The sequence below is a fragment of the Bombina bombina genome, chromosome 4, assembly GCF_027579735.1.
Source record: "Bombina bombina isolate aBomBom1 chromosome 4, aBomBom1.pri, whole genome shotgun sequence".
NCBI lineage: Eukaryota > Metazoa > Chordata > Amphibia > Anura > Bombinatoridae > Bombina > Bombina bombina.
Genome location: NC_069502.1, coordinates 490,835,106 through 490,907,194, shown reverse-complemented (window position 1 = coordinate 490,907,194; position 72,089 = coordinate 490,835,106). Strand labels below are relative to the sequence as shown.

General features: G+C 38.6%; 1 long non-coding RNA gene across 2 annotated transcripts; it reads left to right on the top strand.

Moving 5' to 3' along the window:
- Window positions 1-41,341: 41,341 nt before the first annotated feature.
- LOC128655449 (uncharacterized) lies at window positions 41,342-47,017 on the top strand. Of its 2 annotated transcripts, none has more exons than XR_008401802.1 (3): window positions 41,342-41,383; window positions 44,703-44,889; window positions 46,895-47,017. It is a non-coding gene; the product is annotated as an uncharacterized LOC128655449 (long non-coding RNA). The 2 variants fall into 2 exon arrangements; XR_008401801.1 differs by lacking the exon at window positions 46,895-47,017 and adding an exon at window positions 46,300-46,368.
- Window positions 47,018-72,089: the final 25,072 nt, after the last annotated feature.

Genomic DNA, 72,089 nt, shown 5'->3' with positions numbered 1-72,089 from the left:
AAGCCATAATGGGCCTAAATCAACTAACATTCCCAAAGTGGCTGTCTCAAAACATCCCGGACAGAAGATAGATTGATAGATAGGATAGATAGATATACATAGATTGATAGTTAGATAGAATAGAAATAGATAGATTTGTTAGATATATAATTACCCTAATAAAGTCTAATAATTAAACATGCGTTCTTGGACCCAACTAGCTTGTCTTAATTAGTACTTTTCTTAGCACTTTAATCCCTGTTCCCCCCCCCCCTATCGGGGGTGTTCTATATGGCCTGCCTGTTTACCCTGAAAAAATATAATAATAAGACATGCGGTCTGGTACCTATTAACTAGGTTGTGTTTTAAGTACTACCATTCTTAGCACTTTAATCTCTGTAACTCCCCCTATTTGGTGAGGTCTATACGGCCTGGATGATTACCCATACAAAATATAATAATAGGACATCTGCTCTTGGTCTGCGACCCATGGTAACTATGTTGTGTTAATTAGTAATGTCCTTCGCATTTTAATAGCTGTTACTCATACTCACCCTATCGGTGGAGGTCTATATGGCCTGCATGATTACCCTTACAAAATATAATAACCAAACATATGCTCTGGGACCCATGGTAAGTAGGTTGTGTTAAGTAGTACTGTTCTTTGCAGTTTAATACCTGTTACAACACCAAATGGTGGCAGGTCTATCTGGCCTTCATGATTAGCTGCACCCAAACCCAAAAAAAAGCCGAGTGGGCTCAGGAGCAAAAACACAACACGTCCTCTCATTAAGAAAGCAAGGTCGTTATGAGTCTAAAATGGCGGATTCAGAGTAGCTGGGAGGGTATGTGAGGGAGTGTCTGATGTTGATTGCCTCTAAAGTGTCAGGCGGCTGTGACATAAAGGGTCAAAGTTTCCACAATGATGACACAAGCTATGTTCGCTGTGAACCCTTCCCGGGCGAACAGTTCGGGACATCACTACTGCCATGTTGGGATCTTGTAAACAGTGGCGGCTGGTGACTTTTGAAGATGGGGGACCCCTCAGATGGCCCGCCCATTTTATTGTGTGTGTATGTGTGTATATATATATATATATATATATATATATATATATACACACACACATACATACATACACACACACACACTATGCCAGTTACCTTAACACATTCTTGTACAAGGTGAGGGCAGTGTGTTATGTGTATTACTGTGTGTTGTATGTACATAACTAACCTGAAAGACAAGAGCACCACATACACCCTGCAGTTACTATATATATATATATATATATATATATATATATATATATATATATATATATATATTAGGGTAGCACCGATACTAGTATCGGTATCGGTGCCGATACCAAGTATTTGCATGAGTACTTGTACTCGTGCAAATGCACCGATACTTAAACCGATACCTCCAATTCCTACCCATATGCCATCTTGTGGCGTTTTTCAAACTGTATGTTCCCATTTCATTTTAAGCTGGAGTGGAGACTTAACTAAAAATTGTTCACTTCTGTTCTGCCAATACAAATTGCTGTTATTTGTATTATTTTATGTCAGAGCAGTGCTCCAAAAGCCGCTATTATACAGCTGGAAGCCTCTCATCTTGCACAATTATGCTCAAAATATACTGTACTCTGAGGAACACCCTTAGCCAGGGCTGGACTGGGAATAAAAAGCAGCCCTGGAAAAATATGAAGACCAGCCCTATTTTCTGTTGAGTCAGTAGAATACAAATGCCCCATTTTTCTCATAGGGGATTACTGGGATACTCCTTCCCCAATATTATTTTCAGAATTAAATTATACGACTTTGTATTAAGTACAAGTGTCAGATCTATCAGTTATATAGGCACCCTACAACCCAATTGCATCCAGTAATCGCCCCTTTTAATTGTAGCTTTCCAGCCCCAGGCTGGAAAAAAAAGACATTGGTGTTATTATTAATATATGTTATTGTAATAATTTAATTTATAAACTTGTTCTGTGAACTTTGTGACAACAAGCACATAAAACTGTTTTATTATTTCAAAATGTCTTTTGAGATACAGTTCATAATTATAAAGAAGCGATCTTAAATCATTAGTCTGTATTGTGCTTGGTAAACTGTCATGACATAAAAAAAGTATCAGTAATTGGTATCGTGAGAATTTGAAAAAAAGTATCGGTACTTCTACTCGGTCTTAAAAAAATGGTATCGGTGCAACCCTAATATATATATATACTGGGTATATATATATATACACCCAGAGACAAGCAGAATACACTTTTTAATACACACACTGTCTGACACTAAAGTAGCCAGCCATCATAGCAAGCCACTATCCTGACACCCAGAGACAAGGAAGGGAAGAAGGAAGAGGAAGGGAAAAAAAAAAAGAGAGAGAGAGAGAGAGAGAGAGAGAGAGAGAGAGAGAGAGAGAGAGAGAGAGAGAGAGAGAGAGAGAAAGGAAGGAACATAGGAATGGAGGGACAGTTGGAGGGAGAGACAGACAGATGAAGGTTACAATGTATGCACAAAACAGGAAAGCTTCATTCTTTAGAATAGTTTGCAGCAGAATTCAATTGAGGGGCTGTTATCCATTCTGTAGCCACAGAAAACAAAACAACTTGTGCTTGTAAAATGTGCTGGCATTTAATTTATATAGGTATCATTGTTATACCTACTATAAGGGGATCCACTGACATACATACATAGAGATACACAGATACATACATACATACACAGAGATACACAACACTTGAATGACATACATACATAGAGATACACACATACATACATACACAGAGATACAAACATACATACATACACAGATATACACACAACACTTGAATGACATACATACATAGAGATACACACATACATACATAGTTACACAGAGATGCACAAATTTATACATACACAGAGATACACACATACATACATAGTTACACAGAGATACACACATACATACATAGTTACACAGAGATGCACAAATTTATACATACACAGAGATACACACATACATTCATGCAGAGATACACACACACAGATAGGCACCAACACATGCACACAGGCACACACAGATATAAGCAGACATACACTTATATATGCAGGGACAGTCACATGCATGGTAATATTATTTTTACAATACTCTTGGGACTTTTTCTTATTCTAAACTTGAGTTCCAGTCCAGCTCATTTAAATGTTCATAACATACAGCAGTGGTAGTGTATTAATAATCTGAGCTGAGGCTGAGCTAACCTTCTTTGTGCCACAGTACATACAGTATATTAAGTATTTTAGAGCATAAAACTTTAGCAACTAACTCACAGACTGACCTCTATCACATAGTTGCTGCTTCAAGTGCCGTGCAGAAGACAGAGTTGTAAATTTAAACCGGAGATGTCCTCTCCCTCATGACCTCCTGCCCTGCAGCATGCATAGGAAAACACTGATTCACAATTTAACCCCATGGCTACCAAAAAGGGCTGCAATACACTGCTTAGGAATAAACTGCAGTCCTTTCTGGCAGCCAGGGAATTAAATTGTGTTCAGCATGTTACGGAGTCTTTTTTTCTATTAGGTATTGCGGTAATTCAAATGTCAAGGGTGAAGTGTTTACCGGGTGGGTCCCACATTTAAGTACATGATCACAACACTTTCCCTGACAGGCTCAGAAATGATCCGTCAGGTAGGAGGAGGAGACAGACTTAGTAGAACAACAACAAGTAAGGGGACGCAGCACATATTCCACAGCACAGCCATGACTTACCTCCTTCCTTCCTTCCACTTTCTGCATTTGCCAACAGAGCGCTCATACCCCCAGCTCTCCACAGCACACTTGAGCGCGCTCCCGCCCCTCACCTTAAAAAAGCTTCAGCCAAGCGTCATCACTCACAGTCACGTGATGACGCTCTACTTTGTCACTGGCTGCTGCCTTTCTCTGTGAATAACACCTCCCACAGCTCGCACAGTCTGAAGTGTCCGATACACAAACTATAGGGATGGGGAGGCTGGGAGCTGTGCAGGCTACAAATTTAGGATGCGCATAGCACACTGCCATATATCTAGCTACCGCACGTGTGGTTAGTGTATAAATTATAGAATAAAAAAAAAATAAAAAAAAAAATTCCTTCTTAAACAAACTGTTTGGATTTTTTGGGGGACAAAAAAAAATATAATTTTTACAGTAGGGGGCTATTGGAAAAATTAAAAAAATTTTCTTCTGTTTTTTCTTTCTTTCTTCTGGGCTTCTGAGGGGGGCACGTGCGAGTAAGCTCAAATGGAGGAGCCTCCACTGCTTGTAAATGGTTACCATTCTTGCAAAACTCCAGCCATATAGTGCTCCAGACAAGTACAATCTCCAGAGCTAATGTCTCTCCTTTTCAACAAAGAAAACAAAGAAATTTTGATAATAGAAGTAAATTAGAACATTTTTTTAAAATTGTATGCTCTATCTGAATCATGAAAGAAAAATGTTGGGTTTCATGTCCCTTTGAAAACAACATGGGGACAATCAGAGATGAGGAAAGACGATATATATTGGTACATGGGCAGCTGCAAGGTACAGAGGTGCTGTTATGTAATGTATATGCTCCAAATGAGAGGCAGGATGTCTTTTTTCATCATGGTTCTCATTTGCTGACGGGTTGGTCAAGAGAGAGTATCATTTTAGCAGGAGATTTTAATATAGACTTGAAAGCACTACTAGATCCCTCCACAGTTCAAATGTAAAAAAAATTGAGACAAATAACAATAGCTAAACCTATAAAAGAAATCTTATCTCCGCACGATATACAAGATGCCTGGGTAACGCTATATGGAAATACATCAGATACCACATTTTACTCTGCAGCGCACAACTGCTACACAAAGATTGATTATATATATGTAAGTCAAATACTTCAACCACTATTACATTTGGCTAATATACACACATGTGTGTGGTCTGTCCACTCAATTAATCAACTATATATTGGAGATATAAGAGAACCAGGGAGGTTAAAAACATGGACTTATGACCCTTCTTGCCTTAAGAATCTGGCTTCAAAAGAAAATTTACTGAAGGCCATGGGGGAGTACTGGCGGATCAACACAGATTCCGTAACAAATCCAGTATCTTTCTGGGCAGCCCATAAACTAGTAGTCAGAAGACTTTTAATTAAAGAAAAAACAAAATACAGGAAAAAAGTTAACACACAGGTAACACAACTACAATCTGAGTTTGAGACCCTAGAAAAAAAACATAAGGAAACACGATCACATCAGGTACTACTAACATTGCAACAAAAATGCCAAAGTTTGCTCACACTCTTAAATGATCACTCCCTCAAAATAGCACATAGGCTTAAGACTAATTACTTTCTCTTTGCAAACATACCAAATAAATATTTGGTGAAAAGAATTAGGGACAATTATCAAGCGATATCCATACAAACCATACTAACAACAAACGGACTTCTAACATCTCACCCACAAGAGATAGTTGACACATTCACCGAATATTACAGCGAATTATGTAATGGCAGGAAAGTGCAACATAACACTCATACCCAAAATCTACTTCAGACCTTTATAGACCAAGCCGCACTAACATCCATAACGCAGGAAGGCAGGGAAGCACTAAATGCTAAAATAACACACATTGAAGTAATAGCAACTATAAAAGACTTAAGACCGGGTAAAGCTCCGGGTCCGGGCAGCTTCTCAGGAGAATATTATAAACTTTTTTGATCAACTCTGGTTCCTCACTTAGTCAAGTTTGCCAACCGTATTATGGAAGGACAGGCCATCCCTACAGACTCACTTCAAGCCAGAATAGTCGTAATACCAAAACCTGGAAAAAATGCTAAATATTGCTCTAGGCCCATATCCCTCATAAACAAAGATATTAAAATTGTAACAAAGATACTAGCCAATTGTCTTAAGCATATTTTACCTTCAATTATACACCCCGACCAGGTGAGGTTCATTAAAAATAGGGAAGCTCCAGATAATATGTGACGCATGATTTCTGTACTAGATTACCTTAGTCATCATAACATCCCTTCTCTGGTCTTATCTTTAGAAGCATAGAAGGCATTTGATAGGGTGGACTGGGTCTATATGAACTCAGTTCTAGCAAACTATGGATTCGATGGACCATTCATGACAGCACTACGTGGATTATACTCTACCCCTACGGCACATGTTAGGGCAATAGGCCACCAATCAAAATCTTTTCATATCCTTAATGGTACCAGACAGGGATGCCCACTTTCACCCTTGCTATTCACCCTGTGTATAGAACCTTTAGCGGTGAATATAAGAAATTATCCCGAAATTACAGGGTTACAAATAGTAGACATCCATCATAAGATTACACTTTTCGCGGATGACGTACTTTTAACATTATCCAAACTACTTATATCTCTCCCCAACACATATTGTATTTTACAGCAATTCTCTACTATATCAGGCTACAAAATCAACTTAGATAAGTGTGAAGCTCTCCCAATAGCTCTTCCCAAACATACTATCAAACTGATAGAGACAAATTTTAAATTTAAATGGGTTAAACATGGAATAAAATACTTAGGGATAGCTCTAACAACTCATTCCACAAAGTTATACAAAGCAAACTATATCCCTTTATACAAATCAATTAGGACAGATATAAACAAGTGGAAAAAATTTAACTTTTCGTGGTATGGCAGACTCTCCTCAATTAAAATGAACATACTACCGAGAATCCTCTACCTTTTTAGACCCCTACTAGTCAAAATAGATAGATCAGGTCTAAACTCCATGCAATCGGATTTACTTAAATTTCTTAGGCCTAGATTTGGAGTTTGGCGGTAGCTGTGAAAACCAGCGTTATTTGGTATTTGGAGTCATTAAAAAAAGGGTCTAACGCTCACTTTTCAGCCGCGGCTTTTCCATACCGCAGATCCCCTTACGTCAATTGCGTATCCTATCTTTTCAATGGGATCTTTCTAACTCCGGTATTTAGAGTCGTGTCTGAAGTGAGCGTTAGAAATCTAACGACAAAACTCCAGCCGCAGAAAAAAGTCAGTAGTTTGGGCTAACGCCGGTTCATAAAGCTCTTAACTACTGTGCCCTAAAGTACACTAACACCCATAAACTACCTATGAACCCCTAAACCGAGGTCCCCCACATCGCCGCCACTCAATTAAATTTTTTTAACCCCTAATCTGCCGACCGCCACCTACGTTATACTTATGTACCCCTAATCTGCTGCCCCTAACACCGCTGACCCCTATATTATATTTATTTACCCCTAACCTGCCCCCCACAACGTCGCAGCCAGCTACCTACAATAATTAACCCCTAATCTGCTGACCGCAAAGAGCCGCCACCTACATTATAGCTATGTACCCCTAATATGCTGCCCCTAACACCGCCGACCCCTATATTATATTTATTAACCCCTAATCTGCCCCCCACAACGTCGCCGCTACCTACCTACACTTATTAACCCCTAATCTGCTGACCGCAAAGCGCCGCCACCTACGTTATCCTTATGTACCCCTAATCTGCTGCCCCTAACACCGCCGACCCCTATATTATATTTATTAACCCCTAATCTGCCCCCCACAACGTCGCCGCTACCTACCTACACATATTAACCCCTAATTTGCCGACCGCAAAGCGCCGCCACCTACGTTATCCTTATGTACCCCTAATCTGCTGCCCCTAACATCGCCGACCCCTATATTATATTTATTAACCCCTAACCTGCCCCCCACAATGTCGCAGCCAGCTACCTACAATAATTAACCCCTAATCTTCCGACCGGAGCTCACCGCTATTCTAATAAATTTTTTAACCCCTAAAGCTATTTCTAACCATAACCCTAACACCCCCTTAAGTTAAATATAATTTTATTCTAACAAAATAAATTAACACTTATTAAATAACTTATTCCTATTTAAAGCTAAATACTTACCTGTAAAATAAATCCTAATATAGCTACAATATAAATTATAATTACATTGTAGCTATTTTAGGATTGATATTTATTTTACAGGCAACTTTGTATTTATTTTAACCAGGTACAATAGCTATTAAATAGTTAAGAACTATTTAATAGTTACCTAGTTAAAATAAGTACAAAATTACCTGTAAAATAAATCCTAACCTAAGTTACAATTAAACCTAACACTATACTATCATTAAATTAATTAAATAAAATACCTACAATTACCTACAATTAAACCTAACACTACACTATCAATACATTAATTAAATACAATACCTACAAATAACTACAATGAAATAAACTAACTAAAGTACAAAAAATAAAAAAGAACTAAGTTACAAAAAATAAAAAAATATTTACAAACATTAGAAATATATTACAACAATTTTAAACTAATTACACCTACTCTAAGCCCCCTAATAAAATAACAAAGCCCCCCAAAATAAAAAAATGCCCTACCCTATTCTAAATTACTAAAGTTCAAAGCTCTTTTACCTTACCAGCCCTGAACAGGGCCCTTTGCGGGGCATGCCCCAAGAAGTTCACCTCTTTTGCCTGCAAAAAAAAACATACAATACCCCCCCCCAACATTACAACCCACCACCCACATACCCCTAATCTAACCCAAACCCCCCTTAAATAAACCTAACACTAAGCCCCTGAAGATCTCCCTACCTTGAGTCGTCTTCACCCAGCCGAGCCAAATTCTTCATCCAAGCGGAGCAAGAAGATGTCCTCCATCCTTTAGAAGTCTTCATCCAAGCGGGGCAGAAGAGGTCTTCCATCCGATTGAAGTCTTCATCCAAGCGGGATCTTCTATCGTCATCCATCCGGAGCGGAGCGGCAGCATCCTGAAGACCTCCGACGCGGAACATCCATCCTGGCCGACGACTGAACGACGAATGACGGTTCCTTTAAATGACGTCATCCAAGATGGCGTCCCTTGAATTCCGATTGGCTGATAGGATTCTATCAGCCAATCGGAATTAAGGTAGGAATATTCTGATTGGCTGATGGAATCAGCCAATCAGAATCAAGTTCAATCCGATTGGCTGATTAATTTCGTTAGATTTAAATTATATTTAAGTTGGGGGGTATTAGTGTTAGGGTTAGACTTAGCTTTAGGGGTTAATACATTTATTAGAATAGCGGTGAGCTCCAGTCGGCAGATTAGGGGTTAATGTTTGAAGTTAGGTGTTGGCGATGTTAGGGAGGGCAGATTAGGGGTTAATACTATTTATTATAGGGTTAGTGAGGCGGATTAGGGGTTAATAACTTTATTATAATAGCGGTGCGGTCCGGTCGGCAGATTAGGGGTTAATAAGTGTAGTTAGGTGGAGGCGACGTTGGGGGCGGCAGATTAGGGGTTAATAAATATAATATAGGGGTCGGCGGTGTTAGGGGCAGCAGATTAGGGGTACATAGGGATAATGTAAGTAGTGGCGGTTTACGGAGCGGCAGATTAGGGGTTAATAATAATATGCAGGGGTCAGCGATAGCGGGGGCGGCAGATTAGGGGTTAATAAGTGTAAGGTTAGGGGTGTTTAGACTCAGGGTACATGTTAGAGTGTTAGGTGCAGACGTAGGAAGTGTTTCCCCATAGCAAACAATGGGGCTGCGTTAGGAGCTGAACGCGGCTTTTTTGCAGGTGTTAGGTTTTTTTTCAGCTCAAACAGCCCCATTGTTTCCTATGGGGGAATCATGCACGAGCACGTTTTTGAGGCTGGCCGCGTCCGTAAGCAACTCTGGTATCGAGAGTTGCAGTTGCGTTAAATATGCTCTACGCTCCTTTTTTGGAGCCTAACGCAGACATTCTGTGGACTCTCAATACCAGAGTTATTTTAAAGGTGCGGCCAGAAAAAAGTCAGCGTTAGCTACGCGGGTCGTTACCGACAAAACTCTAAATCTAGCCGTTAGAGATTCCAAACACGCAAGGATACATTACCATACATTAACAAGATATAGACAGTTGTGGGGGAGTAGGAATACCAAATCTTCTTGATTATCATTTGGCAGCCAGACTGGCCCAAAACACTCTACTTGGCAGGAGACAAGGGGATGTGGTTTGGCCAAAATTAGAAGCAGCCATAAAAGGATATAGCTCATCAGAGGATATTTTATGGGCTAGAAAGAAAGACAACCCAATTGATAAGTACCAAGATTCGAACACCTCAGTGACAATTAAACATATTAACCTAGCACGTAAAAATCAAAACCTATTGCCTATTCACTCACTCATGATGCCCTTAAGATATCTATTGCCAAAAGATACTAAAATAATAATAGATAAATGGGCAAATAAAAATCTCTATAGAATAGCGGACTTTATGGATGGGGGTTGGGGGTATTTTGGCCTTCGCCAAGCTTCAACAGCAATTAGACCTGATTAAGCTGCAGTGGTTTATTTATTTACAAATAGCAACAGCCATACGGGCATACATAACATTACTGCAGATTCCAACACCTAAAACCACTTTTGAGAGATTAGGCAGTGCTTTTATAGACCAAAACAGGCTATATCTCACTTATATTTAGCTATACAAATGACAACAAATAGAACTAAACCTGCCAATATCCTACAATGTGAGAAAGATCTAGCTAAGGAAATGGAGGTAGAAACGTGGGCTAAAATATTACATAACTCTAGTAAAGGCTTGCTCAGTTTGGACCTAAGAGAGTATCTGACTCCAGTAAAGACAGAAAACATGGTTCGAGGAGGTCCCCAAAATTGCTATAGAGGGTGTTTGACCGCAGGTACATATTTCCATATGTGGTGGGAATGTTCCAAAGGTAAAAAAGTCTGGTCTGATTTGTTGAATTTTATATCTATGAAAGATAGTTTTGAGTCCAATGCAAGCACTGCTGAATGAAAAAAAACACTAAATATAATAAATATATAGACACCTTTATAAGAATTTTATGCACTGTAACACGTATAGCGATAGCTAAATATTGGAAGATAGGGGTACCGGATTGGACGGAGGTGCAGAGCAGAATTGAGAATCAGGCTAGAAAGCCTGTAACTAGAAAAATTTACCATAAAATATGGAAAAAAATATATCTGTTGGTGTGAATCTAAAGGATTCCCATGGAACAAGATAAAAATTCCTAAGATTCTATCCTTTCTACAAGAAGGTTTGGAGAAAGGATTATCTACAAGTTCTCTGAAGGGGACAGATCTCTGCTTTATCTGTTTTACTTCACAAAAGACTGGCAGCTGTGCCAGATGTTCAAGCATTTGTTCAGGCTCTGGTTAGGATCAAGCCTGTTTACAGACCTTTGACTCCTCCCTGGAGTCTAAATCTAGTTCTTTCAGTTCTTCAAGGGGTTCCGTTTGAACCCTTACATTCCGTAGATATTAAGTTATTATCTTGGAAAGTTTTGTTTTTGGTTGCAATTTCTTCTGCTAGAAGAGTTTCAGAGTTATCTGCTCTGCAGTGTTCTCCGCCCTATCTGGTGTTCCATGCAGATAAGGTGGTTTTGCGTACTAAGCCTGGTTTTCTTCCGAAAGTTGTTTCCAACAAAAATATTAACCAGGAGATAGTTGTACCTTCTTTGTGTCCGAATCCAGTTTCAAAGAAGGAACGTTTGTTACACAATTTGGACGTAGTCCGTGCTCTAAAATTCTATTTAGAGGCTACTAAAGATTTCAGACAAACATCTTCCTTGTTGTTGTTTATTCTGGTAAAAGGAGAGGTCAAAAAGCGACTTCTACCTCTCTTTCCTTTTGGCTTAAAAGCATTATCCGATTGGCTTATGAGACTGCCGGACGGCAGCCTCCTGAAAGAATCACAGCTCACTCCACTAGGGCTGTGGCTTCCACATGGGCCTTCAAGAACGAGGCTTCTGTTGACCAGATATGTAAGGCAGCGACTTGGTCTTCACTGCACACTTTTGCCAAATTTTACAAATTTGATACTTTTGCTTCTTCGGAGGCTATTTTTGGGAGAAAGGTTTTGCAAGCCGTGGTGCCTTCCATTTAGGTGACCTGATTTGCTCCCTCCCTTCATCCGTGTCCTAAAGCTTTGGTATTGGTTCCCACAAGTAAGGATGACGCCGTGGACCGGACACACCAATGTTGGAGAAAACAGAATTTATGCTTACCTGATAAATTACTTTCTCCAACGGTGTGTCCGGTCCACGGCCCGCCCTGGTTTTTTAATCAGGTCTGATGAATTATTTCTCTAACTACAGTCACCACGGTATCATATGGTTTCTCCTATATATATTTCCTCCTGTCCGTCGGTCGAATGACTGGGGTGGGCGGAGCCTAGGAGGGATCATGTGACCAGCTTTGCTGGGACTCTTTGCCATTTCCTGTTGGGGAAGAGAATATCCCACAAGTAAGGATGACGCCGTGGACCGGACACACCGTTGGAGAAAGTAATTTATCAGGTAAGCATAAATTCTGTTTTTTGAGGATTAATTTTATTATTGAACAACAACCATGTTCTCAATGAACCCAAAAAACTCATTAATATCAAAGCTGAATAGATTTGGAAGTAGTTTTTAGTTTGTTTTTAGTTATAGCTATTTTAGGGGGATATCTGTGTGTGCAGGTGACTATTACTGTGCATATTATTAGGCAATTAAACAAAAAACAAATATATACCCATTTTAATTATTTATTTTTACCAGTGAGACCAATATAACATCTCAACATTCACAAATATACATTTCTGACATTCAAAAACAAAACAAAAACAAATCAGTGACCAATATAGCCACCTTTCTTTGCAAGGACACTCAAAAGCCTGCCATCCATGGATTCTGTCAGTGTTTTGATCTGTTCACCATCAACATTGCGTGCAGCAGCAACCACAACCTCCCAGACACTGTTCAGAGAGGTGTACTGTTTTCCCTCCTTGTAAATCTCACATTTGATGATGGACCACAGTTCTCAATGGGGTTCAGATCAGGTGAACAAGGAGGCCATGTCATTAGATTTTCTTCTTTTATACCCTTTCTTGCCAGCCACGCTGTGGAGTACTTGGACGCGTGTGATGGAGCATTGTCCTGCATGAAAATCATGTTTTTCTTGAAGGATGCAGACTTCTTCCTGTACCACTGCTTGAAGAAGGTGTCTTCCAGAAACTGGCAGTAGGACTGGGAGTTGAGCTTGACTCCATCCTCAACCCGAAAAGGCCCCACAAGCTCATCTTTGATGATACCAGCCCAAACCAGTACTCCACCTCCACCTTGTTGGCGTCTGAGTCGGACTGGAGCTCTCTGCCCTTTACCAATCCAGCCACGGGCCCATCAAGACTCACTCTCATTTCATCAGTCCATAAAACCTTAGAAAAATCAGTCTGTGAGATATTTCTTGGCCCAGTCTTGACGTTTCAGCTTGTGTGTCTTGTTCAGTGGTGGTTGTCTTTCAGCCTTTCTTACCTTGGCCATGTCTCTGAGTATTGCACACCTTGTGCTTTTGGGCACTCCAGTGATGTTGCTGCTCTGATATATGGCCAAACTGGTGGCAAGTGGCATCTTGGCAGCTGCACGCTTGACTTTTCTCAGTTCCCTGGGCAGTTATTTTTGCACCTTGGTTTTTCCACACGCTTCTTGCGACCCTGTTGACTATTTTGAATGAAACGCTTGATTGTTCGATGATCACGCTTCAGAAGCTTTGCCAATTTTAAGAGTGCTGCATCCCTCTGCAAGATCTCACTATTTTTGACTTTTCTGAGCCTGTCAAATCCTTCTTTTGACCCATTTTGCCAAAGGAAAGGAAGTTGCCTAATAATTATGCACACCTGATATAGGGTTGATGTCATTTGAACCAACCCCTTCTCATTACAGAGATGCACATCACCTAATATGCTTAATTGGTAGTAGGCTTTCGAGCCTATACAGCTTGGGAGTAAGACAACATGCATAAAGAGGATTGATGTGGTCAAAATACTCATTTGCCTAATAATTCTGCACTCCCTGTTATCTAGACATGCAACGTTTGAGTCGCTTAGAGGCTTAAACTGTTTGGGCTGTCAAAATTAGATAAAGCTTAGGGATTTTATGTGCTGAAAAACCATGTAAATAATATGTTATGGGTAAAAAGAGACTACCATGTAGGCTAGAGAATAACAAGCGTTAAGCATGCAAACAAAAATAGGTTAGGGCAAACAGGTACCTGAGCCAGTAATAACCAATAACTTATACAGTAACAATTAAACATGCTGCTGTGTAGTAAATACCAGATCCATTTACACCCGAAGGGTGAGCCTCATAACTAAAGTTATATATGCGAGGAGGTGAAAGTTAGTTGGTCTAGAATGTCATAGGAGAGCATGCCTACAGAGGGGGCCTCTTGGGAGCAAGGAGTTGTATAGGTAGATCAGGATTAAGAATATTAAATATAGTCAACCATTTGTTAAGTTCTGAATTTATGAAAAAGTACAGTTTCCTATTCTTCAGACTGGCAGGTCTTCATTGAGGACTCTGTCAATTTCACCAGCCATATGGGCATGAAGCCAGAGCAGTTAAGGCAATAAGGGTAATAACTATTCCCCCGCAGATTTAATATGGGCATATAGAGCATTGAGAAATTCCAAGGAAGCCTCAGTCCAAGTCCCTTGTCATTGTAAGTTTATAGGAATTGGGCATGGTAAACATAGTCTACTTAATCCTAGAAAAGTACATTATACCATAGACAGATGTATACGACATTACCCTATAACCTTTTTAGCCCTTATGTTATTGTAGGCACATTTAAAGCTGGAAAGGCTACCCTCTCAGAACTTACAGAATCACATAAAAGCTAGGCATAATCAGAACCATCATGTAGCACTAAGGTAGTCAGTTAGGTGAGATAAGCGCTTGTAATGTTAGAAGGTATGTACTGTTAGCTTGAGTGTCCCAAGCTTGTCTATAGAGGAGTAGAATAAAAAGAGAGTTAGGGTAGTAGAGTGTCAGACCCTCCTAAGTCCAGTCGCACATCCATGATAGTCAAAAACTACTTATCTAATTCACACCACATTTATCCGGTACAATAAACAGATAGCTGCGTCTCTGTGGGGGAAGTAAACAACTCTACAGTGCAAATCAAAGGTTCTAAGGGGGGGCAATAGTATGAATCCCAGGGTTATTTGTCCAGGATATCCCCATGATTGCTCTGATTGTCAGCCTATTCGTAGACTGTGCGGTGAAAAAGAGAGGCAAAAGCGCGCTCCGATACAAATAGTCTGGCTGTGATCATGAAGTGCAAGAAAAAAAGAGCAGTCTTGAGCCTTGTCATTTCCGACGAAACGACTGTTTGGTATCTGACATTCCCTTTACCGGTTTCCAAGGGATTAGTAACGGCCTCCGGGGAGTCAGCCGACATGGGGCGTGTAAGGTATTATACTCTCCAGAATGACTCTTCATCGAGATTCCTGGGCTCTTCAGAACCTCAGCTTCCATTTCTCAGGCTAGAGAATGCTAGTTCAGAGGGTAGCGCACTGCTGGTCTAGAATAGATGGATAGACACGGATCTCAAGACTCTGCTTGAACCGGGAGGTCGGGCCGCATCACTCCCGGCATCAGCAAGAGACTTAGCAGTGGAGAGTTTTGCTACCGTGTGTTGATGCAATCGCTGGTCGTTGTGCAGCTATGACAGCTAATGCGGTGCTATCAGGTCCCTGTTGTTTTCCGTACCTGGTTTCGCTCCCGGACAATACACCGGTATCGAATGAAGGGTAAGTGAGCAGATCGCCTGCGAAGGGGAGAAATCTCAGTCATGGATGAGGTGCGACATCTGTTAGTTTTACAAGGTGAGATAAGATCAGCGAACTGATGATCAATTTTAGTCTCCAGTTCCTGTAGGAGAGAGTTTATTATTATGTGAAATTCCCCATAGTAAGATAATGTCCCCGGCGGGTGGTACTCTATAGGGCTTGTCACTTTGAATACGTGCCCAGGACATTAGGGATCTGCATATACTTGGTTCGAGGCTCAGATGCCGAGCCCTGGGAAGTTGGAGGTTCAGAGATCTGACAGTAAGACGGATCCCTCAAATCGATAGCTCATTACAATCCACTTTGTAGAGAGGGAATAAAGCTTTCTCTTCGTTCCTTTTCACATAAGTAGTGCTCAGCAAGGCCTTAGTGATATGGGGTGCAATATCCCGCCGTTCTGGTCTCTTCATGCTGTACGCTCTGTACTCCAAAGTAATCAGAAAGACGTGTCCAAATGAACCTTCTTTATGGATATTAGGGGAGAATACTTGCCACAAGGCTATAGAGGATTAATACTCCTAAATGAGCAAATAAATCTCAATGTAATTAAGTAAATTAGGACTATAAGAAGGAGCCTCTGGAAAACACGTCTGAGTGCTCTGGTGGTTAGCTCCGCCCCTTTATTACATGATTTTTAACACCAAAAAAAAGGTTTAAAAAAAAAATTTGAAAACTGTTGTCCAATACTTACTAATCGTTGAAAATTCAGAAAGGTGTCCAATTTCCTGTGAATAAAATGAAAATAGATTAATTATAATTTTTCTAAGAAGGGAGAAAGAGAAATACTTTGACTATACATATGATTAAAAACAAACACAATCTACACAGCAATATTTAAATTACATGAATGAATGCTTTTAACGGATGAACTATGGATAGCTTATAACTCATACACATAAACAGCTATTGTATACTGAAATTGAAAGGTATAACAAAAACTATTTACAGTGGAAGTATCTCTCTATTTATCTCTGTCCTGTTCAAAAACTCCGGTTTGTGTTGTATTTTGTCTTATTATTTCCTGTGGTGCATAATCATCAAGTGGAACATCCAGAATTTCTATCCCTACATCTCCACACCGGACCGCCATGTTGTGAAGCATACAGCATACAAATATGATATTTACTTTTTTCAGGTGAATACAATAAAACGCCACCTGTGTGGTCCAATGGCCGACAACGCATTTTTCAGAACTCCATATGTCCCTCTCAACTGTGCTTCGATGTGCTTCATTAAAACGAATTGCAGAATTGCTGTCAGGCTGTGGTACAGGTGTTAAAAGCCATGGTCAACAAGGATAGCAGCTATTAGGAATTGATATTTATTAGAATTATATATTTAATAAACACATATAGCTGATAGATTACAATTTGGAATATTACCTATATATCTAGCTATATCATTTTTGGTAATTTATCTATGAATAAACATTGCACTTACCTAATAGCCATCCATGGGGAATTTCACCATGTTCAAAATATGTATACAATTGCGATGCTTTAGTATGTGGTAGTCATGGCATGAACCAGGAAACCCAGACCTCACTTCCCAAATCTGAAGCTTTGCATCGCACACCGCTTGGACATTGAAGGAGTGAAAACTCTTTCTATTTCTATACTGTTGCTCAACTGATGAAGGTTGGTACTAATGCAATGTGAGTGCAGTCTATAGCATCTTACCTCATTCGAATCCCAGCAACATTATAAAATCCAATTTCATTGCTCTACAGTCTTTGGAACATATATATATTTGTTCACAACACCCAGATGCCTAGAGAATGATGGTGACTCATTCCTACCACCCACACGGGACACGGATTGAAAAGATCCGGTAGCCAAGAAATGTAGCACAGCCAATAATTTCACTATTCCTGGTATTGATCTTGTCCTTCTTGTGCTTGGTTCTAGTTCATGGCATACTAGTCCATATACATCTAAAATAGTTGATCTGTTGCATGAAGACCACAATGGGGCAAGAAAACTCTCGGCACCCGTGAGCGCCTTTCTAAGTGCCTTTCTAAGTGCATATATGTTGCCAACTCGGTCTCCTCTGCTGAGCAATGGACAAAATTAGCTTAATCAAAAAAGTACTCCATCTTCAGCTGTGTGCGAATGTCGGCTGAACGGAAAATCGCCTATGTATAAAAGATGAAATTGAGAAGACGAATTGGAGGAGAAAACTACAGTTCACTATTGTCGTAAAGCAACGATGAATACCAACCTAGTCGTATTTCTATGTCTGTCTCTAAAATTACGTCTGTCAGCAAATGTGTATTAGCGTGTCAGGAACCGCCCGTACGCCTAGGCGTATGCGAGCAGAGTGCGAAGAAGTTTCTTTCAGATTTGCGCAATTATGGGCGCAGATTGCTTTCATAAATATGCATATGTGTTATTTTGCCCGCAATTACAGGCGAATTGCTTTGATAAATCTACCTCTTTGTCTGCCTCAGTAAACATCACACAAGGATGCTGTCATCACAGGTCTGGCACTGTGCACTTCTAATTTACTTACTTCCAGCAATCTTCTGTACCACTCCAGTAAACATTTAATGGAGTGGTACAGAAGATTGCTGGAAGTAAGTAAATTAGAAAGTCTCTAAAACTGCATGCTCTGTCTGAATCATGTGTTTAATTTTAACTTTAAGATTATTAAATTTATCTGTATTAATTTATTTTGTAAAATCTAAATTTAAATCACTTTACATACAAATGATTTTATAAGTGGGGAATATACTATAGTTTTTATTTGGGTTGATTAGGGATAGTGGTTAAAGGGAGAGTACAAAATGGTGTAATGCAATGTGTTAATGGGTATTGGGTTCCTTCTGGGATGGTATTTGTGATTGACATGTCAGGTCAGCAGTTAGGGCTATGGTGAGAATTTTTCTATGTTAATGAGATAAATGTTTACCTTTAGGGAACCTGCGTCATCCGTGAAAAGATGGAGGAGTTGACTAGAGGCAGGATCCGGACATCATAAGCGTACTTCATTGAACTGTACTAAGAAAGTCTCCAAGACTTTAAAGGTCTGCAATCATGCCCTTCGTGACAAGAATTCTATAATTTGACCTAGGCTGCCACATAGTTTTCTTTCCAACTGCCTGTTGAAAACCCTGCTCATGGGAATTACCCAAACACGCAAAGTTCAAGAGGCATAATAAATACTGTACTTCCTTTGTGGTTATACTAGAAAACCGCTCTAACTGCCTCCAACATAGTTTGAACCTTGTCTACACCTACAAAATACCCTACATTAACTGAAAACAACTGTCAGATTGTCCTCCTACTAACAGAAAATATTCTAGGTAGTGTTATTGAATCGCTGCCAACATATTGAGATACTGCCAATGCAAAAATGGGCTAAACATTCAAGAAAATAACAAGAAATGGCAAAACCCATAGGCAAGCAGTGATCGACATAGAAACCACCTTCAAACTTAAGCTCAGAAGGGGAAAAGGAAGACGGATGTAATGGCAACAGACGACAGGGCGGACTTAATGTCAAGTTTTCGCTAAAAGAGCATCTCACCAAGCAGTCCTATTGATAAGCAAAGCACTATCAAAAGATTGATATGTGAATAGAACTTAAAAACGTATCAATTGCATCGTTAACCTATCGCCATTTTGATAAGAGAGGTGCTGAATCAGTAAGAACTTTGCCCACTTCTTTCTTGGGACCACCCCAAAAGGGGAGACCACCAAACCAGATTCTGCAAAATGGGCCTACTATTCTTCCTAAGTCACTTCTTTAGAAAGCTTCTCACCTGACCACTACCAGATGTTGTACGATGATTGTAAATTGCGATGAGTGTGTGATCCTAAGATCCCAGTTTCCACAGGGACTGCAACCCATCTCTGAAGCCATTCAGGAGCAAGATTGCTGCCTGGTGGTCTTGATATCCACGCAACCATGACTCAAGAGAGCACACCCTCATCTGCGTGGGAGCTCTTTGTTGAAGAAGGCGTGTTTGCTGAGTTTTTCAGTCAAATAGTTTTTTATTGAGATTTAACATTAGTACAAGAGTTAATATTTAACAGACATGAGTAGTCCAGTGTTACAGCTATATTCATAACAGTAATACAACAAAACAATGATAAACAGAACAAAGTTATTATGTCATGCTGTTGAGAGAAAATTTGGAAACTTCACTTTTAAGTATATATTCTGGGTACATTAGGGTAGCTATTATATTGGCCACTTCAGGGCTGTCTGATACAGGAAAGGTAAAAGGCTTTTTAGCTACAAAACTAATAGCTTGATAAAAATATGACTAGTATGAGGCGGAATCTGGCATATAGTGGATTAGCAAACTAAATCCTGGCAATTGAAAAGAAAGGTATCATCAAGATTTACTGCTAGTCGAATGATAACTTGGGTCAGTATGCTGACGAGCAATGAGGGGGGATATTCAGCAGGTGAGCACCGCTACATAGAAAGAGGGGGTTTATGTGTGTGGGGGGCAGGGAACTCTCAAAAGCTTAATGGTACAAAGAGTAGTTTATGTAAGTACCTAAAGATTATAGACACAACAATTAGTACAACTGGAGACACAAAAGTCACCAGAGCACTACTAAGAGGCGCCTAAGGCAGATGTGGCACAATATGGATTCTTGACAATAGTACACTTTAGATAGATATTCCATAGAAGTGATGATAATATGGGAATTGTGAAGGATATATATAATAACAATATTGGATGGACAATAGAAAATCCTGACCTCCTGGAAAAATGGATACAAAAATCAAGTAAAATAGGGCAATCCAGAAGAAAAATAAATACACAATGTGAAAATGATATATATGAATAGTATTAGTCCTGTCAATAAGGTTAACATATCAAGTCCAGCAGAGTCCAAAGATTAGGGCCCAAAAGGTAATGTAGTGGGCAATATTCCAAAAAGAACAGTAGGCAGCTCCTCCAGAGTGTTATGCCAGGAACACAGATGGAAAATCTAGAAGAAATTAGATAGAGGGCGCCACGAAACTATCTTTAAGTTTCAACCATGTTGCAGCTGATGATACCCCCCTTCCCTACAAACAGAGGTTAAGGAATAGAAGTGACATCACAACAGTATAGTAGCTTAAGATAAAGACACTAATTAAAGTTAGTGTATACATGCCAACTATTATATACTGCTAAAAGCCTACATAGTAAAACTATCTTATCTTAAAAACTGTCTATACCTAATCTGCATGAAAGTGTATAACATACGGAGAAGTCTGTGCGAAAAGACAGTATGTTTTGAATATTACATTGGTTATAGACACTATGGGGCATATTTATCAAGCTCCGAATGGAGCTTGATGCCCCGTGTTTCTGGTGAGTCTGCAGGCTCGCCAGAAACCAGCAGTTATGAAGCAGCGGTCACATAGACCACTGCTCCATAACCCATCGCCGGAAATCAACCCAATTGAGTACGATCGGGTTGATTGATACCCCCTGCTGGCGGCCTATTGGCCGCGAGTTTGCAGGGGGCGGCGTTGCACCAGCAGCTCTTGTGAGCTGCTGGTGCAATGCTGATTACGGCGAGCCAATTGCTCGCCGTATTCAGCGAGGTCTGTCGGACCTGATCGCACTGTCGGATCAGGTCCGACAGACCTTGATAAATTGGGGCCTATTTGTTAACTAAAACAAAAAAAAACAGAACATAGTAAAAACGTAGATTCTACAAGCATAAACTATTACAAGGTCTCAGCAGCAGGCGCTCAAGTTATAGGAAACCTGAACTGTAATGCTCTTAGTACGGAAACCCCTCCATCATAAAATGTATACACATAACATATTATATGCCATGACGTATAAAAATAAAGAAATCAGAGGACATGTTAGGATATTAAATGCAATCATATCCATTGAGAAAAAGCTTATCAGGCTACTGTGAGATGTCGAGTAAGGTCAAATTATAGCGTACCGTGTAATAAATTTATAAGTTGTGTCAACATCTCTACCACCAGCACTTTATAGTCCTCCATGTTCTATTTGTCTCCTCTCTGCCGCAGCAAAATATATGGGGATATAAAAGAGAAAGGGAGGAGCATGTCATTCTGTCTCGACTGCAGACAGCATGGATTAATTCACTATTGTAGGTATTTGACCTGTATAATCTTAAGGAATAGAAAGATATGCTAACATTTTACAAATACTAGGGCAACGATTCATGTTATTTATACTAAATCAAGAGAGCTAAAATGTACTGCAAATTATATATATCTGGTATAAGTCTACTATACAAGTACTATGACTTGACTTATGCACAAACTGATATGTCTCAATGGGTATACATATATAAACAATAGTAACCCTTTTCCTACACCCCCAGAAGCTCAGAAATACATTCAGTCCATGTAAAGATAGGATATAACAACCATATCTGTGAACCCAAATAAAAATTAAAAACATGTCTAAGTACAGAGTAGTCTGTGGAGCTTAAGCTTTCCTATAATTAGAGATAGGGAACAAAGCTCCCCAAGTTCAAGACTGTGTAAATCCATAAGGGTCTCATAGTGTATATTAAGGTAACAAAGACCAGATGATAGAGAATTACATGGTCTCTGTTTATGAATAATATAATAAAGTTACCCCACACCAGTTCTCCTGAGGGTGGAAAGGCTCGGCTTAATGTCACAGGGAAATTTCACCCTATATTAACTTGGTACTCTAGAGACTTTGTCGTTAGACTCCATATCTGGATCCTCTGTGTCTCAAAGCGGTAAAAGTTTGTGTGCAGCGATTCAGCGATGACCTTCGGTATGATCTAGCCTTTTTCACAGATATATGTGTCTCTGCAGACTTCAGCAGCTTCTCTGATTCCACTAGTGCATCTGCAGCATATGTGGTGTGATTAACCTCATCTCCTAACCATTTCTCTGCTTTGTGGCCTCGTTGAGCTCATTCTCTCTCTGCTGTGCTTGTTAACCCGCAAAGTGCCTGACAAAGTTGGAGAGCACGCTGAGATCCTACAACATTACCCAGGTGCGTAGCATGTTTTTGCTGCGAGGGGTAGGATTTCAATGAGCGCAACAATGGAGTGCGAGCTGTCTGCGGTCCTCAATGCAGTTATACAGTTATACAGAGCTCTTGATGATGATCCAAGTGAGTGCCCAGATCTTTCAGAAGGAGATCTATTGTACTATGGTATTAGGATCCTTCATTGTATTATCTCTATCTGGTGTGGTCTCATAGAAGAGGAGAAGTAGCGGTCAGTAGGGTGCCAGTTTTAGGCCTCTGGAGCAACTTTAACTTCAGATCTCTGCCGTAAGTCCAGGTCTCAATTGTGAAATGCTCCAAATTGCAGCAATGCCATGTTACAACGGCAAGTGCAATGCAGGTACTCAGTTAGCTTCCATATATCACTCGTGTGGTTGTCAACAGGAGCGGGACTAGGGGTGCCACATAGGCCTCATTGATCGGTGTGGTGATCTAAGGGCACATTTGGACCACATAAAATAAATTGAAGGTTTCACCAACTCCCTCTATGTCCGTGGGTATAGAAAGTGTCTTTAAGAAAATAGTGTGGCTTTTTTGGAGCCTTATATCTTGTCTTTAGCTGGAGTTCAGAGTAGATGCAGCTGCTCTCCTCGGCTGCTAGCACCCCCCCCCCTTTTGCAGAGTTTTTGTCTGTGGGATTGTCTCTTTTCCTTGTGCACTTGCAGCCCGGATGGGCTCCCACGCAAAACTTGCAGACATGTCAAAAAAGACATGAGCTGCCCTTATCACAACGTTTATCTTTAAAGTGCCAGCAATTACAGCCCTTCTTTCTATTTCTTGGTGTTCTAAAGGCTGGCTTATGGGAAGCAGCTGGAGGAGGAGAAGGGGGACTTTCTTGGGGTCTAAATAGCCCAGAGTTGCATTTCAGTGGACTCAAAAGTTAAGACTGGATTTCCTGGCATCTTTCTGCAGAACTCAGAATCATACTCCCTCCAAGCTCCATCCTATATCTTCTGTGTATCCAATGGATTGTATCTGTGTATTTTAGATGGCATGCGCCTGACTAGGGTACTTTTCAAAATAACAGGATGACAATACCCTAAAGCAGCAGAGCCACTCAAAGGAATTTGGGCGTTTAAAGCGTTTAGGGCCAATCCCATTTAAATTCCTTCTTACTGTCTATATGCCTCAATGGATAATTCTAACACATTGACATATCTTCCTTCCTGAATTTTCCGAATCACCATTGGTTTCAAGTGTAAATGAAGGGAATGAATCAAGAAGGGATACGAATCTCCCTGAACCTCTACTCTATGAGTGGAAACAGCTGTGGAGGGAGGAACTGATGGTGTCGCTTGGGCTACAGCAGTCCCGGACTATTGAGCAAGCTTCCTGGCCTTGAGATCATGAACTAACTTCTTCACCATTTGGCTAGACCTAAGGAAGTGTCCCTGTCTGAGTCAGATTCAGCAGACGATGAGTCAGAAGGGTTACAGCGTTCATGAATAAATGTCAATGGCTGACCAATTCCAGATGTAGATGCCACCTGTCCAACCTCAGTTGTCATTACAGAAGTTGAAGGGCCTGCGGTTCCAGGAACGTGTATTGTGGGATGAGAATTATCTGGGACGCCAGATTTTGCCTCAACCGCTAGGAACTGGAACTAAAGAATCTATGAGAGAGGATAAATCACCAGTTTGCAAAGTGTCCTGCAAAACAGACAATAAATCCCAAGCACCATGGCCAGGGGTAGTAGGAGGCCCATTAGTGGCCAGATTCACCTCATCATACTGAAATCAGAATGGGAAGAAACAACCCATTGCATGTTAGCAGCATGAAACACATCATTCACACCTGAGAGACCACCACCATCATGCCCTGACAAAGAAGCAGCAGACATAACAGGACTGCCAGATGGGGGAGTATAAAAAACATGCACATTCACACCATGTACAGCCACCATTAGATGCATTTCGCGATCACATCAATATTATGTGGAGAAAGCTGCAAAGATCGAGGCACTCACACTCAAAACATTACCATGCGACTGTACTTGAAAATCATGAATGAACCTTCTGGAACCTCTGCCATTCAAATCTTAAGGCCCCCAATGCACGCCCTGACAAAAACATCAGACCCCCTAATGTTAGCTTTGCGACCCCTCTTAGGTGTTGTTCCCCCTCTCCCTGCCAAAGAACCCCCTTGCGACCCGATGGGCTGCCTCTTACCCCTAGCCCTACTTAGTGCTCATCTGCACCATAGAGGGCCAAGCGCGTCCAACAACGCTGTGACTGCGCGGGATCAGGAGAAGACCCCCGAAACCACCGCCTACACTAAAAAAGACAGGAGTGAGGGCCACTGCTGAAGGAAGGCCGAAAACAAGGCCTGCATATCCAGAGTACCCGGAACAGGTAAGGAGGGCCTGAGAGGGTTAACCCACTATACACGCCCAATGGCATCCGGCAGAGGATTGGGCCCCACATCAGGCACAGGAGAGAAAGTTGTGGGAAATTGGGCTCACTTCCCACTATACCATCAATATGGGGGAATTAATAATAGGAGGCCCCAGGGCAAAGAAAGTGTTGTGTCAGAGGCAGAAGCGATTGGTCCTATGTCACCAACATTGGATAAATGTTATATAGTGGGCCCTACAGACAGGAGCAGGAAAATGCTGGGGACTAAGAAACACAAGAGTGGAGGAGGATATATTTCAGCCACAACAGCAGCAAACAGAAGGAGCTGGGAAATAACAGATTCAGGAGTTGGGGGGAATAACATCAGATTGGCTGATACTTATCTGGTTTTCAGATGATTCCCCAGCAAGAATGTAAAAGCTACCTCCTGATATTGTTTAGGCTGAGCAGAAGATCTCTTTGAACGCTGCATGGTGAATAAGAAGAACAGCAGCACCAAACTCGTCAGCTTCTGATCCAGAGGGAGAAGAGGACAGGAAGTCCATTAAGGACAGCTCATAAAGGTAAGGAGGGGCCCACAAACTTTTGCAACACTTTTGCACTACAAACCTACTCCTCTTCACCTATCTCACTCCCCTGCAGCCTTAACCCTTAGGGCCTTCCACTAACTTTAGATATTCAATAAAATAGGCATTTCAATGAAGCTAGTAATTGGTGAATGCCCTAGATAAAATGTATTATTATATAAACACACTTCAAGGTACTACTAAGAAAAAAATGTAAAGCACCGAACACAGATAAGGAAAAAGAAACTATTGCCTAGATTTAGAGTTCTGCGTTAGCCGTCCAAACCAGCGTTAGGGGGTCCTAACGCTGGTTTTGGCCGCCTGCTGGTATTTAGAGTCAGTCAGGAAAGGGTCTAACACTCCCTTTCCAGCCGCGACTTTTCCATACCGCAGATCTCTTACGTCAATTGTGTATCCTATCTTTTCAATGGGATCTTTCTAACGCTGGTATCTAGAGTCTTGGCTGAAGTGAGTGTTAGAACTCTAACGACAAAACTCCAGCCGCAAGAAAAAAAAGTCAGGAGTTAAGAGCTTTATGGGCTAACGCGGTTCATAAAGCTCTTAACTACTGTGCTCTAAAGTACACTAAACACCCATAAACTACCTATGTACCCCTAAACCGAGGTCCCCCCACATCGCCGCCACTATACATTTTTAACCCCTACTCACCGCCGCAACCTACATTATCCTATGTACCCCTAATCTGCTGCCCCTAACATCGCCGACACCTACATAATATTTATTAACCCCAAATCTGCCCCCCCCCCCAACGTCGCCGCTACCTACCTACACTTATTAACCCCCTAATCTGCCGACCGGCACCTCACCGCCACTATAATAAATGTATTAACCCATAAACCGCCTCACTCCCGCCTCAAAAATCCTATAATAAATTTTATTAACCCTAATCTGCCCTCCCTAACATCTGCGACACCTAACTTCACCGCTACTATAATAAATGTATTAACCCCTAAAGCTAAGTCTAACCCTAACCCTAACACCCCCCTAAGTTAAATATAATTTAAATCTAACGAAATAAATTAACTCTTATTAACTAAAGTATTCCTATTAAAGCTAAATACTTACCTGTAAAATAAACCCTAATATAGCTACAATATAACGAATAATTATATTGTAGCTATTTTAGGATTTATATTTATTTTACAGGCAACTTTGTATTTTAAACTAGGTACAATAGCTATTAAATAGTAATATCTTTAATAGCTACCTAGTTAAAATAATTACAAAATTACCTGTAAAATAAATCCTAACCTAAGTTACAATTAAACCTAACACTACACTATCAATAAGTTAATTAACTAACTACCTACAATTACCTACAATTAAATCAACTAAACTAAATTACAAAAAAAAAAACCATTACAAAAAATAAAAAAAAATTACAAGAATTTTAAAACTAATACACCTACTCTAAGCCCCCTAAAAAAAATAACAAAGCCCCCCAAAATAAAAAACAGCTCTTTTGCATTTTAAATAAACATACAATACCCCCCCCCCCAACATTACAACCCCACATACCCCTAATCTAACCCAACCCCCCTTAAAAAACCTAACACTAAGCCCCTGAAGATCTCCCTACCTTATCTTCACCACGCGGGTATCGCCCGATTCCGTCCAGAAGAGGGTCCGAAGTCTTCATCCTATCCAGCAAGAAGAGGTCCAGATCGGAACAGCCAATAGAATGCGAGCTCAATCTGATTGGATCAGCCAATCGGATTGAACTTGAATCTGATTGGCTGATTCAATCAGCCAATCAGATTTTTCCTACCTAAATTCCGATTGGCTGATAGAATCCTATTAGCCAATCGGAATTCGAGGGACGCCATCTTGGATGGACGTCCCTTAAAGGACCTTCATTTGTCAGGAGTCGCCGGAAGAAGAGGATGGATCCGCGTCAGCTGCTTCAAGATGGTCCCGCTCCGGATGGATGAAGATAGAAGACGCCGCCTGGGATGAACATGTCTACTGGTCCGGATGTCCTCTTCTTGCCGTAAAGGATGAAGACTTCGGACCCTCTTCTGGACGGATCGGTGATACCCGGCATGGTGAAGATAGGTAGGGAGATCTTCAAGGGCTTAGTGTGTAGGTTTATTTAAGGGGGGTTTGGGTTAGATTAGGGGTATGTGGGTGGTGGGGTATTGGTATGTTTATTTAAAATGCAAAAGAGCTGTTTTTCTTTGGGGCATGCCCCGCAAAAGGCCCTTTTAAGGGCTGGTAAAGGAAAAGAGCTGTTAAATTTTTATTTTAGAATAGGGTAGGGCATTTTTTTATTTTGCGGGGCTTTGTTATTTTTTTAGGGGGCTTAGAGTAGGTGTAATTAGTTTAAAATTCTTGTAATCTTTTTTTATTTTTTGAAATTTATTGTTTGTTTTTTTGTAATTTAGTTTAGTTGATGTAATTGTAGATAATTGTAGGTAGTTTAGTTAATTAATGTATTGATAGTGTAGTGTTAGGTTAGTATTTATTTTACAGGTAATTTTGTAATTATTTTAACTAGGTAGCTATTAAATAGTTATTAACTATTTAATAGCTATTGTACTTAGTTAAAATAAATACAAAGTTGCCTGTAAAATAAATATAAATCCTAAAATAGCTACAATATAATTATTCGTTATATTGTAGCTATATTAGGGTTTATTTTACAGGTAAGTATTTAGCTTTAAATAGGATTAATTTATTTAATAAGATTTATTTATTTCGTTAGATTTAAATTATATTTAACTCTAGGGGGGGTTGTTAGGGTTAGCCTGAGCTTTAGGGGTTAATACATTTATTATAGTAGCGTGAGGTCCGGTCGGCAGATTAGGGTTTAATACTTGAAGTTAGGTGTTTGCAGATGTTAGGGAGGGCAGATTAGGGGTTAATAAAATTTATTATAGGGGTTTTTGAGGCGGGAGTGAGGCGCCTTTATGGGTTAATACATTTATTATAGTGGCGGCGAGGTCCGGTCGGCATATTAGGGGGTTAATAAGTGTAGGTAGGTAGCGGCGATGTTGGGGGGGGGGCAGATTAGGGGTTAATAAATATATACTAGGGGTCGCCAATGTTAGGGGCACATAGCTATAATGTAGGTTGCGGCGGTGTACGGAGCGGCAGATTAGGGGTTAAAATAATATTGCAGGGGTCAGCGATAGCGGGGGTGGTGCAGATTAGGGGTTAATAAGTTTAAGGTTAGGGGTGTTTAGACTCGGGGTACATGTAGGGTGTTAGGTGCAGACTTAGGAAGTGTTTACCCATAGGAAACAATGGGGCTGCGTTAGGAGCTGAACGCTGCTTTTTTTGCAGGTGATAGGTTTTTTCCAGCTCAAACTGCCCCATGTTCCCTACGGGGGAAATCGTGCACGAGCACGTTTTTGAAGCTGGCCGCATCCTTAAGCAACGCTGGTATTGAGAGTTGAAGCCGCGAGTAAATATGCCTGTACGCTCTCTTTTTGGAGCTAACGCAGCCCTTCAGAGAACTCTAAATACCAGCGTTGTTTAGAAGGTGCGAAGGGGAAAAAAACATGCGTAGCTAACGCACCCCTTCTTAACGCAAAACTCTAAATCTAGGTGTTAGAGATCGCAATATGAATGCTCTTCACCAGCAGAATGATATATGTTCATACAAATAGGTATATGTATGTGGCTAAGTCACTATACCTACCAGCGGATCCCTCTTCATATCACGGCACTTGATGAGCAAGGAAATAATTCCCCTGTTGCTGAAACCTCGTGATATATAGCCAGGCCATGAGATGAATCTATTCCTTATCCTGAAATAAGAAAAAACTAGACTGAAGGAATTAACCTAGGCAGCTGCACAGTGCTGTGTAATTTGAACAGATATAGATAGATTTTGCTGTAAGTTGGTCATTTGCATGTGTTGCCATATAATCAGGGCCGGACTGGAAAAAAAAAGCAGATTTAAAAAAATTGACACCACATTTTTCTCATGGTGAATTGTGGGATACTTCCTCTTCCAATATTTTTCCAGAATAAAATTATGTTTGTAATGAAAATAAATGACAGATTGTTGTTATATAAGCACCCTACAATACAGTTTCATCCATGACTTTCACAGTGGGAAAAAGATCTATACAGTTGAGGATTGCAGATCCAGGAGAAATGTGCATGAGGATTTCTTTACAAAACAAGTAGAAGTCATTTGAAAATCAGCCAATAGGAATGTGAGGGTACCTCCGATTAAAAATTCAGTGTGCGGCTGGTGACCACATGAAGAGGACGTCGGCGACCAAAGATAAGAAAATGGATTAATATAGAAGTCCGCCACCGGAATGAGTATAGAAGACAGCTGCCGGGATGAAAATGGACCACTACGCTACGGAAAAAAAAAAAAAAAAAAAAAAAGCAGCAGTGCGTGGGAAGGAGGGAGGGGAGAGGAGGGGGAATGTGGGAGAGGGGAGAGCAGGATCCTATGTGGGATCCGATGTGGGAAAGGGATCTGGGAGAGGTAGGGTAATGAGGGGGGGGGGCAGCTACACTCACAGAAAAAAAAAGTTTTATTGATGTTAAAAAAAAGTAAAAAATATAGGAAACTAGGTACTGGCACACAGCTGCCAATACCTAACATGGCGGCTAATAGGTAGAGGGGGGGGTTAGAGAGCTGTTTGGGGAGATCAGGGAGTAAGGGGGGGATCCTACACTGCAGAAAATATATTTAAAAAAAGAAAAATAAACTTTATTTTCATGCTGGCAGACTTTCTGCCAGTACTTAAGACAGGGGGTAGGGGAGGAAGAGAGCTGTTTGAGAGGGATCAGGGGTGGGATGTGTCAGGTGGGAGGGTAATCTATACACTAAAGCTAAAATAAACACTACAAAACTACCTGATTAACCCCTTCACTGCTGGGCATAATACAAGTGTAAATACTCTCTCTGTGCAAAGAAAATCACAAAGACAAGGGCGCCTTCCTCGTGTGATACAGTTTGGACAAATGTAAAAAAAGGTGAATACAGATTTTATACTCACAAGTAAAGCAGCACTCTGTTGTGCTTATAGAGGCAGACTTGGAGTTCACAGTGTCCCAGTTCACTGACCAAGGCAGTGCAACAAATCACTCCAGGGTAGATTTCAATCAAGCTCAGGCTCTCAGCGAAGAGTTTAAAATACCATAGTTTAATGGTGCAGTAAAATACAATATAAAATGTCACAAATGTGACCATAACAATGGATAAACAAGGAACTAGTTTCTCAGATCTCTGTCTGTTTCTCAGGCTTCTATCCAAAGACTGAGAGCTCTGGCTTATAAGTGCTAAATGACCACTCTAAGAGTGAAACATAACCCACACCTATTCAGGTGTGGAAGTGAACCTGCCTCATCAGGGTGTGAGTGCACACCTGTTTTCAATCAGACCATAGTTAGAATACAATGATTAAAAACCATTTCCAAATAATTTACATTATACTAAAAAACAAACAAGTACTATACAAATTGGTTAATAAAGGATGTAAAAAACAACAACCATAGCCAAACATTATCTTATGGTGGATATCATGTCAGCATCATATGTTATAGGATATTATTATGGTATTCTAAAATAGTAACATTAAAAAATTGTTCCCCACCCTTTTTAAAAAATAAATATATATATGCACACATACATATATAAAAGGTACATGATATTCTAATTCTTGGTGTTCATACCAAATGTCTTAGTATGTTGTCAGTTAGTCTAAATAAGTTAAAGTTTTATTAAAGCACCTATTGATGTTAACAGCCTTGGTCAAATATGTATAAGCAACATTTTCTATAGGAGAGAGCCCTTTATATTATGCAGGCCTTATTGAAACTATATATATATATATATATATATATATAATATATATATATATATATATCTACACATATATATCCATACACATATACATATACACACACATATATGTATATGTATATGTGTATGGATATATATGTGTAGATATATATATATATATATATATAGTTTCAATAAGGCCTGCATAATATAAAGGGCTCTCTCCTATAGAAAATGTTGCTTATACATATTTGACCAAAGGCTGTTAACATCAATAGGTGCTTTAATAAAACTTTAACTTATTTAGACTAACTGACAACATACTAAGACATTTGGTATGAACACCAAGAATTAGAATATCATGTACCTTTTATATATGTATGTGTGCATATATATATTTATTTTTAAAAAGGGTGGGGACCAATTTTTAATGTTACTATTTAGAATACCATAATAATACCCTATAACATATGATGCCTGACATGATATCCCACCATAATATAATGTTTGGCTATGGTTGTTGTTTTTTACATCCTTTATTAACCAATTTGTATAGTACTTGTTTGTTTTTTTAGTATAATGTAAATTATTTGGAAATGGTTTTAATCATTGTATTCTAACTATGGTCTGATTGAAACAGGTGTGCACTCACACACCTGATGAGGCAGGTTCACTTCCACACCTGAATAGGTGTGGTTATGTTTCACTCTTAGAGTGGTCATTTAGCACTTATAAGCCAGAGCTCTCAGTCTTTGGATAGAAGCCTGAGGAAACAGACAGAGATCTGAGAAACTAGTTCCTTGTTTATCCATTGTTATGGTCACATTTGTGACATTTTATATTGTATTTTACTGCACCATTAAACTATGGTATTTTAACTCTTCGCTGAGAGCCTGAGCTTGATTGAAATCTACCCTGGGAGTGATTTGTTGCACTGCCTTGGTCAGTGAACTGGGACACTGTGAACTCCAAGTCTGCCTCTATAAGCACAACAGAGTGCTGCTTTACTTGTGAGTATAAATCTGTATTCACCTTTATTTACATTTGTCCAAACTGTATCACACGAGGAGGCGCCCTTGTCTTTGTGATTTTCTTTGGCACAGAGAGAGTATTTACCCAGACTGGTTTGTGACAAGGAGCTGACATCTGGATCTAAGGGAGAATCTTATATATGTGCTACCCAGGAGGACTAATAAACCTCTGAAGTGCCCTCCTAATCTTGGGACTGTCTGTGCATCAATATCATATACAGATAAGAACTTATTAGAGACTTAATACTATTTATTATATATTGTTTAAAGCTGCATTTTCTGTTTATATTGATCTTATCACATCACATTTGATGAGTTATCACATCACAATTTTGATGAGTCCATGTCTCATTTTTTCTGTAATTGTCATTATTTTGTCTTTATACATTATTATCTGATCATTTTATATTATTTTTATAGTGTTTATTGTTTTTACTATACTTCAGTATTGTCCTACAGATTGTTGTAATACATCTATATTTATATTAGGCCTTGGTTGACCTTTTTTTAAAAATGATATATTTCTTCTAGCACCCCCTAGAGTTACACTTGCATAGTGTAACAGGTAGTTCTATAATACAAGTGTGGTGCACAGCTGCATTTAGCAGCCTTCTAATTACCAAAAAGCAATTCCGAAGCTATTTATGTCTGCTATTTCTGAACAAAGGGGATCCCAGAGAAGCAATTTACAACCATTGTGCCATGATTGCACAAGCTGTTTGTAAATAATTTCAGTTAGAAACCTAAATCTTGTGAAAAAGTTAATGATTTTTTTTTTATTTTATCTCATTTGGCGGTGAAATGGTGGCATGAAATATAAAAAAATGGGCCTAGATCAATACTTTGGGTTATCTATTAAAAAATATATATAAATATTTGATAGGTAAATATAAAAAAATAGGCTCTATTTCTGTTTTGAAACTTGGAGTGATAGCAAAAATGCAAAAAATAGTCTGGTCTTTTGGGGAAGTTTTAGTCTAAAAATTCACGGTCCGTTAAGGGGTAAACATTGCGTATTTCGAAACTCAGGACAAAATTTAGAAACTATTTAGCATGGGTGTTTTTTGGTGGGTTGTAGGTGTGTAACAGATGTTTGTGGTCAAAGTTAGAAACAAATGTGGGGGTTTAAATATTTATCAATATTTTATAAAAAAAATTTTTTTATAGTAAATTATGATACTAGTCCTAAAAACCCGTTTACACAGGCCATTTTTTGCAGTACAGCGGTCCCACCCCTTGCTCGCTCTCGCTCTCTCACCCCCTCTTATTTGCTCTCACCCCCTCTCTTTTGCTCTCACCCCCTCTCTTTTGCTCTCACCCCCTCTCTCTTGTGCTGACTGCGCCCGGCCCCGCCACGGCCAGGCTCTCACCATGCCCGATCACGCCCTCACCCATGCCCAGTCACAATCCCCGGCCATGTCCCGACCATGCCCACTTTCACTGTGCCGCCAAACAGCAGATCAGGTAATGCCAGGTGTGTTTGTTCTGTGCTGTCTCTACTGCGCATGACAGCTTCGGACAAACACACTTGGCCTTTTATATTATAGGGTGATGACAATAATAATATCTTTACAAAGTCCATTTAATGGGGAGAAAAAACAGTATATAAGATGTGTGGGTACAGTAAAATGAGTCAGAGGGGAAAATTATAGCTAAACACAACACCGCAGAAATGTAAAAACAGCCCTGGTCCTTAACTGTAAGAAAATTTAAAACCGTCTGGTCACTAAGGGGTTAAGGGCTATTGCTATAGTTTAGTGTTAGTAGAGGTATTTATATTTTGGGTGGGGTGTTTTTTTATATGTGGTTGTAGAATAGGCATAATTGTTTTTTATTTTTGGTTAAAAAAAATTCTGTAATAGGTTATTTTACTTTGGCAGTTTAAGGGTTATTTGAGGTAGGACGCTTATGGCGATTCAGGTTAGTGCACAAAAATGGGAGTTTTTGTTTTTTTTACTTTTCTCTCTCCATTGAAGTATATTGGGGAGTACATTAACGCGGTTGTGATATTCTAACTTCTGCTCTATGCGTGCGGCGGGTTAGCACGCAAGCAAAAACTTTCAACTTTTAATTACCTCTCCTCTCATAATCTAGACCTTAATGTTTTAGATACAAATTATTTTATTTCTATTAACATAATGAAAAAAAATAGACTTATGTAGAGGTTAGTAACAAAATAATCAGAACTAGAACATAATGAACCTACCTCTTTAATTTAATCTACCTCTTTAATTACATGGGGTGTTGTTGAAATGTTTTACTTTGGTCTTTAACATGTTGCTTGTTCGTATAGCCTCACTTATGATTTCAGGGGCAAAAGATATAATATCACATGGAAGAGTTTCTGAAATATATAATGTGCTGAAAAGCACACCGGGTCCCTAGGGCTGTCCTCTCTCAAGAATAACTCAGTGCCCACGTTGACAATAGTGTAAGTCAGGTTCCTAAACTGCATAGGGCTAGATTACAATTGGAGCGCAAACGATTTCACAAGGGTTTTCGCGATCATTTGCGCTCAGTTTAAAATGCACTCATATTCTAAGTTGATTTACGCTAGAATTCTTAATGCAATCTCAGAGCTGTGGTTACCTGTTTTTCCGAAATAAAGTGTCATAAAACAACATCAAAAATGCATTACAAAGTACAGTTACACTCATAATAACACTATCTACTAAATTTTTAAAAAAAATATTGCACACAAAAATTGTAAGGGCTCAAAGATATGAGATCTCAGGTGTTAGAAAAAAAAAAGCCGAAGGACTTAAAACACTGAGATACCTATGACTAAACATATGTTTGTATGTTTACAGGTCTTATATATATATATATATATATATATATTAATATATATATATATATATATATATATATATATATATATATATATATATACTATATATATATCTAATACTATTTCGTTAATCCTGCCCAGAGGGCAGTCTATTGTGGTGATGGAACTACCCTGCCATTTTCGTAATCCATGTTACAAACGCGATTATTAGTACTAGATATATATATCATATATATACTGGTAAGTGCATTGAAGCCTTTTCCAATGAAGTAGCTGAAAACATGTAATAGCATATTTATGCAATATTTATATTTAATAAACTGTTTAACTGTGTATGTACTGTACATATTTCACATTCCAATGTTCTGCACATACCAGAATATGTTTTAAGTATTTTTAAATGTGTGTGTGTGTATATGTATATGTATATGTATGTGTATATATATATATATATATATATATATATATATATATAATATATATATATATATATATATTTGTTTTAAAAACCATCAGATATATGTTTTTTTTTTTTTTTTTTTCAACTTGCAGCTGAAGTATAACTGTTTACACAGAACTTACTCTGCTGAGCTGAGGAGATTGTGAGGTAAAATATCTTCCTTTTTTACATAGAGATGCTCAGGTGATATTTTCCTGTCAGCTTTTTACAGCTATACTGCATCAGTTTCAAGTGATTTAGCATGAGTAATATGTCCAATTTAAGTATGTTCTATAAAATGTCATGAAATGTCCAGTGAAATCTCATAAGATCACAGCAAATGCAAAGCATTAGCTCAGCACTGCTGATGCTGATTGTCTATTGTTTTTTCTATTTTCCAACATGCTGCTAGACAGCAGCTGAAGTATAACTGTTTCCAGAGCACTTTACTCTGGTGAGATGAAGAAATTGTGAGGTAAATTATCTTATTTTTTGTCAGCTTTTAACAGTTATGCTGCATCACTTTCAAGTGATTTAGCTTATGGGTATTATGTCCATTTAAGTCCTAGAGACTCCCAAGACCACTATTTGAAAGGTAATTGCCTGCTCTTTCAAATGGTGGTTTGGGGTATAAAGTGCAATAAAAATAAAAATAAAATAACAATGTAAATCATTTTATATTACAGTAAAACAGGCCATAAAAAAAGCCTAGAGACCCCCATGCCACTTGTTTTAAAACCCAGAATCCCCTCTTTAACATAAGGCCCCTATATGCGGTTTAATACCAGGTGATCACTGTGGTAATAGTGATCACCTGGCATGAATAAGTGTGCATTTATTTAAGTAGATATATATTATACCAAAATGCCCTCATTTATTTGAAAGTAACCCCTTTTTTCCACTATAGAGTTTAGAGGAAAAAAAACACACACCAGTATTGTTTGCAACCTTATTTATTAACATTTTAATGAAACTATTCCTTTTTTTTCACATGTTTGTTTGTACAGTTCTCACATGTTTGTTTGTACAGTTCTCACATGTTTGTTTGTACAGTTCTCACATGTTTGTTTGTACAGTTCTCACATGTTTGTTTGTACAGTTCTCACATGTTTGTTTGTCAGTTTCACATGTTTGTTGTACAGTTCTCACATGTTTTGTTTGTACAGTTCTCACATGTTTGTTTGTACAGTTCTCACATGTTTGTTTGTAAGTTCTCACATGTTTGTTTGTACAGTTCTCACATGTTTGTTTGTACAGTTCTCACATGTTTGTACAGTTCTCACATGGTTTTGTACAGTTTTCTCACATTGTCATGTTTGTACAGTTCCTCACATGTATGTTTGTACAGTTCTCACATGTATGTTTGTACAGTTCTCACATGTATGTTTGTACAGTTCTCACATGTTTGTACAGTTCTCACATGTTTGTACAGTTCTCACATTTTTGTACAGTTCTCACATGTTTGTACAGTTCTACATGTTTGTACGTACAGTTTCACTGTTTGTTTGTACAGTTCTCACATGTTTGTACAGTTCTCACATGTTTGTACAGTTCTCACATGGTTTGTACAGTTCTCACATGTTTGTTTGTACAGTTCTCACATGTTTGTTTGTACAGTTCTCACATGTTTGTTTGTACAGTTCTCACATGTTTGGATATATTTATAAATAACATTATAGTTTGAACAGCACAGAAAAGATCAAGTCAGCGAGCATTGACTGTGAGAAGCAGAGTTTTAAAAATTACCTCACAGTTAAAAAGTGTACCAAGACAACCATGATTTCATGGATTGGTCGTGTTCCTGCCTCAGTGCTCTAACAGGTGTTTTGTGCTCACTCACCGCTGCATCCTCCAACTGTCATCAAGCAGCCTGGTTATCTCGCACTGCACCATTTTTCTGTATGCAGTGTCAGGAAAACACAGCACAAGAGATAAGTAATGTTTTATTTATTTATTTTTTATTTTACACTGTGGCTGCTCACTAAGGCAGACGTTGTATAGAATTGAAGATAATTTTTATTCTTTTTTATAATTTCTTCATGCCTATCCTGTGATTAAAAGTAAAGTAAATTGATCATCTCATTTGCACATAAACAAGTGGGTAAAAGCCAGATTCTGACAGAACCCATGACTAATTTAGACAGATACACACAAATTTAAGTGTTTTCTACACAAACATATCCAGACACTTCTGGATCCAACAATATTCTATACAAAAACATCTTGGTCCTTTCGGGACCAACTCTTTTTATTGAAAAACATCAGGATCCTGCCGGACCCATGTCTAAATTTAGACAGATATATACAGATTTAAATGTTTTCACACAAACAACATCCCAGACTACTTCTGGAGCCAACAATATTTTACACAAAAACATGTGGGTCCTTCCAGACACAAAACTCTTTTTTTACAGAAAAAATAGCTGGATCCTACCGGTTCCATGTCTTAATGTAGAACAGATACACACAAATTAAGTGTTTTCCACACAAACACATCCAGACACTGGATACAACAATATCTTTACACCAAAAACATCTTGGTCCTTTCAGGACCAACCTCTTTTTTATTGAAAAACAGCCCGATTCTGTCGGACCCATGACTAATTCTAGACAGCTGGGTCCTTCCAGAAGCAACTATTATATATAGAAAAACAGTACATACCCTACCGGATCCCATGTCTAATTTTAGAAAGATACACATAAAAATTATTTTAAAATATAAACACATCCAGACACTTCTTGATCCCAACATTATTTCACACTAACATCTTTGTCTTTGCAGAACCAATTCTTTTTTTTTTTCTTTTTTTTTTTAATACAGAAAAAACAGCCTGATTCTAATGGATCCATGTTTAGATGGTTACCCCATACATCTGTGTTGTCTTCACAAACACATCCAGACACTTCTGGATCCAACACTATTTTACACAAAAACATCTGGATCTTTTTACATAAAAAACATTTAGGATAGTTCAAGAAAAAAACATATTTACAGAAAAACATCTGGATCCATACCTAATTTAGACAGATTATACACATAAATGTAATTTTTTTTCTATGAAAAAACCTCCCCACATCTAGAATACTGCTTGATCCAATGCTATGTTTTATCAGATCCCTAACAGAACCAACTCTTTTTTTTACTAGACATTCTGATGGATCCATGTCTAATTTAGACAGATACACATACATTTAAAAGGTTTTCCCACACAACACATCGACACTAGATTAGTAGATTGTCATAGCGGCGCCCTTGTATCACCAGCGTGTTAAATACCTCTGCAATTGCAATTGTAAATAAGTATAAAACAATTGCAACACGTTTCTCAGCCCACCGGTGGCTGTTTCATCAGGCATCCTGATGAAACAGCCACTAGTGGGCTGAGAAACGCATTGCAATTGTTTTATACTTATTTTAATAAAGTAAGTTTTATTTAAACTTACCACTTGCTGCCATAGTCTGTGTTTTTGTTCTAAACACCATCTACCTGAGATTGGACAACTGGAAGTTCCTGACCCTGAAGGATAAGTCTACTGGTTGACTGTATTGACCCCAGCTTGCCTCTGTAGCACTAAGGTCAGGTGCTCCACTAAATGTGAGTGTATATTTATCTCTCTCTACCTCCCACTGCTTGTCTCAACAATACTAGTCCATATAGGATCCTTTGTGTTTTTCTATATAATTCTCTGCAGAGATCCGGGTACATTCTATAGTCCAGTCTTCTGGGTGACTGACACTGATCCCAGACTGCCTCGTCCACACCACTAGGGGTGTCTGACCATATGTGAGTGTAATCATTAACACCTATCAAAATTCTGTTCTATACAATATTGGGCCATGTGGCATTTCTGTTTTTTTTGTGTTGTCTGCAGTATACATCCAGACACTGCTAGATCCAATGAAAAGCAGACGGATCCTGGCAGATCTATATTATATATAACTTTGACTGATACACATACATTTAAGTGTTTTACACACAAACACAATCAGACACTTCTGAACTTTACAGGACCAGCTCTTATTTTACAGAAAAAAGCTGAATCCTGTCAAATCCATGTATAATTTAGACAGATACATACAAATGTAAGTATTTTTCACACAAACACAAACAGACACTGCTACATCCAATGCTGTTTTATAGAAAAACATCTAGATCCTGCCAGAACCCATTTTTACACACTAGAAAAAAGTGTGTAAAAATAGCATTGGATCCAGCAGTGTCTGGATGTGTCGAAAAGACTGTCCTTCTCAATTAGATATGGTTCTTGCAGGATCAAGTTGTTTTTATGTAAAAGGATCCAGATATTGTTGTGTAAAATAGTGTTGGATCCAGAAGTGTTTGGATGTGTTTGTGTGGAAAACCTTTAAATGTATGCGTCTGTCTAAATTAGACATGGATCCAATAGGATTTGGCTATTTTTCTGTAATAATGTTGGCTCTGGATCAATATGTTTTTTGTTTAAGGGAATAGGAAAGTCAAAATTAAACTTGCATGGTTCAGATAAAGCATGTCATTTTAAAATCACTTCTATTTTCAAATGTTCTTTGTTGTATCCATTGTTGAAAATGAATACTAACATATCCTTCAGTAGTGGGAGCTACTCATTGATTGGTGCCTGCACACATTTGTCTCTTGTGATTGGCTAACTAGATATGTTCAGCTAGCTGCCAGTAGTGCAATGCTGTTTCTTTAGCAAATGATAACAAGAGAATTAAGCAAATTTTATAATAAAAGTACATTTGAAAGTTGTTTAATATGTTCTATCCAAATCATGAAAAATGTTGGGGTTTCCTTTCCTTTAAAATTGCATTGCATTTAGCAGTGTCTGGATGTATTTGCGTGGAAAACACTTGGATTTGTGTATGTCTTTCTAAATAAGACTGGATAAGGCTGTTTTTGATTTAACAGAATTGGTTATGGTAGGATCCTAATGATTTTGTGTAAAATATTGTTAGATCAAGCATTGTCTGGATGTGTTTGTTTGGAAGACACTTAATTGTATTTGTCTGTTTAAATAAGACATGGATCCGGTAGGATCTGGCTATTTTTTGTAAAACAAAAAAAAGAGCTGATTCTGAAAGGATCCAGATTTTTTTGTGTAAAATATTGCTAGATCAGAAGTGTCTGGATGTGTTTGTGTGGGAAACACGTACATTTGTGTGTGTCCGTTTGTCTAAAGTAGACATGGATCTGGTAGGATCTGACTTTTACCCACTTCCAATTGGGGATGTTTAATGAAGCCTGGGTCTACTTTTACCCTCTCTCTGTGTGGTATGTAGAAAGTGTTTAGTCAGTTTACAATATTGACGTTAATTTGCTTAGCACATAAACCAGACCATCTTGTTCAAATAAGCAGCACACCACAAAATTTAGTTTTACACTGTTTACAGATCAGTTTGTAGCTGTTTACATAATATGTCACATTTTTTGGGGGATGTTACTGTCTAGTATAAGGTAAGGAATATAGTTTAATATCAGTAGATTTGAATAAGTATCATTATTATTTATTTTTATTTTAATTAGGGGGCCCAGAAAAAAATCTTCCAGTAGGGCCCTCTGTTTATTAATTCCACAACTACTTTCTTCAAATTTGTCCAATGGAATTGTAGTCCACATACTCTATGCGCACTAACTTACAGAATTTGGGGTGTGCACGGGTGACAGTTATGCAACATGATGGCCTCAACAGTTCAGACACTGACGACAGAGGATCTTCTCCTAAAGTTAAAAGACTGGGATACAAGTCACTGAAGATGAAGTACAGAAATTCAGAGGTATGTTTAATTTTAGGTGCTGTTAAAATCATTTGATATTTTTGTGTATCTGCCCAACTTTTAGTTGTGCTCTCCCACCAAAACTTTTGATTAGGTAAATATTTTGGCCTGAAAAAAAAACAACAACATTTATGCTTACCTGATAAATTATTTTATTTCCTGGCATGGAAAGTCCACAAATTCATTCATTACTGTTGGGAATGTGAGACCTGGCCACCAGGAGGAGGTAAAGACACCCCAACCAAACCTTAAGTATCACTCCCACTTCTCATACTCCCCCAGTCATTCAGCCGAGGAAATAAGGAAAAGTAGGAGAAACACTAGGGGTATAGAGGTATCAGAAGGTTAGGAAAAATGCCGCCTTAAAAAAATAATAGGGTGGGTTTGTGGACTCTCCATGCCAGGAAAGAAAATCATTTATCAGGTAAGCATACATTTTTTTTTTCTTTCCAATGGCATGGAAAGTCCACAAATTCATTCATTACTGTTGGGAATCCAGTACCCAAGCTAGAGAGGACACAGAATGAACAGGGAGGGACATAAGGTGGGCGGACCTAAACTGAAGGCACCACCGCTTGAAGCACTTCTCAGATAGTTTTATATCAGGAACATCCAAAGTAGATAATACCTCCTTGAGTAACAGACAAAGGTGTTCGAGTTTGAATCTGAAGTTAATGTCCTCAGACTCCGCTGATCTACCCGCAGCAGAGTCAGATATCTCACCTTCATAGGCTAAAGAGGTATGTTCATCCTCCGAGTTTTGTGATAGACTGACCAATGGAGTCTCAATAGAAGAGATTCCTGTGTCAGAGATAACATGTTCTTTCTCTTCCTCTTACCTGAAGCTGGTAAGGCACTCAGCGCAGCAGAAACAGCTGATTGAAGTTGTGCTTCAAAGTCTCCTGGTAAAAAAATTCACCCATGAAGAGATTGAGCTGAGATGCAGGGAACTGCCATTACAACTACTTGTGACGGGGACTGAGGGGAAAGTTGAGACATGTCAGGGGCAGCATAGTTCTGAGAGGTAGAGGGCTCTGAGGGGTTAAATAAGAAACAGCAGACAAGATTTAGATTGTTTGGATTTTGACTGTGACATGACAACTAAACATGAGGAACATAACTGTGCAGGGGGTATCACAGGGGCCTCTTCACAATACAAATACTTGTCACCCAAAAGTAAAGAGGGAGAATCATTGCCCAAATCCATTCTATCCTCCATAATGGGTAAACAGATCCCTACAGAAAAAAGTAAACGCTCAAACACAGGAAAGCAATTAAATAAAATGACAGAATTTATTCTCAAAAAACTATATGTGAAATTAAAATAAATATTCTCTAAATGGCACCTCTTTAGGCCCCAGCAGTGACTGGGGAACTTACCAACCTCCTTCTGTCTAGTTTTAGTCCAGTGCCGACTACTGCGCTGCACGCTACCTCCTTACTTACATAAGTAAAAAACACTACCATTATAGATTGTGCACACCAAACGCCCTTTTCATTTAAAAAAGCCCAGACAGCCTTAGTCCCATTTGCTGATACAATCCTTAAACAGATCAATCAGCAACTGTTAGAACAGTGCCCTGCAAAAAACTTCCCAGAAAAAATATAATCCCACTAGAATGAAGAATATATATGTCCCCAGGCTCCTTAGGGATGTAAATAGGAGATTTAAACCCCTCATAGTGCCTTTATGTCATCCAACCCTTTGAAGGAAAAGACACTTAGCTTTGGAGCCTCTGCTGTGGGGCAGACACAACACTTCCAGGTCTGACAGTGTCATGAGATCAGGACACATCTCCTTTCCAGGGCGTCCTCAAATCCGGTAGCGGGTGTCCTCCCGGGCTTCACACATTGCTGGCGCGGCGGGCATTCGTGGGTGCTCACGCTCACATTGGCACCGCGAAAATTCAATTTGCAGGTGTCGAGGCACAGTGCGCGCATGTCATGTCCCTGCCATCAGAGTGGTGTGGGGACTTCTGATTGGTCTCCTAGGGGGTGACTCCTAGCATCACTATGGTTATGGGGTGTTTTTCTCTATGGGATATAAAAGCCTGGGCAGTCCCCTATTCCAGTGCTAGGTTATTCTGCCTGTTTACAGAGACCAAGCATTTTCTTCCAAGTACCTTTCCCTGAGTCCTTATCATACCTTGACTTCCTGGTTTTTGACCTCCGACTTGTTTGCTGACTACGCTACTGGCTGCCTGCCCTGACCTCGGATCTGCTGAACACGTTTTTTGCCTTTTCCTTATCTGTTTGATGTATTGGATTCCTGCTACTATAACTATAGTAGGTTGTTCTCTGTCTCCTGCCAATTGGTTCTATTCGAGAACCATGTCCACTGACATATGACATATGTCGTATGACATGAACCTGAAGTAGAAAGAAAAGCAGTTTAAACTAACACTGGTTGCCAGGTGGGTGTGTTAGCACAGATTGCTTGAAGAAGGACAGAGAAGATCCCTGCCACATTCAGCAGCTAACAGCTACCAATACTCTTACTAAGAGGTTTACATGGACACAGAATTAACCCCAGTCCTATCTTGAAGGGAAACTACCCATTAAAGGACTTCTTTTCAATTTTTCTTTAGATCACCATCTTCGCCAAACTCCAATTTAGAGAGGCAAAGAATGACTTGGGGAGTATGGGAAGTGGGAGGGATACTTAAGATTTGGTTGGGGTGTCTTTGCTTCCTCCTGGTGGCCAGATGTTGAATTCCAAACAGTAATGAATACATTTGTGGACTCTACAGGCCACTGGAAAGAAATATTGTTTTGTTATTTAGATTAATTGTTATTATTATTATTATATTTATGATACCAGAAATGTTGGAGTATAAATTGGCACGCGGTCTTAAAAACAGGTGGCGATGATGAAAAAGCAGTGAGACGGTGTAATGGTCAAAGACATCGTCCATTGCATGCTTACATAGAAAAACAATTAATAACCAGTACATTTTGTGTAAGGTGGCCCTTATTTATGTTTGAAATTGAATTAATTTATTTGAAAATATCATCTGTTTGAATTAATTAATATGAATCTTATTGGTATATATTTAAATGCTTCCTGGGCATTATACAAAAAGGCAAATTGTGAAGTTTCTTGACTCTGACATACTAATTTAAATAATTTTGAGTTTAACCATATGTGTACTGACTACAAAGTTATTTTAAATGTGTTTTTCTAAATTAGCCCATTGAAAGTCGAAGTTTATATTAATGATACTAATGATTTTCCATTGAAAATAAAAATTAAACGTCATTCATTTTAGTGTTGCTGAGATCTATCCTCAAATTCACGCTGATCTACGCTTCCTTTCAGAGAATGAGGTGGATGGAGAAACAATAGAGTGTGGCCTCACTGAGAACATGATATCATACTTATTTGAAGGTTCATTTAAAAAACAGGCCAAATTCAACAAATTAATACGGGAGATGAAGGAGGTGGTAACGATAACTCTAGAACCAGTGCCACCAGAATGCTATCAGCAGCTTTCAACTACAGAAATGTAAGTATACATTAAGTAATATGTTTTATGCTTATGTCTAATCTTAATAGGTAAATTGGTAATCATATGAATATATTACAGTAGAAAATTGTTCATGTTAGTGGCTAATCATCAGTGTTACTAGTAATGCAAGTTCTTAAAGGGTGTTCACCCAAAAATAAAAATTCTGTCATTTAATAACCCTCAGGTCATTCCAAACCTATAAGACACGTGTTCATATTCAGAACACAAATTAAGATATTTTTAATATTCTCTCATAATTTTTTGTCCATCCATTGCAAGTCAAGGCAATCAACATTTTCAAGCTTCAAAAAGTAATAAAAGGCTCCATGTACGAAGCAGCATATGCTGCTCCAGAGCCCTTGCGGGGCAGGTTTGCACATGTGAGCCTGTTTCCTGCAATGTAAAAAGCAGCAGTCATTAGCTGCTGCTTCTTACACTCTTTGCCACCTCTGAGGTGCCGAAGAGTACTCACCAGTCACCAATTGACAGCCCTTTCTCTTGCATGATTGTTCATGCAAGTGAAGGGGCGGGCATTACACACTCATCGGAGTGTGTGATGCATACGGGCCAGCGTGCATGCATGGGGCCCAAAGACATCATAAAAGTAATCCATATGAATTAATCCAAGTTTTCTTAAGAGACACAATTGCTTTATATAATGAACAGATTTTAATTTAGGATTTTATTCAACCATAAACATTGATCAATGTACATACATAGATCACATTAAATATGGTACATGGAAGCTCAAATGTGCTTGCTTGACGCGCTAAAACCTATGAGGTTTGTTCTTGCACGCCAAGCAAACACGTTTGAGCTTCCTTTACCATATTTAATGTGCTTTGTGTATGTGCGTTGATCAATGTTCACATGTGCAGTGTTCTCCAAAAAAAATGTTGCCATCCGGGTGTCATTATAAAGTAGCTGGGTAGGGGTAGTGTAACACTTTGTAATGTTATTAATTTTCTGTTATCCAAAGCAAAAATGAATTGCATAATTTGATAAAAATTATTTAATTATAATTTGAGCAATAAACATTGAACATTTTAAATATTAGCCAATTTTAGCTTACTTTTGGTTAAAATCTTAGCTGGGTCATCAGTAAAATCAGCTTGGTGGTGCACCTATTAAAAAGGGCCTAAATTAAAATCTGTTATTCATATGGATAGGAATATTCATATGGATTACTTTTACAATGTATGTACTTTTTGAAGCTTGAAAACATTGATTACATAGACTTGCAATGGATGATCAAAAATGATAAGAGAATATTAAAAATATCTTCATTTGTGTTATGAAAATGAACAAAAGTCTTATGGATTTGGAATGGCATGAGGGTGAGTAAATGATAATAAAATTTTCATTTTTGTGTGAACTATCCCTTTTTATACCCCATCCTCACTGAAGAAATGGAACAAGTGGGAGACTGCCTGCTGGTTTTGTCATTCCACCATTTCCCAGAGATCTTCAGACCAGACTCATAACAAAGAAACATGTCAGAAATCCTCCAAGATAGACACAGAATCATTAGAGTTCTCCATGAAGCTATGATGAACACACATTGTAAGTCATTATGTTCCATAATTTGTTTAACATTGCTTAATCTATATACAGTTAAAGTATTGATGGTGCTTTATAAATAATTAATGTAAACTAAGTATTTTGTTTTTCATCTTAGAAGTTTCTTAGAGCCAAATGTGGTTTTAATTCAATCTTTCAGGTATCCCACCAATGCAGAATATGTACAAGTTGTTAAAGCACTTATTGTGAAATATCCTTTCCTTAAGGATCTGGAAGGGAATGGTTATGTAAGTTACAAGGAAAGGAATTTACCAGTATAAATAGGAGTTACATAAGATCATTGACCATGGATGATATGTTCTCAGATATCAGACATTTCAGAAGTTCTAATGAACAGAAATTGGTGGATTCTGTATATATACATTTTAAAAAAAAATGAGGTTGACCTTTTGATCTGATCTGTTTTTACCCTCTCTGTTAGCATACTTGGCACCAATCCCTCAAGCGAAAATTCAAAGCAGAGCGTGCACCTCTGGTTCTTGATGAAGAGGTAAGAAAGGAGAAGTTTGGGCACAAGAGAGTGAGACTATCGGAAGAAACTTCAGGAGCCTGTCAGAGATCTATGTCAGGGGTAAGTGTATAGTTTAAACAGTGGTTCTCAAACCTGTTATGAAGCTCCTGAACCACTGCACATTTTGGATGTCTACCTTTTTGGACACACCCAATTTAGGTCTTGCAGTTAGGGGTTGACTAATATAGGTTTTTTTATGGCCGATGCCGATATCTTTGAGAGAAGGGTGGCCGATATATATATATATATATATATATATATATATCACACTATTTAATTTAAACACTTCTGCCAATTGGACATAGCTACTACATCAAAGGATACTTTGCCCAGCTTACTCTGTTGATGTAGTATCTACATCCAACCTTCTGGCCCATGCTGCGGTCCCTGCTTTCAGCTCTAACAGCTAAGACCACAGCCAGAGGCAGAAGGTGTAGGGTAAGAGAGTGCTGATCATGCTCCCGTTACTATATGAAAACAGATCACTGATACAGACAGTGACACTCTGTGTCACTCTCTTTATCTACTGCTGTGGTGCAGTTAGTAGTGTGGGAGGGAAGGAGGAAGCAGGTGGTCGCCCATCACCAGAGGTGTGGGAGAGAGAAGGAGGAGGTGGGTCTTCTATACTGCAGAAAAGGTTTGGGATGGAGGGAAGCAAGAAGGGATCTGCTATGCTACATAAAAAACATGTGAGGGGCATTTGTGCTATGACTGCCCATGTGGTATGTAAATAACTTCAGTGAGAAGCCCAAAGTTTATGAAAAAGTAAATATGATCACATTTGAGGTGAAACAGTGGCATGAAATATACCTAAATTGACCTAGATCAATACCTTGGGTTGTCTACTAAAAAAATATCATTTTAATAGATGAATTTAAAAAAGGCTCTATTTCTGTTTAAATGGAGTGATAGCCAAAATGCTAAAAATTCTCTGGTCTTTTGTGCAAGTTTTTCTCTAACATTTCAAGTCCTTAAGGGGTTAAAGATAGTAAATACCACATTTATAACTATCAAATGCTAAATTTATTAACTAGTAAATTATATAAATGCATATTTGCTGAATGCTGATGGTATATGAAAAAGTATTATCATGATTGGCTTTCTATTATTAGATAGAATTGTTAAACAAAGACTGCAAACTAATGAAGATGAAGAATGGGCTCTCCTGTGTTTCTGTGCTCAGGTGCTGGGGTACACAACAGTGTCAAAATAATGTAAAAATTGGTGTTCTCTTCCAAGACTTTTTGGCCAAAATGTACAGTATCTGCCAATGAGGATAATTAAAAATGCTTAATATAAGTAAATATATATTGGCCTAGGTGATATATTGGTTGACCACTACTTACAGTCAGTACTAATGAGCTGATGAGTTGAATCAGGTGTGTTAAATGAGGGAGTCATACAAAATGTGTGGTGATGAGGGGGACCTCCAGGACAGATTTCACTGGTTTAACACATTTAAAAGCCAAGTGTCCAATAATATTTGTTTGTGAAATATCTGAAGTATAAAGGCCCATTCACACCAAGAACAACTATAATAACTATAATGATAAGTATATTAGTTTTCACACCAAGGGACGATAACATTCTGTTCATTCTAAGCGGGTACTGCAGATATGTGGGCTGCCGCTTTAAATGCTCAAGCTCTTTAATTATGAATGGCTGTCGAAGTTTTTATTATTCATCCATTGAAAATAAAAAATAGCTCTGAAAGTGATCCCAATGATATCATTCCTCTGTGTCATTGTCGTTACAGTTGTGGTATGGACTTCCCTATTCTCTTAGAATTAGAATTATTATTATTATTATTTTTTTATTATATTTATCATTCTTGGTTTGAATGAAATTTGCTATTTGCTGTTAGAAAAAATGTGTTTGTGCATTTGAGGTCGAACCAATTTTTTATTTTGCGTTTTTAATTTGACTACAACAGGAGATCGCGGTAATTGGTGAGGATGCATCTTCTATTGAGAGTCATGTGAATGTCTTGCATATTCAGTATAACAAGATGAGACCAGACACCTTGGTTGTCAAAGACCGAATGCAGCAACTTTTGCATGGCGGAGAAGGGAGATAAGAGATGGAATGACCGTGGAGGACATACTTAAGAAATACCCTTTCTTAAAAACACCCTCAGGGGTAAGTGATATCACAGATAATTTTATAGCAGTTCTCAGCTTAAAACAAATGTTAGATGTCAGTGTAAGCATATAAGGGCACTTGGAACAGTAGGCTAAAGTAATAAATAGGGACCAAGAGCTGAAACTGTGAAAGGCCCAATTGTTATTCTAAGGATTATTTGTTTTCAGGGGAATTAACAAGCTTAAAAATGTTGCATACATGTCAGAGTCGAAGACTATTAGGTCTATGTAGCGCATGGCAGGGGCAGACTATGCAGCACCCCTTTTACGCAGCACATAAACTTGGTGCATGTGGCTATTGTGGGTATTGAGGGTCAGTTTATTACCCATTTCCCAGTTTTGCTTAACCAACACTGTTATATTAATATACTTTATAACTCCTAAAATCAAGTAGAACTGTCCCTTATAATGCATGTGCCCACCGTGCATTAATTTCTTTGAGCCACCAGGTGGCCATGGCACATAGTGCTTGGGCCCACAATCACTTATTGCAGCTATGTTTTACAGTTAGAACTCTATTTTAAAGATAGTGTAATTTTCTAAGCCTTCAGATGTACAAAAAAATGTGCAATTAATATTGCAAACACAGATTGCACAGAGGTAGAATCAGAGTAAAATGGCAATGAAAGTGACAACATAGAATATTGTTAATTTATTTGATTTTAGACTGGTTTGATACCTTTAACATAAAATGAGTGTGATAATTGACTTTTTTCTTTCTGCAACCATTTTCAGCTGTGTGATGAAGTTGACCGAATCCATTCATCAACTGTCAACTTAGGCCAGCGCTTTAAGGAGGGCTTTACCAGTATTGTGCCAAAGGTGCTTGAGCTTGTTCAAAGAAATATTCCCTTGGCCAAAATTTACAAAGAAGCACGAGAAGAGATGCTTGCAGAAGATCTTCCAGGTATTGACATATAACATAACGGTTTGGTGCAAATCTGTATCTGAGCTTTTCTAAGGAAAATGAATTTAAAATATAGTTGGTTCCAATATTGAAGGGCTGAGCTTAGCATCCATATAATCTTGAGAACCTCTGATCGAGAACTGATGGACCTGACACATTGAGTAGTCAAACTATCGTCCAAATAGTCAATTATGAAAATTGGATGTTTTGCACATACCTTTAATAGTGTTGTAAGCTTTGGCATATTTTTCATATCTATTAAAATTTTTAACTTAAACCATTTATCAGCAACAGCATGAACAGTTGGTCAATCATATCTTAATTTTGTGTTTGGTTTGCTCTTTCATTCGCAATCGCATCAAAGTCATTTTTATTTTTTATTTTTTTGCATTGGCAATACATGTGTCTAATTTATAAACCTTTCCCTAAACTTTATTCAAAATGTATTCATATTTCCAATTAATTATTTTTGTGAAAATAAATTAAATGTGTCTAACATTGTCAAAGAACATCAATAAATATTAAAATAGAGTCAATGAGGCCTATTTATCAAATGTCTGTCGGACCTGATCCGACAGTGCGGATCAGGTTCGACAGACATCGCTGAATGCGGAGAGCAATAACGCCACCCCCTGCAGACTCAGGGAAGTGTCAATCAACCCGATCGTACTAATTCTGGTGATGTCTGTCCGCCTGTTTAGAGCAGGCGGACAGGGTTATGGAGCAGCGGTCTTTAGACCGCTGCTTCATAACTGCTGTTTCTGGCGAGCCTGCAGGCTCGCTAGAAACACGGGGTGTCAAGCTCCATTCGGAGCTTGATAGATAGACCCCTATATATTAATGTTAAAGAAATAATTAAAGATTAATTACTTTTTGTACAACAGATTCTGACTTCCGTGCAGCACTGATTCTATTGCCCTACATCTTTAAAGAGAAAGTTGAGAACTTCATCACACTGGGAGAGGTATGCAATACGTTATTAAACAGCCCCCTGGAAAGGGGGTACATCTTTTTTGTGCCTTATTACATTGTCCTTGAAAACTGTCATTCTGTGATACTACAATTAAAAGAGGTCTGGTTATGCAGGTCTGATAAATGTTGCATTCTTTTAATGCTGATGTTTTGTATTCTTCACAGTGTAATTCTGATACTCCATACCCAACCATACAGTTGGTAAAACTGGTTGGAAAATGGCTTTCTCTAGGAGAGTTCACGTCCTTGTCAAAGTAGATGGTCTTGAGGTGTGCAGAGGAATAGGAGTTGAAGAAGGGATAATTGCAGCATTCAGCACCTACTTTGTTTTCAACTTGGCTTACCCACCCTACATGAAAAATACACTGTCCTTCCTGCAGCGTGCTATAGCAAAGATTACTGAGGTGGGTGAAAAGCCCCTTCCAATAATTGTTACCCGAATAATTAATATCCTGTGCTGAATATGCCACAACCATATAGATGCCCAAGGTGTAGAAGAACAACCTTCACCTTAATGAAACTAATACAACATGTTGGTCTGGTTCACAACCATGAACCCAATTTCAACATCACTTGTGGATTGAATGACTGCAAATCATCTTTTACAGTATATGAGTCTTTCAGGCGTCATGTCTATCGCAAACATAGGAAGCTTGTGCAACCTCATGACGATAAGGATGATGCTGAATACATGGACTATAATTTGGAGAACATGGACTATCACAATGATCTGGAGAATAGTGGTGATCTACAGCCTAGGACCGAGGAAATGCATCCACCTAGTAGGAATGAGCTTTTAACAAATTTTAAAGAAAATTTCTTTAGTTTCATACTTAAATGTAGAGAAAAAAATCACATTTCACAGACTGTCCAGCAGGAAATGGTGAATGACATAAATTTTTTATTTTGTTATTTTAAAGAGAATTACGACTCTTTTATTACTTATCATCTTCAAAAAAATGGGTTCAACATTTTGGAATGTCCAGAATTAAAAGAAATAGTGCAGTCAAGTGATTTTTTTGAAGAAGCTTCCAAAGTTGTTAGCTCCCCACATATGTTGAAAGAACATTGTAAATCTCAGCTTAAGTTGGTAGAACCGGTACATCACATTTTGAGGTCACAAAGTGGACACAAAATAGGTACATATTCTTATGTACCCATCACTGAGGTTTTAACTAACTATTGTTCACATGAAGACATATTTGATGAAATTCAGGCTAATAATTATCTAGACAGAGATGCAGATTATTTAAGTGACTACTCAGATGGTATATATTTCAAGGAAAATCCCTTCTTTAATGTTAATCCTCATGCCCTGCGTCTTCATTTCTATGAAGACGAATTTGAAGTTGTCAACCCCTTAGGTTCAAAGAGAAACAAACACAAGCTTTGTGCTTTCTATTATATGGTAGGCAACCTCAAACATCGATCAAAACTGAAGCACATCCATCTGGCTTTGTTACGTACGTCAAACATTTGTAAAACTCTATGGTTTGGTAACCATCTTAAAACCCATGTTAGACGATCTTAAAAAACTTGAAAGTGAAGGGTTCACTGTAACTGTAGGTGGGATTGAGCAGACTATTCATGCTGCACTAGCAACATTTTCAGCAGATAATCTTTCAGCGCATATGATAGGTGGTTTTACAATGTCATTTAACTCTGCTAGAGTTTGCCGTTATTGCATGGCAACACACACAGAAATTAAAGAAAAATTCAGAGAGGACGATTTTGTTTTAAGAACCCCAGAGGTTCATCAGTACCATCTGACATGTATTGATAATGCTGAGGATAAAAGAATGTATGGTGTAAATAGTCTCTCACCATTTAATGAGCTAAAGTATTTTGATGTGACAAAGGCATTTCCTCCTGATATAATGCATGATTTATTAGAGGGGGTTATTCCGCTTACAATGAAGCTAGTTCTGACCTGGGCTCACAAAGAGAAACACATTACTATTTATGAAGTATGAAGACTTAAGCAACTTTCAATTGGTCAAAATGACAAGAGAAATACACCAGTACAGTTGTCAGAGAGAAATTTGCACAATGGAATTATTGGATCAGCTTCACAAAAGTGGTTTCTGTTTAGGATTTTGCCATTTTTAATGGCACACCGAGTACCACCCAATAGCAAATATTGGAATGTTTTCCTGTTATGTCGTGAAATTGTTGACATTGTCATTGCCCCAAGGGTGAAAAAGGAGAACCTAGCAATGTTAGATGTACTTGTTTGCGAGTTCTTGACGCAACTTACAGATGTTTTTGGGGATGTTGTCACACCAAGTGTCATTATTTGATTCACTATTCAAGACTGATGTTAATGTATGGACCTCTGCGTTCACTTTGGTGCATGCGTTTTGAAGCAAAACATCAATATTTTAAGACTGTTGCAAGTAGCTGCAGAAACTTTATTAATATTGCTAAAACTTTAAGTGAGAGGCACTAAATGAGGCAATGCTGGGAGTTTTCCCCACCTAATATTCTTGATGAATTTGAGATGGTACAAGGTAGGAGTGTAGAGACTCCGTTTTCATCGCTCCCATTAGACCTACAAACAACTCTTACTAGTGTACATGTAAATGAAGATTCATGCAAAGACATCCAGCGTGTTTCAGAAGTGACTATTAACAGTGTAAAATATGCTTTAAAAGATGTATTCATAGTTGATTATGTCCATGCAGAGGAAATTCCTTTATTCTTCCAAATTAAATATATTTTAAATATCAATACCATATGGCTTCTTTGTGGTAAACTTTTAATCCCAAACTTATGATTCACACTTCCATGCATACTCAGTCAAAGTTGATCCTGAATGGAGTATAATTAAACCAGGGCAAGAGATGGACTTTCAGGCCCTTGACACATACTCTGTCGATGATAAATTGTTTGTTATTCTCAAGAATGTTTAAAATGCAAAGTTAAAATGAAATGTGTTGTATTGTTTTTAGAAAAAGTTAAATTGCTTAATATATCTTATTCTTAAATGTTGAAAATGATTTTAAGGAGAATACAAAGATACAGTCAAGGGATATGAAACCCAAAAATGTTCTTCTGTGATTCAGAGGACACCATTTTAAAGAAGTTTACAATTTACTTCTATTATCAAATTTGCTTTATTCCCATGATATTCTGTGTTCAGGAGATACCTAAGTAGGCATCTAAAGTACTAAATGACAGGAAATAGCGCTGCCATCTAGTGCTCTTGCAAATGGATACCATTCTTGCAAAACTGCAACATATAGTGCACTAGAAATAGTCCAGCTTCTAAGCATACGGCCATGCTTTTCAACAAACGATACCAAAAGAATGAAGAAAATTTGATAATAGAAGTAAATTAGAATGCTGTATAAAATTGCATGCACTATCTGAATCATGAAAGAAAACAATTGGGTTTTATATCCCTTTAATTAAATGTACTGTTTTGTTTTTTTAAATGCTTAATATATGTGATCCTTCATGTTTTAAGGGCATAAAAAGTTACAGTTAAAATTTAAATGTGTAGTACAGTTTTTGAAAAAGTGAAATTGCTCAATAAATGTATATGCATCCTGATATATTAATAAGTTGTGATGCATAAATCAGTCATCCTGTGAAAAATGCACACAAAAATGTGAAAATGTACATTTTTTAAAGGTTATTTATTAAATGATGGAACATCATTTTGGCATTTTGTTTTTTATATGCTTTATCATAGTTGTTAACTGCCCCAGGACAGTGATGTTTTTTTTTTTTGGCTCCCTGTCTATTAAGTCTGTCCCATGTTCAGTTCAGCTCAGCCTAGGTTAAGTTTAGTAATATTGTGTGCAGTACATTACTGAAACCGAAGACGTTGATGTGGCTTTCAATTTTACTCTATTACTCATTGCTTAAGTTTTTTTCTGGAAACGTATCTCGGATCTTCTGCTGTAATGAATTGTAGCAGTGTGTAGACAGGTGTTAGGTATGGGGGAACATGAGATATATAATAGAGTAGTAGTGTGTAGTCAGGTGTCAGATAAGGGGGAACTATGAGATATATAATACCAGTAGCAGTGTGCAGTCACGTGTCATGTAAGGGGAAGCCATGAGATGTTGTATATAATACCAGAGTGGGTAAAATACATTATGGGAGGAAGCAAGGCATTTCAGTAGTGTTGCACAATTTTATATACTTTTTATATACTGAGGCTTTTTTTTAGCAGGGATTAAGGAATTTAGGCTCTTCGCTTGTTGGGACTGAAATTCACAGACATCCAAAAAATCCACATTTACTGGGGCATTTCTGTGTCTATTAACTCACTGCCAGCAATCACTGCTGCAGCAAACATCTAAATGTACCATTTACCTCATAAAATAGTGTTTTAGTGAAAGTAAAACAAATCCTTAGTATATCTACATATATTGGTTTCCATTCCAGCAGCCCCAACACATTAGTTATAGGTTAAATATACTGTAGTTATATCTATCAAATTAACATCTGTATACACTAGTGTGAATTGTGATGCCCTGCTATACAGATGCTGAAGGTTTATTAATTTAACCCTTGCATGCTTATTTTTGTACTTGCTGTACAATTATTCTTCCTATGCCAGTTATTTGCTTGAAAGTAAGGGAGATGATAAGCTTGATTATTTAAAGGGGCAGTCTACACCAGAATGTTTATTGTTTAAAAATATATAAGCCCTTATTACCATTCCCCAGTTTTGCACAGCCAACATATTTATATTAATATACTTTTTATCCCTGTGATTAATGTGTATCTAAATCTCTGCAGACTGCCCCCTTATTTCAGTTCTTTTGACAGACTTGATTTTTACCCAGTGCTTACTCATAAATAAGTCCACGAGAGTGAGCACAGTGTTAGCAATATGACATACATGAACTAGCACTGTGTAGCTGTGAAAACAACTGTCAAATGCACTGAGATAAAAGGCACCCTTTAAAGGCTTAGAAATTAGCATATGACCCTACCTAGGTTTAACTTTAAAAAAAGAAAACAAGAGAACAAAGAAAATTTTTGTATATTATAGTAAATTAAAAAGTTGTTTAAGATTGAATGCCCCTATCTGAATCATAAAAGTTTAATTTTGACTAGACTGTCCCCTTTAACCTGCTTTTAAAGGGCTGTAACAGTGTATAAAGAATATATTCTCATGTCTTAGCACATTTATTCTATGCACTGTTGCTTGCATAAGACTGTGTTTACACCATGCAAACACATAGCTAAAGTCATATTCTGTGCAACAATGCCCTGCTGGGAGCTAGCTGAACACATCTGGCGAGCAATCACAAAAGGCAAATGTGCATAGCCCACTAACTCACAGGTAGTGCATTGCTGTGGCTGAGGATATGGACATATTCCTTTCAACAAAGGTACCCAGGAGAACAAACTAAATTTTTAGCAGAAATAAATTGAAAATTACATATTCTCTTCTGAATCATTATAAAACCTATCCTATCAGTTTAAGCAATAAGTGTGGCTAAAATTATACTATAAGTATTTAACATGCTTGTTTTAGGGGTCGATCTGAAGTGGGCAGAGCTAAGCAAACCATAACATGGGGAATGTTGGCAACTATGCTGTATTGAGTACAAATTTGCCCTCATGAGGTACAACGGGCTGGTCACTGGGGGCAGTACCCTTAAAAGTCCCAAATGTGCACCCATTTTTAACGGCTACATGATGGTACCATAGCACTGAGGTTTAATGTGTCACCAAAGATACATATTTGCCTTTGAAAGGTACCAAACTGCAAGGGTATCTAATATGTACCCATGTTAAAGGGTACAGTTCTGTGTACCTTTGAGGGTACTGCCCCGTGACCAAGCTGATGTACCCTTAAAGGTCACACTATTTGCACATTTAGGTACAAACTACAAGGTACCAATATGTACCCATGTTAAAGGGTACAGTTTTTGTACCTTTGAAGGGTACTGCCCAGTGACAAGCTGATGTACCCCTGAAGGTACAATATTTGCACACTCTAGGTACAAATTAGGTACAAACTACAAAGGGTACCAATATGTACCCATGATAAAGGGTACAGCTCATGTACCTTTGAGGTTACTGCCCCACGTGACAAGCTGATGTACCCCTAAAGGTACAATTTTTGCACATTATTTCTAAACAGTGTACTATGAAAGTTGCATCTAGTCCTATGATTACGTGACCTACTTCTAGATCTCCTTTGCCAAATATATACACTCCCCAAATTAAAATCAGTTTGATCCATGACATTTTTGTCATGTTTAGTTCGAGTTAATTCAAGGCTGCTATAGTATCTTTAAGTATTGAGTATAAGAATAGCCAATTATTGGCGGTGAGAGAACAAATAACAATTTTACAGAAAGAATTGGATTTGTGTACATTATAAGATAAATATAAAGAATATGATATGATACTTAAAGATACTATAGCAGCCTTGAAAAGGAAATTAACTCAAACTACATATGACAAAGTAATTATTTGGATGTGATTTTGATTTCCAATGAGGCAACAGGTAACGTAGATTCTACAATTTATAGAAAACCAATCTCAGGTAATTATCTATTGCATGGGAAAAGTAATCATCAAAAACAAGTTCCATACTTTAATTAGAACCAAGTTAAATTGATCTGATAGTTGTGCTTATAAGAAACAAACGCCTAGATCACGAGTTTTGTCGGTAAGGCTGTGCGGTGCTATGTAACGAGCCTTTTTCTTACTGCTCCCTTTAAACAACGCTGTTATTATGAGTTTTCTGCAAGCCGGCGTTAGCCTCAGAAAAGTGAGCGTTGAGCAAAATTTAGCTCCACATCTCGATACCAGCGCTGCTTACGGTAGCGGTAAGCTGGCTAAACGTGCTTGTGCACGATTTCCCCATAGGAAACAATGGGGCTGAGCTGGCTGAAAAAAAAACTAGCACCTGCAAAAAAGCAGCTCCTAACGCAGCCCCATTGTTTCCTATGGGGAAAGAAAATTTACGTCTGCACCTAACACCCTAACATGAACCCCGAGTCTAAACACCCCTAATCTTACACTTATTAATCCCTAATCTGCCACCCCGACATTGTCGCCACCTGCATTATACTATTAACCCCTAATCTACCGCTCCGGACACCGCCGCCACCTACGTTATACCTATGAACCACTAATCTGCTGCCCCTAACATCGCCGACACCTACATTATATTTATTAACCCCTAATCTGCCACCCCCAACGTCAGCGCAACTATATTAAATATATTAACCCCTAATCTGCTGTCGCCAACTTCGCCACCACTATAATAAATTTATTAACCCTAAACCTAAGTCTAACCCTAACCCTAACCCCCCCTAACTTAAATATAATTTAAATTAAACGAAATTAATTGAACATAATTAAATAAATGAATCCTATTTAAAACTAAATATGTACCGATAAAAAAAAACATAAGATAGCTACAAAATAACTAATAGTTACATTTGTATGTAGCGTAGGGTTTATTTTGATTTTACAGGCAACTTTGTATTTATTTTAACTGGGTACAATAGTTATTAAATAGTTATTAACTATTTAATAACTACCTAGCTAAAATAAGTACAAAATTACCTGTGAAATAAATCCTAACTTAAGTTACAATTACACCTAACACTACACTATCATTAAACTAATTACCTAAACTACCTACAATTAATTACAATTAAATTAAATAAACTAAATTACGAAAAAAAACACTAAATTATAGAAAATAAAAAAAGAATTACAAGAATTTTAAACTAATTACACCTACTATAATCCCCCTAATAAAATAAAAAAGCCCCCAAAATAATAACCTTCCCTACCCTATCCTAAATTACAAATAGCCCTTAAAAGGGCCTTTTGCGGGGCATTGCCCCAAAGTAATCAGCTCTTTTACCTGTAAAAAAGAAATACAATACCCCCCAACATTATAATCCACCATCCACACACCCCTACTCTAAAACCCACCTGATCCCCCCTTAAAAAAACATAACAATAACCCCTGAAGATTACCCTACCTTGAGCTGTCTTCACCCAGCCGGGCACAAGTGGTGTTCCATACGGCAGGTCTTCATCTGATCGGGGCAGAAGAGGTCCTCCAGACGGCAGAAGGCTTCATCCAGGCTGCATCTTCTATCTTCATCCTTCCGGCGCGGAGCGGGTCCATCTTCAATCCAGCCAACGCAGAGCATCCTCTTCAATCGAAGTCCTAACGAAGAATGAAGGTTCCTTAAAATGACGTCATCCAAGATGGCGTCCCTTGAATTCCGATTGGCTGAAAAATCCTATTGGTTGATGCAATCAGCCAATAGAATTGAGCTTGCATTATATTGGCTGTTCCAATCAGCCAATAGAAAGCAAGCTCAATCCTATTGGCTGATTGGATCAGCCAATAGGATTGAACTTCAATCCTATTGGCTGATTCAATCAGCCAATAGGATTTTTCCTACCTTAATTCCGATTGACTGATAGAATCCTATCAGCCAATTGGCATTCAAGGGAGGCCATCTCGGATGACGTCATATAAAGGAACCTTCACTCGTTATTAGTCGTCGGCCGAGATGGATACTCCGCGTCGGATGACTTGAAGATGGACCCACTCCGGATGGATGAAGACAGAAGATGCTGCCTGGATGAAGTCTTCTGCCCGTCTGGAGGTCCTCTTCTGCCCGGATTGGATGAAGTCTTCTGCCCCTCTGGAGGTCCTCTTCTGCCCAGATTGGATGAAGACTTCTGCCCCTCTGGAGGTCCACTTGTGCCCGGCTGGGTGAAGACGGTTTAATGTAGGGTGATTTTCAAGGGGTTAGTGTTAGGATTTATTAAGGGGGGATTGGGTGGGTTTTAGAGTAGGGTTGGGCTATTTGTAATTTAGTTTAGGGTTGGGAATTTTATTATTTTGGGGGTATTTTTTATTTTATTAGGGGGATTATTTTTTTATTTTCTGTAATTTTGTGTTTTTTTAACTTTAGTTAATTTTATTTAATTGTAATTAGTTTTATTTAATTGTAGTTAATATATTTAATTATTTTAATGATAGTGTAGTGTTAGGTGTAATTGTAACTTAGGTTAGGATTTATTTTTCAGGTAATTTTGTATTTATTTTAGCTAGGTAGTTATTAAATAGTTAATAACTATTTAATAACTGTTGTACCTAGTTAAAATAAATACAAAGTTGCCTGTAAAATAAAAATAAATCCTAAAATAGCTACAATGTAACTATTAGTTATATTTTAGCTATCTTAGGGTTTATTTTATAAGTAAGTATTTAGTTTTAATTAGGAATCATTTATTTAATGACAGTAATATTTATTTAGAGTTATTTAAATTATACCTAAGTTAGTGGGTGTTAGGGTTAGACTTAGGTTTAGGGGTTAATATGTTTATTATAGTGGAGGGGGGCAGATTAGGGGTTAATAAATATAATGTAGGTGGCGGTGGGCTCCGGGTGCGGCGGTTTAGGGGTTAAACATTTATTTAGTTGCGGCGGGGTCCAGGATCGGCAGGATAGGGGTTAATAACTTTATGTAGGTGGCGGCGGTATATGGGGCAGCAGATTAGGGGTTAATAGGTATAATGTAGGTGGAGGCGGGGTCCGGGAGCGGCAGTTTAGGGGTTAATACATTTATTAGAGTTGCGGCAGGGTCCGAGAGTGGCGGTTTAGGGGTTAATAACTTTATTTAGTTGCGGGGGCTCCGGGAGCGGCGGTTTAGGGGTAAACAGTATAGTATAGTGTGAGAGCTTAGTGACAGTATAGCAAGAAAGCTGTGAATAAGCTGAAGAGCAGCGAGATCGATGACTGTTAGTTATCAACAGTCCGCTGCTCATCGCACTGTATTTGGTGCGCCACTTTTTGACAGCTTTCTTGATAAATTTGGCGAACGTATTCAGGTCCGCGGCGGCGATGTTAGGCGATCTTAGGCGAGCGTATAGGTGCCATTGAATGCAAGAAAGTCAACGGCTTGTTAAATAGAGGCCAAAGTGAGATGAGCCAAAGTTAGGAATATGTCCTCTGTTACAGGAGGAATGCAGCAGAGAGTTTTGTTAATAGAAGGGATGGGTAGGAGGGCTGGGTTTGAGGGGTGTGAGGTGAGATGTCTTTTCTAATGGTGTCAATTTTATTTTTTAAGTGATCAGCAATAATATGAGCAGTGAGTTTGGTAGTGGCTAGAGGTGCAGGTGGCTGTAGAAAGAAGTTGAAAGTTGAGAACAGCTTTCTGGGGTTGGATGCATGATTTCACATAAAGGAGGAGAAATAGACTTGTTCGGAATGGCTGAGGGCAGAGTGGTATGACTTAAGGATAAAAGGATGAATTTATAATGCAGGAATTCAGCACGGGTGCTTGATTTCCTCCACTGCCGTTAAGCAGCCCATGAACATTGCTGAAGATTTTGAGTCTGTTTAATGTGCCATGACTGTCATCGAGTAAATGATGTAGGGCAAACTGTGTAGGGTGCAGCTTTGTCAAGAGGCAGGCATGTTAGGATTGTAAACGGGTCTATTGAAGTCCCCAAAGATGAGAGAAGGGACATTACAAGAGAAAAAGTGTGGAAGCTAGTTTTAAAGTGGTCCAGAAATTGTAATGCTGGGCCAAGGGACCGATACATAATAGCAACATGGAGAACTATAAGGGAAAAGAGGCAGATAGAATGAACTTCAAAAGATGAGAAAGAAAGAGAGGGGGTGCAGGAATGCAGTGGAAGGTACTGTATGGAGACAGAAGAATCCCTAATTGCTCTCCTTGTCTGTCTCCTGGCCTGGAAGTGTGACTGAAGGGCAGACTGCCATAGGACAGAGAGGCTACAGCAGTTGTGTTAGAGAGTCTGGACTATTACTGTGATATCAACAATTTAAATTTTAAGTGATAATTTGGGCAGCACTGAACCCCTTACTCACATGTCTCAACATGTCACTTTAAATAACACTAATACACAGGCATCATGTGACAAACATAGCTATGCAGGCAACCTCATGCTTTGAGATAAATGCATTAGAGTTAATTTTACAGGGTCCTTTAAAATTATAGCTTATAGTTAGATGAATAAAGGTTTTCTATCTGTTTTTTTTTCCATATAAGAATCCACAGCCTCCTCCTCTCCAGCAATAATTTTAATGTGGGATTTGTGTTTTAATGTTCTCAGTCAGGAATGTTGAGGTCCAGGCAATGGGATACATTTATTAATCAGTGGATGCTGCTTTTTCCGTGCTGCTCCTAAACTCGTCTGCCACCTTTTAGGTGGCGGACTGCAATCATCCCGATCAGATACGATCTCGATGATTGACACACCCTGCTAAGAGGTCGATTCCTCACAATGTGCAGGGGGAGGCATTTGCACAAGCATTTCACAAGAAATGCTTGTGCAATGTTAAATGCCGACAGTGTATGCTGTTGGCATCTTAGCGATGCAGGGCGGACATGATTACTATACGCAAATCATGTCTGCCCCTGGGTATGATAAATCTACCCTAATGAGGACTATTTAACAACGGTCTTGCGGACCTGATCCGACAGTGCGGATCAGGTCCACAAGACCTCACTGAATGTGACGGAGCAATACGCTCTCCATATTCAGCATTGCACCAGCAGCTCACAAGAACTGCTGGTGCAACGCCACCCCCCGCAGACTCTTTAGACCGCTGCTTCAAAACTGCTGTTTCTGGCGAGTTTTGAAGACTTGCCAGCAACACGGGCCCACCAAACTCTATACGGAGCTTGATAAATGGACCTCAATGCCTCTATGTAAGTTAGTTTTATCTTAGTTTGTTTTGACAAGTAGGTGTCCATGTGCTCCATATAATGCAGGGAGAGAGAAAACAGGCTACAAATGATACAGCTACTGTGAGCATTGCTCTGAATTATTGCCCCTTCCCTTCTAGTTAGCAGAGTGTGATTTATCAGTTTCCAACAAGAGATGTCATGTAGATGACTTTCTTATAGCCGACACCAGTGTTTTGCTTCGGCTACACCCAAATGCTTCAAGCAGCAGCACAACTGTAAAACAATTCTGTGCACTGATGATTGCAGGAGACAGAGCACAGGAGCGGTGTGGGTCTCACAGTAACTGACCCAGTCACTGAAGTGCCTCCCACTGTTAAGTGCTGCCTGGGTCCCTTGGACCCACTTTGTCCCCATGGCTGAGCCTGTATCTTATTAGCATTAGAAGCCACTGCCTTGCATTGTTCACTTATTCCTTAGGTTTTTATCTATATGTACACTAAGTCCATAATAGGTAGCCTGCATATTTACTACTTCTACGATGTAGAACCTTACTTTTACCAGTATCATTTGCCTTTTTAACCAATCTATTCCTTCCAATTTATGTAAATTCCCCTTGCAACACAATTACATTACTATCAAATCTTTTCAACAAAGGGTTCATTTTTTTTTTAACTTAGTAGTAAGTTATAATAATATAATGCTACTCTGTATAATGATTTTCAGGATAGATATATGATATATAGATAGATAGATAGATAGATAGATAGATAGATGGATAGATTATAGAAAGATAGATAGGTAGATAGATAGATAGATAGATAGATAGATAGATAGATAGGTAGGTAGGTAGGTAGCGTAGAAATAGATAGATAGATAGATAGATAGATAGATAGATAGATAGATAGATAGATTATAGATAGACTAGATAGATAGATAGATAGATAGATAGATAGATTGATAGGTAGATAGATAGATAGATAGATAGGTAGATAGATGATGAAATAGATAGATAGATAGATAGATAGATAGATAGATAGAATAGATCAATCGATGATAAGTATATAGATAGATCATAGATGATAGTTGATGATGGACCTGCACCTGAATGGATAATAGCTCCCCTGCATTAGAATTGTAAACATTCTGAACTCATCTATGTATAGACTTGCTGCAATGGGCCCCCCAGCACTTAGGCCCTGGTGCCACTGCACCTACTGCACCATTGGTAGTTCAACCCTTGAATTACATCCTGCACTGACCTAATCATCTTACACAACTTTGTACCATCTGTAATAATATCAATGTTGCTATTCATCTCTACAAGACATTTATCAAAATATTAAAAATAAATATTTATAAAAAATATGCAAATGCGTTGAGAATCACCATCACCTTACCATTACTTCTTGCCTAGTTTTATCTTATCTAGTCTGATCAATAGCATGCACAAACAGCCATCAGTTGTTTTGAAATTGTAGCGCATTATATGCTGTGTATTGCTGTAGCTAAAGCCGTTACAACGCAATATCACAGGACCTCGCTCATGCTAGATAAATATTAGGGCACAATACTAAAATGATCCCTAGGTCCTTGAGAAATGGTCATTTCAATCTCACCGACTGACGGTTGGGTGAAATGTTTAAAAGTGGGCTGACTCCCTAACAGCTATCCCTATACTAAACACTAAAACCTACTCTAATAATTACACTGAGAAGGGCATTACAACTCTTTTAGGGCTTGTTTCCACTGAGCCGTAATTAGGTTTGCGCGAGGTGGCAAACTGTTAAATATACTGTCGGAAGCAATATTTTGTTTTATCAACTGCATCTGATGGCTCATTTACCGGCTGCTGAAAAAATTTTCGCGTCCCATAGAAGGTATTAGAAACCGGTAAGCAATAATTTATACCCAGGTTTCCAATGAAAGCACAAATCAATTAATACACTGTTGTAGGCTATTGATACATTTGAAAAATGTACACCCTGCTCAACTAGGTGTAAACAGAGTAAACATTTGCTTTTTGAGACCTATTTCCCACTGAAATTTTAGAAATTGCAAAAAGTGTTTCAATGTAGAAAAAATTGTAATACGTTGTCATATTTATTGTTATCTTAAAAAACCTAAACTAAAAATTGCCCTGATAAAGTCTCATTTGGTAGGGCATTACCATAAAGCGACAGAAAAAACTATTCTAAAAAATTATTTTCTGAAAAAAATTTAAAAAAACATATCCTAAAAAGATTGGCTGATTTTTTAATTCATTATTCCAATCAACATTAGAATGAAAGCTTTTTTCTATTGGTTGATTAAACTAAGAATTAAAAAAATCAGCCAATAGAAATGCAGGCCTCGATCCGATATGCAGCGTCGCCCGCAAAAGCCGGCGACGGCAAATTTTGCGCTGGTTTGATATCACATATATGGCGTAACCTAGAAGTTACGCTTGTATATTTCTGCCTTCAGCCGTAGTTTTTTGGGCCATAGACAGGTTATACCAAACCAGCGCAGTTTGGTATCCAATATACAGCGTAAGGACTTACGTGGCGAAAATGGAGAACTCTTACTCCATTTTCACCTCGCCACAAATTGCAAGCGTAGTAAGCCTTACGCTGTGTATTGGAGCCCCGTAACTCCCTAAACTACCTGCAAAATAAAACCTAACACCTAACGCATGCCACAATGTCTATCTAACCTGTCAATCGCGATCCCTAATAAGGGGGGTTTGTATGGGTTTATAGTAGGGGTATGTAGGTGGTGGGCTGTAATGTTGGGGGGTGGTATTGTGGTTTTTTTTACAGGCAAAAGAGCTGATTACTTTGGGGGCATGCCCACAAAAGGCCCATTTTAAAGGGCTGGAAATAGAGTTGTTAACTTTTTGTAATTAATATTAGGGTAGGGATTTTTTTTTTATTTTGGGGGGGGGGGTCTTTTATTTTATTAGGGGGGCTTAGAATAGGTGTAAGAGTAGCTTAAAATTCTTGTAATCTTTTTTTATTTTTGTAAATTTAGTGTTTGTTTTTTTTGTAATTTAGTTTAAGTGCATTTAATTGTATTTTAATTTAGATATTTGTAGTTTATTTAATTAATTAATTTATTGATAGTGTAGGTGTATTTGTAACTTAGGTTAGGATTTATTTTACAGATAAATTGGTAATTATTTTAACAAGGTAGCTATTAAATAGTTATTAACTATTTAATAGCTATTGTACGTAGTTAAAATAAATACCGTGGGGGGCGGAAGCCAGCACTGAGCCTGAGCGGTCGCATGATAACTCAGCTCAGCTATTTCTTTCTAAAATTTATATATTTTACTGTTGGGCTCAGTAGAAGTGCTTTTTACGAATAACTGATGACCATAGCTCTCACTGGGGAAGTCTGAAGTCTTGGGGCATATCGGAGCGAAGCTACTCGCTATGATCTTCATGTGGAGTATACTAGCTCCCATGCTGGCAGCCCATTTTATAGCTTCAAGAGAGGACCCCACACAAGACAAGATTAGCCGCAGACAAGGATGACAACGAGCAACTGCAATCTGCAGATAAGGATGAAGCAATGAGCGATCAAGCTAAACACATGAGGTAACTTTAGCACAGCAGCCTCTTCATTACCACGATAGTAGCCAACTCTTAGTGGAGTGACAACACCCACGGGTATCAGCATGGGGTCCTGCGGTGAACACACAGCTAATGATACCTACCTCGATATAAAGAAGCTTCTCAGGATCTTGGCGGAGGAAACGGTAGGCTGTATTCGCTCCTAGCTGTGTCCCCCCTACGGTAACTAACTACCCACCACTAGGCCAGAAGCTGCACAACGATGACCCGCTATCCCAGATAAACCGGATCTAACTGTGTGGACAACGAGTCTTGCAACTTACCTGGACCACCCAGCTGTCTTCGTTGAAAGCGAGCAGTGATAAGTACCCGCTCTCATCCCCCAATCCAGTGTCACGGCTCTTGCTGTGAATGGTCCCCACTATGTGTATGTGCCATCAGACTGGGTAGCGGACGTCTCATACTGCCCTCCTCAATTACATCCAGCGTTGTCACTCCCCGGAGCCGATAAACAGAAGAAAGAATCAGGCAATCATGTGCTTTTACCTCCCCCCCGACTTACGCCTTGAAGTACTCCCAGTACGGAGACATATTGCAGGGGGTGCTGAACAGACTGGAGTTGGTTAGGTGGTCTTTTCCTTTTTTTGCCCACATTAGACAGATTAGATGGTGTTGGGTACTGTGATTAAGCTTCTGCTGATGCGAGATTTGGTGACAGTCAAAAAACATAACATATAAGCATGAGTCACTCCTTGCAAGATTTATTCCATATACCACTAAGGACAGCACTATGCCTGATGTTTGATAGAACCTGATAGCTGATTCCCTGCTTGCGGGATCCTGGGACTTTAATAATGTATCTATAGCAGTTTATTTTGTTCACTTGAGCTATTGTTTTGGTTTGATATGTCATTGCTATGTACAATTTTTTTTTCTTCATTGTCTCCAACATTAGGTCTCATTTATTCCCAAATACTACAGAGTGCTAAAGAGGTGGAAGCTTTTTACTTTGGCTGGGACTCTAACCTCCTATGAGGTAACATAAGAAAGGCACTTGTTACTCCCCTCTCTAGCGCTTACTACTCCTGGATTTGGCAATATTAAGTAGATGTATAACCTAGCTAGTTTACATAATATTAAGACAGCTCCCCATCTCTAGACCATTAACTTAACAGTACGGATAGGTGCCACGGTTAGACTAGTCATAATACTCTCAAGGAATGCCAAAGGGGCAATAGTAAACTCCATACTCTAAGGCTCTTGTAGCCTTAAACTTAAACATAGGAATTATAGAGCTTATAGTTCTTAGTCCCTTTTACATTTTATTTACTCACTAACTCATGTTAGACAACAATATCACTTGTAATTAGCCCCTCAGACTCAGATCTTGGTTTTAACTTAAGGCCTTACTAGGATCTCTGACGTTACTTAGGGTTGTCTACGTGAGCTAAAATTAAAGTCAATGTTTAATAGGTTATATTATGATATATGTATTATATTTCTCATCTAAGCTCATCTGCTACTTATTTAACAATTATATATGCTCTGTTATCAGGAAAGGCCAGTAGTATGACAACAGTTTGTTAGACACCTGAATGGCATTCTTTGTTTATATATATGATGGTAAAAATGTAATATAACTTTTGGCTGTTATGTTGATTAACCCACTTGTTGCTCCCACTTTAAATGTTTACAGTGGTGTTCTTGTTACCCCCCATACCGAAGTGGATAGACTCAATACACACTATTCTTAAATACCACCTTGGATCTCACTCATTTAGAGCCTGAAGAAGGGGACATTCCCCCCTATAGTCAGCCCAATCTGTCCCTAGCAGCATTCGTTAATTTTTGTGATCTCCCCTGAGCTAAAACCCCCTTGCTCGGTAAACCCCCATCTCTACTTACAGAGTACTCATTAAAAGACGTATAATAATTAGACCCCTGACTAAATATGCCCCCCTATGCAGGAACCTTGCTATACCTAAAATACTGGTCCACGCGGGGCCCCCTCTTCTCCCTTTTCCCGCAGGTACCTGTGACCTGCGGGTCATACTCACTTCCCTTTTACCAACTCGCCTAAGCAGGCACCCACCCCAGGAGAGAGGCCCTTGCAGTAAATTCTTGCACTCCACATTTACTAATATTTTTCTCTATGCATAAACACACCGATAAATAAGTAATCAGGAAAACAAGTCTTCCAACAGCCCAGTCCCACCACTAAATAGGCACCCTATTTGGCTCCGTCCCACCATCCCTTTCATCCCATCCCCTCTATCTCCTTTTTTCTAATATGAGCGGCTCTAGTCCGCTGAACTCTTTCTTCTCTTTTCTAGACCACCCTGGTCTGACAAAATTCAAATAAAACACTATCCCACATCTACCTCTATTCTATCTGAACAGATAAACCTATAAATTGTCTACACAGTAAGGTATGAGCCCCATATATCTGACATAAACTATAAAACTGAGGTTCCATAATATTATGTATAAAACACATATTCTATTACTGACATCTCTGCTCTATTTAGCTAATTATAACGATTTCATATCTCTTTTGTAAGTTGGTATTATCTGCCTTTTCATGGGGAGGTTATGAATGTGAGTCATGGATGTACCTTTTATGGCTGATGGATACGTTTACCCCCAAGGGCATATGGCAATCCAACCTAAGACTCGCTACTTCCTTGCTTTATGAACATGTTTATATCATAAAGATATACCTTCCAGAAATAGCTGCCTCTGTTAATTGATGAATATGTTATGTAACTCTTGTTATAACCTCAATAAAAAAGTTAAATAAAAATAAATAAATAAATAAATAAATAAATACCAAGTTACCTGAAAAATAAATATAAACCCTAAAATAGCTACAATGTAATTATTAACTATATTGTAGCTATCTTACGGCTAAATTTAGAGTTTGGCGGCCAAAGGGGTGCGTTAGCTATGCGTGCTTTTTTTTCTCCTGCACCTTTTAAATACCGCTGGTATTTAGAGTTCACAGAATGGCTGGGTTTTCAGTGCATTAGGCTCCAAAAGGGAGCGTAGAGCATAATTTAACGCCACTGCAACTCTAGATACCAGCGGTGCTTACGGACACGGCCCAGCTTCAAAAACGTGCACGTGCATGATTCCCCCATAGAAAACAATGGGGCAGTTTGAGCTGAAAAAAAACCTAACACCTGCAAAAAAGCAGCGTTCAGCTCTTAAAGCAGCCCCATTGTTTTCTATGGGGAAACACTTCCTAAGTCTGCACCTAACACCCTAACATGTACCCCGAGTCTAAACACCCCTAATCTTACACTTATTAACCCCTAATCTGCCGCCCCCCGCTATCCGCTGACACCCTGCATATTTTTTTAACCCCTAATCTGCCGCTCCGTATACCGCCGCTACCTACATTATCCCTATGTACCCCTAATCTGCTGCCCCTAACACCGCCGACCCTATATTATATTTATTAACCCCTAATCTGCCCCCCACAACGTCGCCGCCAGCTACCTACAATAACTAACCCCTAATCTGCCGATCGGAGCTCACTGCTACTATAATAAATGTATTAACCCCTAAAGCTAAGTCTAACCCTAACACTAACACCCCCCTAAGTTAAATATAATTTTAATCTAACGAAATAAATTAACTCTTATTAATAAATTATTCCTATTTAAATCTAAATACTTACCTGTAAATAAACCCTAATATAGCTACAATATAAATTATAATTATATTGTAGCTATTTTAGGATTAATATTTATTTTACAGGCAACTTTGTATTTATTTTAACCAGGTACAATAGCTATTAAATAGTTAATAACTATTTAATAGCTACCTAGTTAAAATAATTACAAAATTACCTGTAAAATAAATCCTAACCTAAGTTACAATTAAACCTAACACTACACTATCAATAAATAAATTAAATAAACTACCTACAATTATCTACAATTAAACCTAACACTACACTATCAATAAATAAATAAAATACAATTCCTACAAATAAATACAATTAAATAAACTAACCAAAGTACAAAAAATAAAAAAGAACTAAGTTACAAAAATTAAAAAAATATTTACAAACATTAGAAAAAAATTACAACAATTTTAAACTAATTACACCTACTCTAAGCCCCCTAATAAAGTAACAAAGACCCCCCAAAATAAAAAAATGCCCTACCCGATTCTAAATTACAAAAGTTCAATGCTCTTTTACCTTACCAGCCCTTAAAAGGGCCCTTTGCGGGGCATGCCCCAAAGAATTCAGCTCTTTTGCCTGTAAAAAAAAACATACAATACCCCCCCAACATTACAACCCACCACCCACATACCCCTAATCTAACCCAAACCCCCCTTAAATAAACCTAACACTAAGCCCCTGAAGATCTTCCTACCTTGTCTTCACCATGCCAGGTATCACCGATCGTTCCAGGCTCCGAAATCTTCATCCAAGCCCAAGCGGGGGCTAGACATCCATCATCCGGCGGCTGAAGAGGTCCAGAAGAGGCTCCAAAGTCTTCATCCTATCCGGGAAGAAGAGGCGATCCGGACCGGCAACCATCTTGATCCAAGCGGAATCTTCTATCTTCATCCGATGACGACCGGCTCCATCTTGAAGACCTCCACCGCGGACCCATCTTCTTCTTTCCGTTGACTTCCCGACGAATGACGGTTCCTTTAAGGGATGTCATCCAAGATGGCGTCCCTCGAATTCCGATTGGCTGATAGGATTCTATCAGCCAATCGGAATTAAGGTAGGAAAAATCTGATTGGCTGATGGGATCAGCCAATCAGAATCAAGTTCAATCCGATTGGCTGATCCGATCAGCCAATCAGATTGAGCTCGCATTCTATTGGCTGATCGGAACAGCCAATAGAATGCGAGCTCAATCTGATTGGCTGATTGAATCAGCCAATCGGATTGAACTTGATTCTGATTGGCTGATTCCATCAGCCAATCAGAATTTTCCTACCTTAATTCCGATTGGCTTATAGAATCCTATCAGCCAATCGGAATTCGAGGGAAGCCATCTTGGATGACGTCCCTTAAAGGAACCGTCATTCGTCGGGAAGTCGTCGGAAGAAGAAGATAGGTCCGCGGTGGAGGTCCTTCAAGATGGAGTCAGTCGTCATCGGATGAAGATAGAAGATGCCGCTTGGATCAAGATGGTTGCCGGTCCGGATCGCCTCTTCTTCCAGGATAGGATGAAGACTTTGGAGCCTCTTCTGGACCTCTTCAGCCGCCGGATGATGGATGTCTAGCCCCCGCTTGGGCTTGGCTGAAGATTTCGGAGCCTGGAACAATCGGTGATACCTGGCATGGTGAAGACAAGGTAGGAAGATCTTCAGGGGCTTAGTGTTAGGTTTATTTAAGAGGGGTTTGGGTTAGATTATGGGTATGTGGGTGGTGGGTTGTAATGTTGGGGGGGTATTGTATGTTTTTTTTACAGGCAAAATAGCTGAATTCTTTGGGGCATGCCCTGCAAAAGGCCCTTTTAAGGGCTGGTAAGGTAAAAGAGCTTTGAACTTTTTTAATTTAGAATAGGGTAGGGCATTTTTTTATTTTGGGGGTCTTTGTTATTTTATTAGGGGCTTAAAGTAGGTGTAATTAGTTTAAAATTGTTGTAATTTTTTTCTAATGTTTGTAAATATTTTTTTATTTTTTGTAACTTAGTTCTTTTTTATTTTTTGTACTTTAGTTAGTTTATTTAATTGTATTTATTTGTAGGAATTGTATTTAATTTATTTATTGATAGTGTAGTGTTAGGTTTAATTGTAGATAATTGTAGGTAGTTTATTTAATTTATTTATTGATAGTGTAGTGTTAGGTTTAATTGTAACAGGTTAGGATTTATTTT